This window comes from Chelonoidis abingdonii, chromosome 13 (genome assembly GCF_003597395.2).
Source record: "Chelonoidis abingdonii isolate Lonesome George chromosome 13, CheloAbing_2.0, whole genome shotgun sequence".
Lineage (NCBI taxonomy): Eukaryota > Metazoa > Chordata > Testudines > Testudinidae > Chelonoidis > Chelonoidis abingdonii.
This window is the reverse complement of record NC_133781.1, coordinates 19161069-19230840: the sequence shown is the minus strand read 5'-3', so window position 1 is coordinate 19230840 and position 69772 is coordinate 19161069. Positions and strand designations below refer to the sequence as shown.

Below are 69772 nucleotides of genomic sequence, written 5' to 3'. Positions count from 1 at the left end.
AGATCACATCAAAGGAAACACCTGACTCTCCAGTCAATTTCTCCTCATCACTGAACAGCCTGAATGTGGCTGACCGCTGGGGTCCAAAGTGGTAGCAATACTTCCTCCACCTGTGCCTCAGCCAATCTAGACTTGGTTTAACCGCTACAATGTACTGAGTGATTTTACTCATCTTACTATATATGGACATCCTGTTCTTTGGCTTATTCCTTGTATATTAATGCCCACTGTGGCAGGCAGAGGTGGAGAGGGGGGAGCAGAGCTTTGTCTCATAAAAGCTGCCTCACAAATTAGGAGGACAATTTTTCAACTCCTTCTGTTCAGTTCCTTTGATTTACCTCTGTTTGCCAGAAGCTGGGAATGAGCAACAGGGGATGGATCACTTGATGATTCCCATTCTGTTCATTCCCTTTGGGGCACCTGGCACTGGCCACTGTTGGAAGACAGGCTACTGAGCTAAATGGACCCTTGGTCTGACCCAATAGGGCCATTCTGATATTCTTATCCATTGACTTTGTTTTTCTCCTGCTAGGCTCTTATCCCCAGTGCAGCTGGTTTGTTCCTGCTCAGATGTGATGCCTTAGCATGCACGGGGCTGTTGTATCAGAGCTATGAAGAAATTCACATTGAGCACCATTCCAGCTCATTGAGAGTCGGGGAAATGCAACTTCTTACTTTCTAGGATTGTTGCAAACTTTTTTGTATTTAAAAAGCAGTATTGATGCTGTTATAGCAGTGCCTGGTCACAACTGCCATAGTCAAGCTCACGTCAGGGCTTTCATTAAAACATCCTGTTCACATACTCCTAGCGTTCTGAAACAATTCCCTCCTGCCTGAAAACTTCAGTGCTTGGTCTCAGGCCCCAGTTGAATTTCTTTGTGGAAAGTCTTAGCAAACTTGGTTAAACCAGGCTTGAGATCCACAAGGGAGACTCTATGGATAACTATATTTATCAAATCTATACTTGCCAATTTTAAATGAACATAACAATGTTCATTTATATGTAAAAATCAGGCAGTGAATTGTTCAGCTGGACACTCTTCAGCCAAGGTGTGACACTTAAAGCACTGGCCCTCCATTGGTTGCACACATTCCTCCCCCATCCCTCCTGCAAAAAAAAAATATATCCCCAAAGAAAATAAACTTGTTAACATTTAAAACCTTGATATTGTTTAGGCCACAGAAATACAGTCAGCGACACAGCTAACAGTAGCACTTAATATTGTAGCTAATATTTACTGTGTGTAGAAAGTTTGTACCATGGAAACCGTGTTCTCTAGACAGCTGTCAATGGAGAAGCAGGTTCTGCGCTGCAACTTTTATTCTCCTATACAGTTCGTAAGCTCCAGAGGTGGAAACCTTCCTCCAGTGCAGTTTTTAATCATTACAGTACCTAGCTGGGGCTTTCAAACTCTACTGGCTTCCCCATCAGAATGTGTACATTGTGCAAGCCAAATAACTTCAGTGTATTTCCACTGATGCACAAAGAGCCCGTGTCATTCTTACCTGGGAAAAGAATCCAAACCAAGACCGGGGAAATCCTCATTATTGCAACTCCTTCTGGGTGAAAGTCACTTGCTGCGAGTGTCTCCAGGAAAATCACCTTTCTTCAAGCTAGCACCACCGCCTCGTGTATTTTTTGATGTTGACGTGGAACTTGGAGATCCACGTACAGAGGTTCTAGTTTGAGTTTTCCAAATCTGCTGGGTGCCACACTTCCTTTGAAGGAGGCTCTTCTTCCCTTTTCTAAAACGATTTTGGTTTTTTATGGTTTTTTAAAAGGCATATTTCCTGTTCGGTCATTCCCCTAAGCAAGCAAGGAGAGGGACAGTGAGGCACAGCATATATATCATCCTGCTATTTCAGGGTTTCTCTGAAATATCTTTCCAGCTGCCAAAGTATCTAAGCTTCCTTTAGAATAATGCCCTGGCTCTCTTCAGTTGTGAGGAGCCTTCCAAATGGGAACTGATGCCCTGGCGGCCTGTGACTCCTGCCTTGCAGAAAACTGCCCAACTGGAAAACAGCAACACTGGTGCTTTGTTAGTGCTGGCGGAAGAGCATTGCCCCTCTTCTGAGCAGTAACAGGTGTCTAGGGCCTTGTAGCTCAGCTTCCCAGAGAAGGAAAAATTACTGATGCAGGCCCAGATCCACAAAGGTAGGTAGGCTCCTACCATCTATTGATTGCAATGGAAGTCAGGACTCTGAACACCTTTATGGATCTGGGCCCGGCTGCTCATGTAACGGCAACAGACCCTGGTCATCGGCGGGCAGGATCGAACTGGGGATTTCTGGAGTTTAGTGCGTGAGCCTCTACCACATGAGTTAAAAGCCAATTGACTGTTAGCGAAGGCGGTGGAGCAGACTCATTTTCTCTCTCTTTCTAAGTGGTCTCGGCATCGCTAGGTGGGACAGAATGCTGCACCCAGAAGGTGTGTGGGTTAGACTCACACAGCCCACTCTGTGCAGAACCTTGCACAACCAAAACTAACTCAACCCTGGCACGCATGAAGTGGGGAACAAAATCACTTGGCAAACTGTAACTGCACCAACTGCCACACCAGTAGAAAAGGAGCCAATTCACATTAGTTTGCAAATAAGGGCAGGTCAGTAGGAAAGTACAAGATGATCTTTGTCCTTTATGACTTCTCCTTTTGAGAGAGAGTCGTAGACCCTGGGTCTTACAGGCCTGGGCTTGGCTTTGCTCCCAAGAATCTGGCCATGAGCTAGGGGCATACTTGTGTCATTGCCCTGGCATCTTGCTGCATTGTTGGTCTGGCCACAGCTTCTGTTGGTGACAAATTACAGGGCCCAACCATGACCAACAGCCCTGAACTCTTTCCTACGGCCTCTTCCTTGTGGCCATCACCTGGCTTAATGTCAGATCCTTGCTGTTCTAGGGACCTGTTTTCAGGCTGATGTAGTCCCTAAACTAAAGGTCCTATCATCTCAAAGACTGAGCAGCTTTCCCCAGTGTCTTCCTCTTTAGGGACATCCTGTTTTCCAAATCCTAGAAGAATGAAATGTGACTGCACCAGTGTATGGCAAATCCTGGGCTGATTTTTATTTAACCCAAACTTCCCTATTATGGGAACACTGATGTGCTGCTAACGGTTTAACAAAGGGCACCAACAAAAAATGTCTCCTTATCCTATATAGAAAACAGTAGGTGAGATCAGGGCCGGTGCAACCATATAGGCCAACTAGGCGGTTGCCTAGGGCGCCAAGATTTGGGGGCACCAAAAAGTGGCGCCCCCCAAAATTTTTTTAAATGGTTGCAGCCGCTGCTGCTGGAGGGGCTGAGCTGCCAGCGGCAGCAGCTGCCTGCAGCTGGCAGCCCAAGGGCACCCCCAGGGTCAGCGCGCACCCCCGGCAGCCCAGGGCGCCCCAGGGTCAGGGAGCCGCCGCAGCAGTCCGGGTCACCCCCCAGGGTCAGGGAGCCGCGGTTCCGGTGGACCTGCTGCAGGCATGCCTGTGGCAGCTCCGCCGGAGCCGCGAGACCCGCGCGTGGGGCGGTGAAATGTCCCGGCGCCTAGGGCGCCAGAAACCCTAGTCCTGGGTGAGATGTAACTAAAGACTATCATAATGCATACACTTGAGCGCTGGGTTAAGGGCAACTTTAATTCTGGCATTTCCTAATTTTTGGGTACTTGCTGTACAACCATAACATTCTTCTCACCTAATACAGATTGAGATATCCTTCCCTATAGAGAGCAAAGAGACAGCCTGACTGACACCTCCAGGAGATTCCAACTCCTGGGAAAGAAGGGGAAAATCTTAAAGCATGAATTTTTCTTTTGCTACTAACAAGTGCTGAAGATTCAGACACTCCCAGTGCATTAAGAGCAGAGAAATGCCCGGCTCCAGCATATTCCATTCCACGAGAACATGGGGAAAATAACTTTGGTGCAGAAGACTCTTGTATTGCCATGTTTTCTTTGGCAAGTTAAACAGTTGGCTAGGAAAGAAAAGTCCTTTAACAAGCTACACTTAGCAAGGAAGCTTGACTACCCCAAGGAATTAGAACTAGGGTGTGGTCCTGCAGCCTCCAATTAACTACTAATCCTCAGGAAAACCTGCAGGGAGTGGACAGAATCTGGGGTCTTATATAATGCAGGCCCAGCTCACTTCCACTGTGGAAGAGGAGTGATATCATTAAGAGAGGGTGTGCTGCTGAAGCCTTAACGATGGCACCAGATTGGTAATGGAGGAGAAATTTCTGTGACCAGACTCGGCCTGTGTGTATGGAAGGAAGAGAAGAGAGTTTCTTTTGTGGAGTATGGGTGGACTGATTAGAACTGAAATGCTCCCTTGGAGCCCAGAAAAACCTGTGATGCTACTGCAGAATCAAGGGGAATGCCTAAATTGACAGACAACAGGGTTGTAGGTACCATCTCTGTTAAAGCTGACATGATTTCAGATGTATGCAGGCCCTAGTGGAATGGGAGCTGATATGGCTTTTATCAAATCTGGATTTTGCAGTTGAAAAAATGCACTTTCTCATGGCAAAGTTTGAATCAAACATGAAAACTGCTTAGTCCACTTGAATGCAGTGGCTGATTGGGCTGCAGCAAGGTAAAGAAATGCAACAGGTAATTCCTGCTATTTCTACATTTGTGTGACCATCACGGTCCAGACACCCCAAGGGAAGGGCAGAGGGATCTGAAACCCAAAGAATATGCAGTTGAATCAACTGGTTGTATACAATATTATTGTGTATAAATATGTCAGGTAAGGTCTCTCATGAAAACTTGTAATGTTTTGAGCCTGCCGGCCATTATGAGAGAGGTTTACAAACAGTGGATATGAATTTATATCTATAAAACTATGCTCATAATTTATGCTGCAGCATTCAGCTCCACCTTACTACAGAGAGGAGCTGTAGTGATCAGTCAGGGAGGAGCAGCCTCTCCAACCAGCTGAACCGAGCGCCAAGTCCCTAGCATTATGCACCCCAGCAAAAGGTGATGGTGGACCATTAATATTTATGGGAAAACACTGAAACAAGTTGCAAAAGAAGAGGAAACTCTAGTGGTGGAAAATTAAGAAAGGAGGGATCTTTCCCACCCTCATTAACCATAAGTCAGCAAGCTAAGGAGGGCACGGGCGGATATGCACCAGCTTAAACACAGGCTCTTTGGTATAGAAAGCTCCAAAACGTGATGGGGTGGATCCAGCATCCAAAAACATTTACTGGCTTTGTTAGTTCAGTTTATTCACTGCCTTGGGTTATATTTTATCATGACTTCAACTTTAGTTTCAAGAAATCTTTACATTACCCGACACATTCATGTTAAGATCTTTGCTTTTATTTCTGAGTCGATGACAGCTTTGAATAGTCAGTCTGAGAGATACTCAAGCAATCGCGTAACTATGTATCTTATTTCTTAATTAATAAAAATAAAGTTAAAAAAGGTACTTACAGACTTTTTTTTGTGAAGGACATGAACTTCTAAAGGCAAGCATAACTGCCTCTCTTCTCATGTGTTCTGCCCTGCATGTCAGTAACCTAGCCAGCAGTTAATGCTTTGCAAAGGGTTGTATAACTTCTTCTTTATTCTGAGGAAGAAGAATATATTTACAGCATAAAACCTCAAACTGGCAGGCAGAAATTCACTGGAAAACAGAGACTGCACTAGCAGATGCCCCTGGCACTTCTCATTTCTGCAGTCTAAGCCTTAATGCTACTCAACAACAACCTGTCTCGCCTTTCCTTGGGGAAGATCCGGCCTCTGCAGCACAAACCCATGGCCTGTGGAACATCCTAGTCTTGCAGAAAACAGTCTTCCCAAATGATGCCAGCAGCAAAATAACAACCTTTCCCACTAGAACCTCATTCACCACCAGACAGTTCGAATTTTTTTTTTTAACACCCAACTGCAATTGTCTTGTCACTGTTTGTGAGTCCCATGGAACAGGGGCTGTTTATTTTGTTTCCACAGCATCCAGCACAATGGAAGCCAATCCTGATTGGAGTCCCCGTAACACAAATAACAAATAAGGAGAGAACCTAGGGGGTACCACTGAAATGGTCTGATTCTCAAACTCTCAGAGGGTACATTGGGACACTTCAGAAAACATGGGGACAATTTCTCCCCTGCATTTCTCTGATACACGAGAGATATGCTGATATACAATGCAGTGCTGGTTCCCTTTCACTCCGGTGTAAACAGGTGCAGTTCCATGGACTTTAGTGGGGTTACTTAGGGCAGGTCTAAACTTAATGCTATGTGTGTGTTACTGCAATATGTTGTGAAGTTGGAAACACCCACAACCAGCCTTTGAGGTACAACAACGGGAAAGCCGGACAGTGTTGATGGCTCATTAAGGAGAATCTACACTACCAAGGACTATCACGGGATCTGTGTACAATGAAGACTTGTCAGAGGGAGCAAGTAAACAATGGACACTGCTTGATCCACATCATAGTGAAAGATCTTTCCAGCAAGCTGGAAGAGCTTATAAAGGAGGGGAAGGGACATCATCATTTTTCCTCACTTCCCTCACAACTCAACACCTGGAAACAAATCTGGAGAACAAAGACTGAATGGGGGAGGTTGTCCCAGGCTGGAAAGGTGACTCCCAGTTTGTGTGTGAAGGAACTATACCATCAGAGTCAGACACTGCTTGATTCAAAGCCTGTCTAGTTGATAGAACTCAGATTGCGATTTACTTTTATTTTTTAGGTGACCAACTTTGATCTGTGCACTTACTACTTATAATAATTTTCAATCTGTCTTTCTGTAGTTAAGAAATCTGTTTTATATTTTACCTAAACAGTGTGTGCTGCTTGAAGTGGTTGGAAAATCTGCTCAGGAACTAGAGCTGGTGCATGTCCTCTCCACATTGAGGGAGGGGCGCACTGGGTAATAAACTTACACTGGTCAGGCTTTTCACCAGAGCGGGACGGAACAGCTCTGGGATTCCAGGCTGGGGAGCTGGGAGAATTGGCTGGAGTCTCTCTGTTAGTTCACGAGCGGCTAGGAGAAGCATTCATGTAACTCATCTGGGTGTGTTCCTGTCTGTAGATGGCTGTGTAAGTGTAGGACCTGGAGATATTTGAAGCTTGTTACAGCATCACAGTGTGAGAGAGAGAGAGCCCAGGATGGTAAGACAGAGGGCTGAGCAAGACCCCAGTTCCAGGTTGCATCCTGGGAATCTTGTCACAGTCAGTATAACTACAGTGCTCAGAGGTGTGAATTATTTACACTTCCTCATCAATTACTGGGAGTGGACCACATTCACCCTGACTGAATTGGCCTTCAGCACTAGTTCTCCACTTATAACTCCCTTCTCTTCATGTGCCAATATATACTTATGCCTGTATCTGCAATTTTCACTCCATGCATCTGAAGAAGTGGGCTTTTACCCACAAAAGCTTATGTTCATATAAATAAGTTAGTCTTTAAGGTGCCACCAGACTCCTTGTTTTTGTGGATACAGACGAACACAGCTACCCCTCTGACACATAGTTATACCAAAGTACTTCTGTAGTGTAGACGTGGCCTAACTTAGTGAATTTGGCTCGTTGTTCTCGTACCTCCTCTCCCCCTAACAAACTGTGTGTGTGTGTGTTCTTCACAGTAGACCTTTCCCATCATACCTTCACAAGGACTTTTCCATAGTGATTTTTCCTTTGGTGATAGTACAAGCTAAGGAGTCAGGTATCCCTGAGCACAAAGTGCAGATAGAGGAAAAAAAAAACAAAAAAACAAAAACACCTGCCAGAGATTTCATCCCTTCAGACAATGGGAAACAAGCTTCAGCGCAAAAGCAACTCATTCAGATATTTGCCTAGTTTTACAACAGGCTACATAAAAAGCACTAGTGAAGTCGGTACAAACTAAAATTTCAGACAGACAATGACTTGTTTATACTGCTCTGTATACTATACACTGAAATGTAAGAACAATATTTATATCCCAATGGATGTATTTTATAATTATATGGTAAAAATGAGACCAAGCACTTTTTCAGTAAGTGTGCTGGGACACTTTTGTATTTTTATATCTGATTTTGTAAGCATGTAGTTTTTAAGTGAGGTGAAACGTGAGAGTACTGGATTAGAGGCTGAAGTGAAGCATATGGAGTAGGTTGCTCTTCCCCAACCAGGCAGCCAAATCTTACAGACTAAGGCAGGAAGTGGCTGCAGTACTAAGTGTGGCCTTGAAGGGGACACTGCAGAGCTGTCCCACTTCCCACAGCCTGCTTCTCTGTATATTTATGTGAATGCCAGATCAGGGTTTTAGAGCCAGCAGGTGATGTCTCCCTGTTTGCATGCACTCACCTCACTCATTGAGTTTAACTGTCTCTTAGGAATGATCACCTAATATCACAGGGTGAGCTGAGCCTGAAAGGGGTTCAAAGGCCAGCTCTGACCTGTCCTTGGATCAGGCAACTGAAGGCCCTGTGGCTGCAGGCGGTACCTGCCATACAATGCAGTCTGGGGCAGCAGAGTAGGGGTCAAGTGGTGGCTGTCTACAGTGCTCGTGCAAGAGCTCTGGGAATGGAACCAGAAGAGGCTTAGCTTGCAGGGAAGCCTAGGAAGGAGTTGGTGGGAGAGACTTGAGGATGGGCTGAGTTAGAAGCCCAAGAAGATCAACTGAGCAAGGTGTGAGGTAGCCCTGTGGGAATAGAGATATGGGGTGAGGGTGAGGGCTGGAACAGACAGCTGTCTCATTAGTTAGCTCAGTTCAAGGGGAGGGACCAGGCTCCCTGACAGAAGGGTGAAGGGTTACTTGTTAGTCTGGAAGAGGAAGTCTGGGGAGGATCCTGTGCTAGGGGCTGAAGGCGTATTTGAGCCTGAGAACAGGGCTACAGATTTCTGAGCTCAGTGAGGGCTCTGCACCATTCTTTGGTTTGGATTTTTCCATTGGACTGGGACAGATCCCTAGAACGGGAGGAGTTGAGCTTTGGACCGGAAGGTCAATAGCATCACAGGCTTGTAGGCCTCTGTGAAGGACCATTGACCCGGAGGGGAAACTGAAGCCTGAAGCACTTCATGCCAGCCCAGTCCAAGCTGACCCTCTTGCATCTAGTCTGACCTCCTGCCTAGCTCAGGCCATCTCTCTTCACACAGTAATTCCTGCACCAGTGATTGAACTAGAGCCTGTCTAATAGAGCAGCCATTTTATACATCACATATGGAGGGCTAGTGAGTAATGCTGGACTGAAAGTTGTCAACTGGAAGGGGTCAAGCCCGTGGTGTAAAAGTGGCAGCAGTTCTCGCCACGTCTGTTGGCTGCATCTCCCCTGATCTCTGCTTCTAATGTATGTTCATCCAGATCCCAGTGCAGACAATGCAAAGCAAGACTGGAGTTTTCAAGAGGACCAGAGAACAGAAATAGATGGTATAGAGCTGGCAACTATGTAGACAGAGAGAAATATATAGAGCTCAGTATATGAGATCAAACGCATCCCACCAAAACACACTTGGATCTGACACCCTCTTATTGAGTCATTCCAAGAACCGCAGTCCAGAAGAGAGAAAAGAGCTTGTCATAAACAGATAGCTAAGGGTTAATGTCTCTTTCACCTGTAAAGGGTTAACAAACAACACCTGACCAGAGGACCAATCAGGAAACAAGATACTTTCAAATCTCAAGGGAGGGAAGTTTTGGGTGTGGGTCCTTTGTTCTGTGTCTGTGTGCTCTCTAGGCTCTGAGGGTGATCACACTATCTCCAGGCTCTCTAATCTTCTGTTTCCAAGTTGTAAGTACAGATAGAAAAACAATATAGGTTTTTACATTGTTTTCTGTATTTGCAAGTGTGTAGTTTGCTGGAAATGTTTAAATTGTATTTTTCTGAATAAGGCTGTTTATTCATTTTTTATAAGTTAACAGACCCTGTAATATTTTCATCTTGATTACAGAGACGATTTTTATGTCTTTTCTTTCTTTTTATTAAAAGCTTTCTTTTCAAGACCTGTTTGATTTTCTTTTCTAGTTGAGGCTCAAGGGGATAGGAATCTCTGTGCCAGGATTACTGTCTCTCTCAGGGAAAGACTGGGAGGGGGAAAAAGAAGGAGGGGGGAAGGTGAATTGTCCTCTCTGTTTTGTAATTCAAGGAGTTTAAGTACAGTAATCTTCCAGGGTAACCCAGGGAGGGGAAGCCTGGGAGGAGGTAAAGAGGGGGGAAGGGAAGTGGGTTATTTCCCTTTGTTGTGAGACTCAAGGCATCTGAGTCTTGGGGTCCCCAGGGAAGGTTTTGGTGAGACCAGAGTGTACCAGGCACTGGAATTCCTGGTTGGTGGCAGCACTACAAGATCTAAGCTGGTAATTAAGCTTAGAGGTTTCATGCAGGTACCCAAATTTTGGACGCTAAGGTTCAGATTTGGGAATTATACCTTATGACAGAGCTTTTTATTAGCAATTGTCTAACTTTAAAGCAGGAAATTCTGGCAGACAGAGGGGAGTGGGCCAAACCTGCAGACCCATACAAAGTCCTTCTAGAAATGCTCCCAGTCATCCAGAAGGTAAAGCCACCAGGAATATGTTCTGTTTCCACATGATGTGAAGAACGAGAAGCACTGAGTGGTAAGTAAATCTGTGAAACAGTCTCGCTGGCAATGGGACGCAATCAGCAGCAACACTACATCTCAGTACAGGGGGACCTGGCACAAGAAGAATAATGGAGGAACAGGAACCTGAAAGCTTCTATGTAACTGCAGGGAAATGAGAACAAGCTGCTAAAAATTCCAACGGTAGGAGGGGGAATGTTCCAAGAGCATTGAGCTTCATCCAGTATTTTTTTTCCCAGGCTTTCCTTGATGACGAGAGGGGGATGTCCTACTGCGTGTGTTTGGATTCAGATTGGCATAAATGGCCTGCTGATGTGAGGCTGTACATTTCACTGTGCCAGGAACAACCTCTTTTGTCGATCTTGAAGCCTGAAACAAAAGCACCATGAATCAGTGGACGCAGATTATTTTGGAGCGACTCCAGGCACCAGCGAAAAATGACCTCAACTGATTCTGTTGCACTTTCCTGTAGAGTTCATTAGCTGTTGCAACTAGATGACATTAGTGATTTTTAAGACAGAGGAAAAGGCTCTGTGCAGGACATTGTTCTCTCTAAGTTCTGCGCATGTGCACACAGATCCTAAACACCACGCACATGGTGAAACACCGCACACACAAGTTTTCACAGAAGAAATTTTTTGCGCACACAACCTGTCATAAATTAGAGGGAACATTGGTGCAGGAAGGGCCAGAGCAAAGAATTTGCCCACAGATTCTCTTCATTACTTAATTACTCCATCAGCTAGTGGGAAAATGTCTCTTTTCCATGGAAAATTAGGACAAACTCAAGTATTTTGGGCATTTCCATGGAAAACTTGGACTTGTCATCAAAAATATCAAATAACCCCAAACCAATTTTCTTTTGTTTTCAGCTACAAAAACCAAAAACAATTCCAGTTGAAAACTGTCCCAAACTGCAAAATGTTTCAGTTTTTGGATATTTGGTTTTCTGATGAAAAATCAAAACTTTGTGAGGAGGTCAGATGCTATGAATTCTTTTGTTGAAAATCCAATTTTCCATTGGAAAAATGGTGATGGAAAATATCTGACCAGCCTTATCCCCTGCTCTGGTCTCATGAAGAATTCTCATGCTGGTGACTTACACTCTCCAGCAGCACTCAGCTAACAGTGGTAACCATTGGGCTTTCTTCCTACCTGCGTCTCATGGATGGCATTTTCATAGAGATCCTCATCAGCTGCTGAGTCGGGTGTCTCCTCTATGGGCATGCAGATGGCTGCCTTACAAGAGGCTGCAGGATCACTGGTAAGGAAGGACGACGGGGTGTTTCCAGGTACCTGAAACAGGCACGTGAGGTGTTCAGAACAAGAAGAAACTCTGAGTCCCTTCTTCCCAAAGTGCCACACTATAGGACTAGAGAAGCCAGGGATCAGTTTCTCCTCTGCACCTTTGCTGAATGTGTTTGAATAACGATCCCTAAACAGAGTCGTCAGTGGGACTTAAATTTGACACTCTCAGCATTAAACACCACCACTTAACTCTGCTAAGTGGTAGTTGTAGTAAACTCTTTTATGTGGACCAGCCACTAGAGAGGGAGAAAGTCACACGTTGTGCTAGTGTGGGTTACATCTGCAGTTACTTCAGCACAGGGGAGACAGATGCCCCCTTTCGAGGGCTGATATTCAGCACTAGGTGACCGATCCTTGGAACACTGCCTTTCTCAACTTTTGAGCAATGTGTGAAATATTCTAAACTCAGGCATCTGCCTCGGGTCTGTCTTACCAGCCGATAGGGATGGAAGTTCTTTTCCCTTTGTCCAGTTGCTCCCTCAAGGGCTGAAAGAACCAGAAAGAGAAGTGCATCAAAGGAAGCCAAGCTATTTTTAGGTAGGTCTAGGTGTTTCTACGGCCCTCGGCACACCAATAGCTGAGCACCTCGATGCAGTGCCAGGTAAATGAAGGTCTCCTTGGAAAAGGCGTAACACTTAGCAATTTTTATCATCTAAGGGCTTTTTGAGAATGAGTTTGGTAAACAATGGACTGTCTGGGTATCTATGTAACCCACTGAACTTGGGTGACCCGGTGGTGCTAACATGGACTCAGGCCAGTGGTTTTCAACCTATTTACCATTGTGGGCTGCATCCAATACTACCTGGATGACCCTGAGGGTGTCACATGAGCCGCAGCGCTGTACTGATTGGGCTGCAAGCAGCCTGCAGGCCGCACATTGAGAACCATTCGCCTAAATAAACCAGGTGAACATCCCAGTACAGAAGTGGTTCTAAGTCTGTGGATCCCCAGATCCACTCTGCTTTTCACTGCACGTGGAAAGGGGTAACATTGACACTACAGCATGTTTGCCCTTCTTCCATAGCTCAGCCCCTTTCCTGCTACCAAGAAGTTAGGAGTCTGCGGGTATGTTTGCCAAGGAGAGGACAGAGCCAGGCAACACTACCCAGGGAGGACTTCCCATAGTTAAGCGCTGCAGAAACTTGCCAGAGAGTTTAACACTGGTCCGAGTGGCCTCAGCTTTGCATGGTGGGATCATTATGCCCCGCTTTGGGAGCATGTCTTGGGAGCCAGCGGTGCTGCCAAAGGAGAGTCGGCTGCCACCAGCAATGCAGAGAGACATTGGGACAAGGTGGCCTCAGGCTCTGCGTACTTGTAACTAGTGTGAGATGCCAGGGCTGCCCAGAGGATTCCAGGGCCTGGGGTCATCGGTGGTGGGGGACCCTGCTTCTGTGGTAATTCGGTGGCGGGGGTCCTTCTGCTCCGGGACCCACCATCAAGTGCCCCAAAGACACGTGGCGGGAGCCCCCTGCCGCCGAATTACCGCCGAAGCGGGACCCACCACCAAAGCGCCGCCGGGTCTTCAGGGCACTTCAGCGGCAGGTCCCGGAACGGAAGGACCCCCCACCGCCGAATTACTGCCGAAGACCCGGCTGCACTTTGGCGACGGGTCCCGCTTTGGCGGTAACTCGGTGGCAGGGGGTCCTTCCGCCTGGGAGAGAAAGAAGCTCCAGGGCCCGGGCTCCGTGGGAGTTTTCCGGGGCCCCTGGAGTGAGTGAAGAACCCCGCTCCAGGGGCCCCGAAAAACTCTCATGAGGGCCCCTGCTGGGCCTGGGGTCTGGGGCAAATTGCCCCACTTGCCCGCCCCTCTGGGCGGCTCTGGAGGTGCAAATAGAAGATCTTGGGCATGTGCCAGCAGCATTTAAACCCAGCAGGGTCATGTGGTTAATGTGGCTCCAGGGTAATGGAGTGCAAACAGGTAACCAGGTAAGTCACTTTGGTTGTGAATGACACCCCATGGGATAGAAGTCGGAGGGCGAATGCCATGGCTGTGGGTACAGTGGAATGGGGATGCCCTGATATAACCTCCACCAAAATAGTTAAGTTGCTTCCATAGAGATTTAATTTTTTGAAAGAAGGTGCAGGATAAACTGATATAAGACCATTTGTGTGTGGACACAAGACATTTCCTGCCGGGAGAAAGCGAAGTTAAACTGGTGCAGCTTTCTCATGTAGACAACCCCTGGCTCTTCTGCTTTGTGTGTGTGATACAGGCAGGGTGGGGAAAATCATTAACTTTCCTTTTGCTTTCTAAACAGCTGCAGGGTTCTTTCTTACCGTGTGCCAGAGCTAGTAAAAGAGAACTCCAGGGTTTTACCCCCATATATGAGGCTCATTAAAGCCTAGCTGCAGGTCACTGAAGCTAAGAGGAAAGATCAGTGTTACTCAGTACAAGGAGGTCTTACAGAGGTTGTTCCAAGAAGGAAGGAATTGGTCTCTTTGGGTACGTCTACACTGCACGATTATTTCGAATTAGCTTAAACCGATATTACAAAACAGATCTAATAAAATCGGTTTAGCGCGTCCACAGTGGGATCCCGAAATCGATTGTTTGCGTCCATGGTCCAAAGCTACCATCGATTTCAGGAGCGGTGCACTGTGGGTAGCTGTTCCTCAGCTATCCCATAGTTCCCACTTCCGTGTTGAGAGCACAGTGCCTGATGGGGCAGAAAACACTGCCCCGGGTGGTGCTGGGTACAGCCTCACCCCTCCCTTTGTGAAGGCAGCAGACAACCCTTTGGCGCCTTTTTCGCGGAGTGCATTGAGCAAACGCCATAGCACAGCAATCTTTCCCTTTTTTTTTTCACGTGGTGGTGGGGGGAAATAAACTGAGGAGCTGTTCCCTGAACCACGCCAGACACTGTGTTTGAACCTACAGACATTGGGAGCTCAGCCAAGAATGCAAATAATTTTCAGAGACTGCTGTGGACTGTGGGATAGCTGGAGTCCTCAGTACCCCCTCCCTCCCTTCATGAGCGTCCATTTGAGTCTCTGGCTTCCCGTTACGCTTGTCACGCAGCGCTGTGTATCCTGGAGTTTTTTATTCAAACGCTTTGGCATTTCGTGTTCTGTAACGGAGCTGGATACAACAGATTTGTCTCCCCATACAGCGATCAGACCTAGTATCTCCCGTACGGTCTATGCTGGAGCTCTTTTTCGATTTCAGACTGCATCGCCAGCCGTGCTGATCAGAGCTCCACGCTGGGCAAGCAGGAAATGTAATTCAAAAGTTCGCGGGGCTTTTCCTGTTTACCTGCCCGCTGCATCCGAGTTCAGATTGCTGTCCAGAGCGGTCAGTGCTGCACTCTGGGATGCCGCCCGGAGGCCAATAACGTCGATTTCCGTCCACATGAACCCTAATCCGAGTTATCACTATCGAATTTAGCGCTACTCCTCTCGTTTGGGAGGAATTCCAAAATCGATTTAAGGAGCCGTTTAACTCGATATTAATGACGACGTCGTGTGAACGGATATAGCGTTAAATCGGTATATCGGCCATTAAACTGATTTAAAGTCGCAGTGTAGACCTGGCCTTTGGTTCTGGCTATCAGAATCTGAGTAGCCCAGCTGTGGCTAATAAAGTCAGAAGTTCAGCAATTCCCAGAGTGCAAAACCCAAGCCAGCTTGGGGCTTTGGAGGGGCAGAAAGCCTTTGTAGCAGCCACTGGCAAAGAACTGGAGATTCCCCATCAGGTTAGTGAAAGACCCCCTACTGCTGTGTTTCTCAATTGTTTTCTTTTGATTTGTAATGGAACGTATGCACTTAAAAAAATTGCAGGCTTCTTAGAAATAAACATGCCCACCCATCCAATTAGCCTGTGGTAGGTGCCTATGCTAAGACTGGGATTGGGGGTTCTTGGGGTTTGATCCTGTCAAGATCTGCTGCCTTCCAATTTTCACACGTGTGAGGAGTTGCTGGGGTGGGAGTGACTGTGGCTAGATGCTTGTGATATATTTGGAGACAGTTTCTCTGCAGTTACATTTCGTGGAAGGAGCACTGCGGGTCAGAGAAATGAAACTGAACATGCAGGTTGCACTGAGCGAAGATTAAAATGGCTCATTACTTGGGAAAGTGCTTTTTTTTTTTTACCTTTGTTTCTCCTCTGCGACATCCTTCTAAACAGTACAACCATGAACAGAATCAGAAGTAGAGCCAGCAGGATGCATGGTGTCAGGATATGGAGGACTGGGTCTGTTGTACTAAAAGCAAGAGGAAAAGAGTCTGTTTCTACCTTGCTTGATACTTGCACTTTGTTTAGGCAGAATTTTAATCAAAGAGTTTGTTGCCTTTGACTGAGATGTGTGAATATTACCCCCATTTTGCAGAGAGAGAAACTGAGGCATGGAAGTTTAGTGACTCTCTCCAATGTGGTACAGTGAGACAGTGGAAGGGCTGGTAACAGCATGTGTCTCTCCTAACTCCCCGCTGTACAGTCTAAGCGCTAGTCCCTTGACTTCCACAGCCAGTTAATTTCCTAATGCTCAGCGAGGCAAAGCTGGGTTCAAATGGGAACTGGCAGCTAGTGATATGTGTGCTTTGTCTCATGTCTAGAAAACCTCTGGGTGCGATTACCTGTGGCCTCAGCCCCTGGAGTCCTGTGATGAGGGCAGAGTTTCAGCTTTCATTTTTTAAAGTCTCCAGCCCTCGTGGTTGCCAGGAAAGGCTTGCTGATGTGACCTGGGTGTGGCAGTGAAAATAGATCTGAACTGCCCCAGGCATCTCAATGAAAAGCTCACTTCAAGAGCCAGTGTTGGGCAGGGCCCTGCCTACTGCATGCCCCCTAGCAGAGAGCTTTGTGTGCTGCAGGAGAGGCGTGCAGTGAGTCCCTCCTGAGCAGTTACAGCCTGGTTGCTGGGATGCTGCCCCTCTTGCCTACCTGGGGGGAAAGGTGATTTCTCATGCAACTTTGATCCTCCCAAGGGGAGGGGATAAGTGGAGTCCTATGCCACTTTCCCTGCTGCTCCAGCCTTCAGGTGGAGGTGGTTCAGGGATGGGCTGGGAGGGGGCAGGCAGCTATGGGATCCTGTGTTGTGAAGTCACTGAGGCCCCAATTCCTTTAATCTAGTCCTGACTTCAATGCCGCTGCTTCAGCCCAAAGATGTGAGTTCATGTGCCTCCAATCGTGTTTGGTGCTGCCTTCTGGCAGACCCTAGATAGTGTTTGTCCTAGACTCAGAGTAACTGGCAGAGTTACATCACCGGCAGTTACAGCGCTGCTCAGAGAGCACTGAAGGGAAACTGCTGTTGTGTGTTCACACTGTCAGCTACCGGCGCAATAGTGCGCTCGCACTTGCGGCACTTGCATTGGTATTTGGAGCAGTGCACTCTGGGCAGCTATCCCACAGAGCATCTCTTCCTTTTCTGCCGCTAAGAGTTGTGGGAAGGCAGAGCGGGTCAAGGGGCATCCTGGGTCCTGTCCCAATGCCCCATGATGCATTGCTTCGCATCCCAGCAATCCCTGTGCTTCCATCCACATTTGGTGCCATCTTTCAATGGTTTGTGCACTGCGCGGTCTGTCTTTCCAAGCTGCAGGAATGGATCCCGCACTGTTGACCAATATGCTACTCGCTCTCACTAACACATCATGAGTGGCAATGGAGTATTCTTTAAACTACAAAGGCAGGAGGAGTTCAACATTGATCTCACCATGGGTAGTAGCTATGACATGAGATTGCTTGTGGAATTCACGGAGGTGCTGACCACAGTCGAACACTGCTTTTGTGCTTGGAAACAAGCACTGAGTGGTGGGATCACATCATGATGTATGTCTGGGATCATGAGCAGTGGCTGAAGAACTTTCAGATGAGGAAACCGTTCATGGGACCGGGTGATGAACTTGCCCCATCCCTGTGGCACAAGGACACGAGAATGAGAGCTGACCTGCTGTTGGAGAAGCACATGGCAATTGCACTGTGGAAGCTGGCTACTCCAGACTGCCACCCATCGGTTGCTAACCAGTTTGGAGTGGGAAAGTTGACTGGTGGACTCGTGTTGACGGAAGTGTGCGGGGCAATTAATCGCATCCTGGTCTGAAAGACCATGACTCTGGGCAACGTGTGTGACCTTGTGGATAGCTTTGCACAAATGGGCTTCCCTAACTGCAGAGGGGTGATAGATTGCACCCATATTCCAATTCTGGCACCAGACCATCTAGCCACCAAGTACTTTAATCAGAAAGGGTGTTTCTCTGTGGTTTGCCAGGCGCTTGTGGATCACAGTGGGCATTTCAGACATAAATGCAGGCTGGTCTGGAAAGGTGCATGACACACGCATCTTTCGGAACAGTGGCCTGTTCAAGAAGCTGCAAGCAGGGACTTTCTTCCCAGACCAGAAGATCACTGTAGGGGAAGTCAAAATGCCTATTGTGATCCTGGGAGACCCTGCCTACCCCTTAATGCTGTGGCTTTTGAAGCCATACATGGGGATCCTTGACAACAGGCTGAGCAAGTGCAGAATGACTTTTGACTGTGATTTTGGCCATTTAAAGGCCTGCTGGCGCTACCTATATGGACCTGGCTGATGACTATTTCTATGTTTATAGCCGCATGCTGTATACTCCGTAATATTTGTGATGGGAAGGGTAAAAGCTTCACTCTGGACTGGACCACTATGGCTCAGCACCTGGAGGCTGAATTTGGACAGGCAGAGACCAGGGCTATTAGAGGGGTGCAGCATGGGGCAGTAGGGATGCCTTGAGGCAGCAATTTGAAGCTGAAAGCCACTAATATTTGTTGCTATGCTTGAGAGTACAGTGTTTGTAATGCTAGGAGGTGATTGTGATTGGTGCAGACGATGCACTGTGAAAGTTTAAGAAAATTGCCTGTTGCTTTGCAGGGCTCTGTTTGCTTTCAATGAATGGAATAAAGATTGCTTTCAAACCAACACAATTCTTTTATTAAAAAAACAACCACCGGGGGAGAGAGACAAAATACCCACCTCAGCACTGAGGGGGATGAGGGAAGGGAGGGCCCAAGGAGGAGGTGGGGTCCAGGGACAGGTAAAGATTTGTGTATGTCCAAGTATCACATGCAACCTTGTCCTTTGGATTACAGTGCAGCGGGTACTGTTCTTCAGCAGGGCTAAACTTTAGAGGGACGGGTGTTGAGTGCAGTGGGTACTGGGGGTCCGCAGGGCTGGACTGTGACAGGGTGGGAGTGGAATGCAACGGGTACAGACTGGAGCCAGGAGGTTGATAACAGTGTGTTGGCAGTGTCTGTGGGGGCGCGTGGGAAAGAGTTTTGCGACAGCGGATGCAGGGGAGGGTGGGCATGGAGCTGCTTGGTTTGCAGGTGTAGTAGCGCCTGGAGTGTGTCCACCTGGCACTCCATAACACTCCATGGCTTCGTTCTGGCACACCATGTTCCCCTTTCAGTCCCTCTTCTTGCTGTCCTGACACTCCTTCAATTCTTGGTTTTCGGCCACAGAGTGCATCATGGCATCAAGCAGAAAGTCCTCTTTAGTTCATCTTGGCTGCTTTCTAATTCTGCGCTTTCTAATTCTGGGCTCCCAAGGTCATCTCTGTGGCTGTGAAGTCAAAATGCAACATTTTACAGAAGCAGTATTGGTTACAAGACACTGATTCAGTGATTTAAAACACAGCCACTGCTCCCATACCTGTCACTAACTGCTTGATCCCAGGCAAGCACACATGAGCCACAAGACCCCCACAATGGTGAGTAACCACAGGGGCAGGGGAAATCCGTGTTCCAGGACTGTACTGTACACTGGCCATGTGGCTCTGGGGGAGAGCCAGCACTGTAGGGGGGGCCTTATAACCGTTTCTGTCCCCACATTTTCCACAGGCTGGGTTCATCTGGAAGGCATCTCACTGCTGAAGGTGAGCAAGGAGTCAAGGGAGGGTCTTCTCCAAGACTGCGGCTTCCGCCCTGGCCCTTATGCAGCTTGCCTGTGTGCAGCAATGGTCTCTGCCCCTCCCCACAGTGACGACAGAGTGGTATGGGAAAGTTACCCTTAATGGGGCAAGAGACAAAGCAGCTCTGCAAAGAACCTGCGGCAGTGGATTGCCCAGTATCTCCATGAGAGTTTCCTGGAGATCTCTGAGCCAGATTCCCGTGAAGTGTGGGAGTCAATCAACAGCCTGTTGCGCCGCTCAGACTATGCATGTGGTGGCACGTGCATCATACAGACACAAGCCTGATTTCTGCAGCCCTCCTGCCCCCAACAACTTGCTTCAGCAATTCCCAAAATCAAAGCTACTTACCAGGGGCCTCCTTTCCTGTTTGCACTTCACCAAGCTCCGACTGCTGTGACTGGCTAGTCTCTTCTGGGGTAGAGAAGAGCTCCTGGCTGCATGCATCTTTGACCTCTGAGTCATTCTCTGCCTCTGGGTCCCTCTCCACATCCTCATCCAAGATTTCCTCCTCCTGTCTCAGTCCACTCTTGACTGGCACGCGAGCCACCAAAGTATCCACAGCGGCCTTCACAGTGGAGGTGAGGTCGCCACCGAGTATCGCGTCCAGCTCTTTGTAGAACTGGCAGTTCGTGGGTGTAGTGCCAGAGCAGAGGTTTGCCTCCTGCGCCTTGTGATAGGCATTCAGCAACTCCTTCACTTTGACCCCGCACTGTAGTGTGTTCTGGTCATGGCTCCTTTCTGTCATGCATTGTGAAATCTGTCCACAGGGATCATAATTCCTACAGCTGGAGCGCAGCTGGGAGTGGACAACCTCTTCTTCACAAATACTGATGAGGACCAGCAGCTTGGCATTGCTCCAGGTGGGGGATCTCCTGGTGCATGGAGCAGGCATGGTCACCTGGAAAGATGCGCTGAGACCACTGTATGCATCACCGAGCAAACAAGAAAAGGACTTGCAAAATTCCCAAGGAATTTAAGGGGTGAGACTCATGGTTAGTCTCCTGAAAGCAGGGCAGTAGAGTTCAGTTTCTGTTCACTAAGTGGCTTGGCAGTGTATACACCTCAGGAGTTACAGCACAGAAAGCTGCTTTACTGCGCAGAAGCTTGCCAGTGTAGACAGATGCTATTGGAGTTGAGCTTGTCTCTAAACCTCCAGCACTATAGGTGTCCTCTGAAGGGAGTGTCTGCCCTCCAAGGGCAGCATAGAAGCCCCGGTTGTGCCAGAACGCTCCATGAAACAGGCTTCCCCACAGTGCCTTTTTGTCAGGAGCTGTGGGTCTTAACAGCTGATATGTTCCAGCGTGCCACCAGAACGCAAACCTGAACTTTGACCGAAGACTCCAGTCTGGGGATCTGAGTGAGAAAACCCAAAGGGTCCTGACTGGTTCCCTACTTCTATTTAAACTGTGCAGAGGTACAGGAAATGGTCTGTGCAACTGGGTTTTTCCATGCTTAGGTCTGCCTCCCCTGGGCTGCCAGCTCCTGGTACCTGACATAGGCACCGACTCCGTGGGTGCTCCAGGGCTGGAGCACCCATGGGGAAAAATTAGTGGGTGCTCTGCACCCACCAGCAGCCAAGCTCCCCTCCCACCACCCCACCTCCTTCTCTGCCTCCTCCCCTGAGTGTGCTGCATCCCTGCTCCTCTGCCTACCTCCCAGTGCTTCTCAGCCACCGTCGAACAGCTGTTAGGCCACTCCGGGGGGTGGGGAGAGGAGGAATGGGAATATGGCATGATCAGGAAAGGAGGCACGGAGGAGGGGGCCAGAGTGGAGATTTGGGGAAGGAGTCAGAATAGGGGAAGAGAGGGGGTGGAGTTGCGGTGGGGACTTTGGGGAAGGGGTTGGAATTGGGGTGAGGCCTCATAGAAGGGGTGGAGTTGGGGCACGGCAGGGGGCAGATGAGGGAGCAGAAGTCAATGCCCATGATACCTGACTCTGACATCCTGATCTGGGGCACCCTGTGAGCCTGGGCCTCTGGTCTGTTTTGGACTCTGATCTCCTGGTAACACCTTACTCTTGGTCTGCCATCTGGCCTATCTCAGATACAGGTCTCCTAGTATCCAGACCTGGCCTGGCTCCTCCTCTGACCACTAGGTCAGACTTCCCACATTCTGGTCGTGACCCCTCTAGAATGTCCCTGGACACTCACCCTGCACGAGGGTCCCTGCTGTGAACGGTGGAGGTGGAGGTGGATTCAGCCACTTCAATGAGTTTCCTTTCAGATGGACTGCCCCTGGAGGCAGCATGAACTGTTGTCTCTCTCGTTGGTGCTGGTGGTGGCGAGGCAGGAACAGCTGTGAACAGGCAGACTTAGCTGCGTTAAGTCTTCTGACTTTTGCAGAATATTTTGGCTTCATATTAACTGAGTATGTACCTGACTTTGCTTTCAGGGTATTGAACACCCTGTTTCTGCATTTGCTGGATGACTCCTATTAATAATACCTAGCTCTTACATAGCAGCAACGTCTGGCGCTTTGGTTTTAATCCTGTGGCTCTACTTATATCTCCTGGTTTATTTCTTGTGGACTGAAACTGCAAATAGCTATTAAAGATTTAGAAAGATGAAGTTTGGTTTCCTGTGCAGTGATCGCTGCCCTGTTGCATACCCTTACAAATACAGTATTAACGGCCTGACTACGACGCATGCAAAGCGCCAATTAACTTGTAACGAGAGTCTGACTTTCAGCAAAAATATCCCAGCTCAGGACGGACACAGTCAAGTTGCTGCTGCACATGTGTGACTTAAATGTTCTGTTTTGTTACTAGGCTCTCTATCTGCCGGCTGTTTCTAGCCTCCTCTCTTCTTCCCCAGGCCATCCTAGCTCAAGTCAGTATTTGTTCTCCTACAGCGATCTGTGGCACTTATTTATACTGGAACATGGGAATTGTCATACTGGATCAAACCAGTGGTCCATGTCGCTGTGCCTCTGACAGTGGCCACTATTTTAGAGGAAGGGGCAAGATTCCCATAATTAGGGAATAATCTGCTCATAAGGGAGCTGAAAGGAGTGTCCCCTCGTTTGGTGGTTGGTTTTTGCCCTGAAGCAGGAGGGTTTATGTCTCTTATACATTTCTCTTCGGTTTAGGCCTGGTCTAAAAAACAGAGTTGCACTGATTTAACTACACGTGACTTTAAACCAATTTAGTTAAACTGGTACAACTTTGTGCATGGACCCTCCTAGACCCCAGGTTTAAAATTGTTTTTATCAGTTTAGCTTACATACAAACGTGCACTGCAATAATTACGTCTGGTTACAGTTCACACCCCTTGTTCCAGCATAAGCCTGTGTGCGGACTTAAGCCAGTAAAAATCAAAGAAGACTCATGCAGGGACTTACCTGGAAGAACATTCACTTTCACAGGGAACATGAGATCCCATCCCAGTCTGTCTATCCCACACCAGTAAGTCCCGGAGTCTCTCTCTGTGAGGTTTTTCATGGTCACTATGAATGTGCAGAAAGTGTGAATGTCTTTGATGGAGACTCTGTCGTGCTTCACCATTGCCTCTGACCCTGTTGTAACAACGACAAGGCAGGATGTCCAAGTTGTTCCTCTGCACCAGTATTTAATATAATTCTCGTAGCCTCTGCCATACCAACACTGTACAGTGAGCACTCCATCCAGGGGACCTCTTACCTCTTGAGGGCCAATCAAGGCCCAACATCCTACAAAAAAAAATCCAGAAAGAAATGGAGATAAGAACAGCCATACTGGGTCAGACCAAGGTCCATCTAGCTCAGTATCCTTTCTTCCTACAGTGACCAGTGCCAAATGCTTCAGAGGGAATGAACAGAACAGATGGATATAAACTGGCCATCAACAAGTTTAGGCTTGAAATTAGATGAAGGTTTCTAACCATCAGAGGAGTGAAGTTCTGAACAGCCTTCCTAGAGTAGAGCGGGCAAAAACCCTGACCGTCTTCAAGACTGAGCTTGATAAATTTATGGAGGGGATGACAAGACTGCCTATAACAGCATCTAGCCGATCTGCACCAGCTATTAGCAAAAATCTCCAACGGCTGGAGATGGGACACTAGATTGGGAGGGCTTTGAGTTACTGCAGCCAATTCTTTCCCAGGTGTCTGACTGGTGGGTCTTGCTCACATGCTCAGGGTTTAACTGACCACCATATTTGGGATTGGGAAGGAATTTTCTCCTGGGTCAGATTGGCAGACACCCTGGAGTTTTTTTTGCCTTCCTCTGCAGCATGGCACATGGATCACTTGCAGGTTTAAACTAGTGTGAATGGTGGATTCTGTGTCACTGGACATTTTTAAACAGTTATTTTGAGAACTTAGTAACTCAGCCAGAGGTTATGGGTCTATTACAGGAGTGGGTGGCTGAGGGTCTGTGGCCTGCGATGTGCAGGTCAGACTATACGATCATTATGGTCTCTTCTGACCTTAAAGTCTGAGTCTATGAGAACAGGACAATTTTTTGACTGATCCATCCTGTCCTCCCAGCCCAGCTTCTGGCAGTCAGAGATTTAGGGACACCTAAAGAATTGGGTTGCATCTCTGACCATTTTGGTTAATAGCCATTGATTGACCTATCCTCCATGAACTTATCTAATTCTTATTTTGATCCTAGTTATATTTTTGGCCTTCACACATCCTCTGGGGATGAGCTCCACAGGCTGACCTGTGTACTGTGGGAAGAAGTACTTCCTTATGTGTGTTTTAAAAGTGCTATCTGTTGATTTCGTTAAGTGATCCCAGGTTCTTGTGTTTATATAAAGGAGTAAGTAAGACATCCCTATTCATACTCACCCCTCTTAGTCACCTCCTTTCTAAAATCTTTTTAATTTCTCCATGTCTGGAAGCTGTTCCCTAATCATTTTTGTTGCCCTTCTCTGTCCTTTTTCCAAATCCAATTTACGTTTTGAGATGGGGTCACCAGACTGGCAAAAGTTATTGAAGGAGTGAGAGCACCATGGATTCATAGAGCGGCATTATGTTATTGTCATTATCTATCCCTTTCCTAAAGGTTCCTAACATTGTTCTCTTTTTTTGACTGCTGCTGCACATTGAGCAGATGTTTTCAGTGAACTATCACAATGACTCCAAGATCTTTCTTGAGGGGTAACAGCTATTTTAGACCCCATTGTTCTGTGTATATAGTTGGGATTATGTTTTCCAATGTGAATTACTTTGCATTTTTCAACATTGAATTTCATCTGATATTTTGTTGCCCAGCCACCCAGTTTTGTGAGATCCCTTTGTAGTTCTTCACACTGTGCTTTGGACTTAACTATCCTGAATAATTTTGTATCCCCTGCAAACTTTGCCATCTCACCGTGTACCCCTTTTTCCAGATCACTTCTGAAGATGTTGAACAGCACTGGTCCCAGTACAGATCCTGTCTTCACTGTGAAAGATGTTTGTTCCTATCCTTTTTCCTATCTTTTAACAATTACTGATCTATGAGAGGACCTTCCCTCTTAACCCATGACTGCCTACTTTGCTTAAGAGGCTTTGGTGAGGGACCTCATCAAAGGCTTTCTGAAAGTCCAAGTACGCTATATCTGTTAGATCACCTTTGTCCATGTGCTTGTTGACTCAAAGAGGATGATTTTCCTTTACAAAAACTATGGTGACTCTTCCCTACCATATTGTGTTCATATGTGGCTAATTCTGTTCTTTACTGTAGTTTCAACCAATTTGCCTGGTACTTAATTTAGGCTTATTGGCCTGTAATTACCAGGATTGCTCTGGAGCCTGTTTTTTAAAAATCTGTGTCATATTGGCTATCTACCAGTCATCTGTTACCAAGGCTGATTTAAGCTATAGGTTACATCTCGCAGTTGCTAGCTGCAATTTAACATTTGAGTTCCTTCAGAACTCTTGGGTGAATACCATCTTGTCCAAGGTGCATATTACTGTTTAATTTATCAATATTTTCCAAAACCTTCTCTACTGATACCTCAATCTGGGACAGTTCCTCAGATTTGTCACGTAAAAAGAATGGCTCTGGTGTGGGAATCTCCCTCACATCCTCTGCAGTGAAGATTGTTGCAAAGAATTCATTCAGCTTCTCTGCAAATGGCCTGGTCTTCCCTGAGTGCTTCTTTAGCACCTCGATCATCCAGCAGCCCAATAATTAATAATTTTTGGTTTTGGAAGCAGAGAAGATTTATAAATAGCATCAGGATGAGGAAACAATCTGACTGGCTGGTAGTACTGTCTGCATGTTTACAGTTGGACAGTTCAGGACTAGTTAGCTGTATCTTCCTATCTTGTGTAGATTCCCATGTATCAAAAGAAAACAGTGGCTTGGCTGTCCAAAAATAGACTAAATGTTTTCCTTTTTTGGGTTTTTTTTTTTTCTCACTTGTGTGGGGAAGATGGGATCATCGGTTATACCTTCCTCCTCCAGCCCTACCTAAATATCTTCTCCGAAGTTAACTAATAACCTTAGTTCCAAAGTGCTGTGTTAAATCTCCCCCCCCCCCCCCCACACACACTCTCATCTAGGATAGTGACACAAACATTCTGCCTCTTTGGCTCCACTTTTCCACACCTTTTATTATTTAAAAAAAAAAAAAATCAATGGCCAGAAGTGGAAAAACACCAGTGTGTCCTTTAACCTAATATAGGTAAGATGTGCCGACATTATCTAGCATTTTATTTATTTAGATTTAGATGATATAAAGATGCCTCTTCATGGCTATAGGCACCCTAACACATCATTACTAATAAGATTGCAACTAGCATTAAAGTAATCACCAGGAACTACCTACCAAACTCCTTTCAATTCCTTCGCTGTGCAGTAAGTATTAGAAACCTAGAGAGGGGAGGGGGACACTTCTGACTAATAGCAATATGATCCTTAAGGGAAGAAGTGTTTCTACTGCTGTGATAGGTCTGAGCATGGAGAGGAAATTCCATACACAGCCACTAGGACAGGTGATAGAAGGAGGGGAAACAGGCTGTTCAGCAGGGCTTTGTTACATCTATGTTGCACAGAAGAAGACAAAATGAATAAGAAACAAATATAGAAAATTTTTAAACATCCACTTGTATACTCCTAACATTTGTAGGATACCCAACAATGAGCATCAAGAAAACTGTGTCTTCTCACTAAAGTTAGGCCAAGAGCTCACAAAAGAGTCGTGATTTTTGAGTACCCCATTTGCAACCCCTTTGAAGAGTTCTGAATTTTCAAGAAGTGCTGAGCACCCATGCTTCACAATTGCTGCGCGGGGGGAGGCCTTCGAGATACTCAAAATCACTAGTGACTTTATATAACCTTGGGCTGGATTCTCAAACATCCGCACAGACCGGTTTGGAAGACAACTCGCTAACTACCCCAGCTGACCGTGTTACCCAAGCTAATCTCCAAATCAGGAATTCCTAGCCAATGCTGTACCCAAAAGCAATACTCCTCAACCAAAATACTTTCACAGAAATGAACATGTTCATTTATAATCAAGGGAAATGCCTTTCTGTCCTAACAATTTTCCAGTCCTTTTTATCATTGTGCTAGACTACAGGCATGTTGCAGCAAACGTTTTGTTTATGATCAGATATATCAGCAGGTGAGTAAACCTAATACCCCCAAAGTAATTTTTCTAATGGTATATCCCAATGTGCATATGCACACTGGTTGTACGCATTAGGGACAGAACTGCCATCAGTCATATTGCTAACAATAAATTATCAGCCCAGCAAAGTGCATGAAGCTTAGAGTAGAGGAGAGGTGTTAATGTTACAGTTCAAACCTCCTGACCTTTCAGCAGCAGGCAAGCATGGAAATATTTGAAGATCATTGACAGGCAAGTACTAACATTCTATGGTACCTGAATGTTTCCAAACCACTTAGAGCACGTTCAAAAATGCTACCTTATCTACAGCAGATCAAAGGGCAGATTTTACAAAGGTATTTCGGCAAGTAAAGCTGTAGCTAGATTCCTAGTGGGGTTTACAAAAGTGCCTAATGTGACTCTAAGTCGGGGTAGGCAACCTATGGCACGGGTGCCGAAGGCGGCACGAGAGCTGATTTTCGGTGGCACTCACACTGCCCGGGTCCTGGTCACCGGTCCGGGGGGCTCTGCATTTTAATTTAATTTTAAATGAAGCTTCTTAAGCATTTTAAAAACCTTATTTACTTTACATACAACAATTGTTTAGTTATATATTATAGACTTATAGAAAGAGAGCTTCTAAAAACATTAAAATGTATTACCGGCACGCGGAACCTTAAATCAGAGTGAATAAACGAAGACTTGGCACAGCACTTCTGAAAGGTTGCCGACCCCTGGGCTAGATGCTTAGGCTGCTTATATGTGTTTTGCAAAGCCCACTAGGTGCCTAAGTCCTGTTGACTTTCAATGAGACTTCAGCACTTGGATTAAATCACTTAGCAGCCAGAGTCCCATTTGCAAAGTCTCTGGAGCAGTATTGAAAACTTTCCCTTAATGCTTCAGCTCTTAGATTAAAAACCAGTTCCAGATGGAGTTCTGCAGTTTGGGTTCCTATCTGGAGACAGCTTCTGGGAATTTATTCTTTAGCCAAAATGTTCAAACTTGTGTGTCTAAAATTAGGCATCTAAATGCAAGTTTAAATTTGGGTACGCAGGTTTGAAACCATTGCCTTGGTTCCAACAATCCCTTCCTAGTAATATCCTCCTCCCACCGACACTGATGACAAAAATCCCATAGCAGGATTCTTAGGCCTTTGCCCTCACTCCACTGACCTCTAAAGAACAACTTCTCACCTGGGAAAACAATCCAGCCCCAGCCAGGGAAAATTCTCATTGTCCTGGTTCCTTCTCCAAGCAGCAGAAAGCCAAATGGAAAGTAACGTGCTCTGCAATAAGCTGAGTTTTCTATGTGGGCCTAAGCCAGCCAGGACCACCTTTTTCCTCTAATAGGCTGCAGTAAAAGCATGACCCCTTATGGACAATTTATTTAATTTTAGTTTATGAGTTCCTGTTTTTGACCGCTTCGCTTTCTTCTGAGAGGAGTAGATGCTGCTCACTCTTCTTTGTGGTTGGGTTATTTTGGGAGGGAGTGTCACGTCAGCTGTTTTTAAACTTCTGTTTATATTTTCTTCACAATCGGACGTGTTTTTTGAACTCCTGCATCCTGTTCTCATAATGGAATGTCTAATCATGCCCCAAAAGCATGAACAGTAACTGTGTATGGTACTTACATCATGAGGCCTAAAACAAGATCATAGTGGATCACAAGCTAAATATGAGTCAGCAGTGTAACACTGTTGCAAAAAAAAAGCAAATATCCTTCTGGGACGTATTAGCAGGAGTATTGTAAGCAAGACACAAGAAGTAATTTTTCTGCTCTACTCCATGCTGATCAGGCCTCAGTTAGAGTACCATGTCCAGTTCTGGGTGCCACACTTCATGAAAGATGTGGCTGAATTGGATTAAGTCCAGAGCAGAGCAACAAAAATGATTAAAGGTCTAGAAAACATGACCTATGAGGGAAGATTGAAAAAATTGGGTTTGTTTCTTCTGGAAAACAGAAGACTGCGAGGGGACATGGTAACAGTTTTCAAGTATGTAAAAAGTTCTTAAAGGAGGAGGTAGATAAATTATTCTCCTTAACCTCTGAGGATAGGTCAAGAAGCAATGGGCTTAAATTGCAGCAAGGGCAGTTTAGGTTGGACATTAGCAAAAATTTCCTGTCAGGGTGGTTACGCACTGAAAGAAATTGCTAGGGAGGCTGTGGAATCTATGTCACTGGAGATTTTTAAGAGCAGAGGATTGGAGTGATCTAGCAGATCATTCGTCTAGATAATACAAGGGGAATGTCACTGCCACCTCTAAAATAAACTGACCACTTCCCTCACTATAGACTTAACAGGCTGAATTTTTCTCTCAAACACTTACAACCCATTGACTAAGTGTATGTCTAATGGTTGGCAGGCAGGCAGATCTGCCACTGACCCAAAACCAGCTGCCAATCTCTTGGTGTTCATCTGAGTCTTGGATTGTAAGAATTTTTGCTGGCTGTAATTAGCCGGATCAGGTCTCCTGTTACAGTATAAGAAACAAAGCACTGGATAAAACTGTTTTGTTTTTTTTTGTTTTGTTTTTTAAATCCACCTTAGACAAGATGCACTGAGCCAGGACTGCAGAACAGAAATCAGTGAAGCTCCGCCAGAGTCAATTTAACCAGCCCAGGACCATAATCTCTTATGGGATTATCTTCATGTGCATGTGAAATTCAATTGCTTATTACTTTTACTTTCATGGGATAGCTTCTAGATAAACACTCTATCAATGATGCATTCAAATACCGGGGAGATTTATTTTTTATAGCACACCACAGATGTGCATGGTGCTGTATAAATACCGACAAAGATTGAAAACTATTCTGGGCAGGAAATCAATCTACATCAAGATGAAAGCAATAGGAGGAGGTGGCACTACTGAGGAGGGAGAAGTTAAAATTGAGTAGGATTGTATGATTTTTTTTTTTTGTGGTACATCATGATTGCTATTTATTAAGTGTGTTACGGTAGCGCTAGGTGCTGTACAAATCCAAACGGGCGTTCTTAGCAGAGCTGTGGAAGGACCTCCCATATACACACACACGTTGCCCCTTTCGAGGACTGTCAGGGGCCCTTGCAGAATGGGCCCCCCTGCATTTCAGTGCTGCCCCCCAAAAGCCAAGGAACAGGGCTGGACCCAAGCCCCACAAGCCAGCTCAGACCTACCCATGGACTGAGAAAGGCGTTATCCGTGGGCCCGCGTCACGCCAAGATCCCTGCATGAGCCGGAGCTGCCCTGGGGCAGGGGCGGGACAGGGTCTGTGTTAGCGACCTCTAGGATTTCGGGGGCTGTGGGGGGAGAACTGCAAGGAGAATCACCCCCCAACCCTGCCCCCTGCAGCACAGCGCCCCCTAGCGCTGCGCTGGGGCATCAGGGCTAGCTGGGGATCGGCCCCCATTGACTGCAGTGGAGCTATGGCTGATTGCCCCAGCAAGGGGGTTGCTATAATGGTGGCTGTTCTGAGATGGTAGCCATGGGAATACAGGGTGGAGGGGCAGAGATTTCAGGAGAGGACAGGGAGTGCAGGCCCCTTTCAGGAGACCTTACAATAACCAAGCAATTCACGCGGCCCCACCCGCCCGACAGACCCTACAGTAACACACCCATTCTGCCTTAGCTGCGGGAGGGGATCCCCTTGCTTGGCTGGAAGCCCCCTCAGACCTCGTTAGGGAGACTACCCAGACACATACACTAATGTGCAAACCGTTTATCTAGTATTATTTTAGTAGAGCTGTACTTTGGGTTCAACCTTAAATGGGTTTTGAAAAAGGACTTACAAGGAACAGGAAAGGTGTTCACACGTGAGTCTTTGGCCAGCAGTTTAGCCTGGGAAACGATTGCAGCATAAACCTCTTGTAACTCTAGTAGGTGGTTGGTTGGGCATCTCTTCTTCGTTCCTGTTTAGGTGTTCAGCCTAACTCTACAATTTTAATACACAACTACTCAAGAGGTTTCTCTTTGCCTACCCCTGCCCTAAGACATGAGTGTTCTCCACTTTGGGGCAGCCAATCTGTGGCACACGTGCCACAGGCAGCACATGAGCTGATTTTCAGTGGCACTCACATTGCCCAGGTCCTGGCCACTGGTCCAGGGGCTCTGCATTTTAATTTAATTTTAAATGAAGCTTCTTAAACATTTTAAAAACCTTATTTACTTTACATACAACAGTTTAGTTATATATTATAGACTTATAGAAAGAGATCTTCTAAAAATGTTACAATGTATTACTGGCATGCGAAACCTTAAATCAGAGTGAATAAATGAAGACTTGGCAGAGCACTTCTGAAAGGTTGCCGACCTCTGTCCTAGGGACTGATTCTGTTTAAACCATTGTGGAAGCTGTTGAGGCCAAGACTTTCCAAAGTGACTAGTGTGTTTGGATGCTCCCCTTGAGCCACTTTCTTCTAAAGAGAGTGAATGCTCAGCACATTCTGAAAACCGGCTCCACAGAACCCAAGGCACACACAATCCCTAAGGATATTTTTTTTTTATCTTGGTCTGAAAGCCTTCCAAACCCTCATTTCTAGGTCAGTGGTCCATCATTCCTCCATGGCCCACTTCAAGTGGTGGGGATAGAATCCTGGGCATCATCTGTCAAGATGACAATTCTTGCTGCACATTCATCCTTCTGTCCCACCTGAGGCCTAGCCTGGGAGAGAAGTAACAACAGGAATTGAATATGAGCCCTCGTCTAGTCTGCAATAAGGGAAAAAGGGAACTCAAATACCGCAAGCCTTCTACAAATGGAGAACTACGTCTGTTATAAAGGAAGTGTTATGGAATAATGAAATCAAAGTCAGGATGGGCCAAACTATATGTATGCTTTTTTTTTTTCTTTAGAACACTAAGTAAATAAACCAAAAATCCACCAAGAACTTTTCTTTCACTCCTAACTAGTTGAAAGTGTAGTGGTGAACAACTCATTGGGGATCTATCCTGAGATTTTTTGTCTGGTTAAAAGTACAACGGTCAGTTTGCATTTGTGTGTATATCTAACTATAACATACATTTTTCTCATGGTCTGGTTTCATTGTAACTCAGTTTAAATAAATTGGGGACAGTTTAGTGAATCTTCACACCAGTCTCCCATCTTAGTGCTGTATTTCTTCTCTCCATGTGCACCACTTACTGTTGAAAGCAGCAAGTGTAATCAATTAGAACTTGAACTCATTGATTTCCCCTCCCCCACCCCACCTTACAGATACTTCTGCATTTCAGCTGTCACTGATTGACCCACAGACCAATCCAGCCCACCCAGATATCCATATTCTCACTTAAAAGGTTTTATTGGTTTGGGTTTTAGCACATGACATAATGTGACTGCTCACATCCTGCAGCAACAATGGCACCTCAGTGCTTGTGCTTCTTTTCTTATCTGATGCCTTTCTGGTGCTAATCTCATGTGCCCCTTACACACTTCAGAACAAGAGGGTGAAGTGAACGGAGAGAACAAATGGGCAGTTTGTTATGGAAGCTCTAGGAGGGATGGCAGATTTGGTTACTGGGATGTCAGTGATTTGAATATTTTATCTATTTAGATGTACAGAGACTATCATAAAATGCTCTCCAGAGTTCTAGGTGCCTTTGCCATATATTCAAAATATCTTCTTTAGTACAAACAAGAGTCAGGGCACTAGACTCCTCAAAATCAGGGCAGAAATGCCACTCCCCCCTCCCACATGCAGAGTCTGGTTCTCATTCTTGTATCACTAGCACTGGATTTACACCAGTGTAGCTTGATAGATTTCACTGGAGCTGTTCCATGTTCTCACTTGTGTGAGAGGAAAATCGAGCTTAAGGTCCCTCTGCTGGTTCTGATCCGTTCCTAACCTCGGAATGAGGCAGATCATGAGCTGAAACAAAAAACAGAAGCCACCAGTTACTGGGTGCAAAGCGCTCAATGTTGGTTGCTTTTTCCAACCCATCATGGTATGAGTCTGCTCCCATGTGTCTCTCTGAACTGCTGAGCAGGGCTATGCAGTAGTGTATGAGGGGATCTCCTCATTCATATGCTGGGCAATAAAACTAGACTAAAAGTAATCTGATGCAGTGTATAACCCCCATGGGGGAGGCTCTCACCATGTGCATCTGGCACCAGCTTCCTGGAGTTTCTCTTGTTCTGTACGTTCACCCAGATTGCTGCACAGACTAGGCACAGGAAAATGCAGGTCTTCAAGAAGCCCAGGAGTAGCAAAGGGATGAAATGGTTGCTGAGATGGTATCTAGGTAGGAGAAAGAAAATTGCACCTGGCCTGTAAGGCTCTGTGTGAGAGAGCAAACCTGTCTGAACAAAACAGGCCTTGCTACTCTGTCTGAATGTTTGAGTGAGATTTCCCAGTGAAGTGGAGGCCTCAGCAAACTCCATCCATTGGGATCATCCATTTGCTCACAATATTTACTTGAAAGCAGCAATCAAAATCATCTGGAATGTTAGTGTTGTTGGCCCAGAGAAGACCTGGCAGATGCTTCAACATTTCAGCTGTTCCCCATTGACCTACAAATCAATCCTACTCTCTTCGAATGAATGCTGTCCTGAGAATAGACTTTCTTGTGGCATACAATATATGTGAGAATTATTTGCTCTTGTTAGGGAATTGGTAGAAAGCAGAGGAATAGAAGGTGATGATGGGGTCTCCCCTGTCTAGAAGGACCACAACAAACTTCAGCCTCATCGCAAGAAATGCTGATTCTGGGTTTCTATAGTACGACGTGATAACAAACTGGTTTAATTGAAAAAAGAATGAGGAGTACTTGTGGCATCTTAGAGAGTAACAAATTTGTTAGTCTCTAAGGTGCCGCAAGTATTCCTCATTCTTTTTGCTGATACAGACTACTACGGCTACCACTCTGAAACCTGGTTTCATTGAAAGAACTTTGGTGGGGATGATAAATCTTAGCAAAAGAGACAATTATGTGGAGTGTTGTCTCCAGCATAGGAGCACACTGGAGAGACCTCTTGTTTTCACTGAATGATATTGGCAAGGAGGCCTTAGAACCTTCCCAGAAGAAAGAGAGGCTGGAAGCTACCTGTGGCATGGATTGCACTGAGATTGAAGCAAACAGACCTTCTAGAGTCCAGCTCTGGGCCTGAGGAGAAGTTACTACTTGGCTGTGCGGGTTGTGACATCTCTGGTTTTGGTGCAGCTGGTGATGATCGAAATGGAGTAGAATAGAAAAACTCTGTTTGACAGAAAACACAATATCATGATGTGATTTATACTATATTAACACTCCCGCCGCCCTTCTACCATGGCTTCATGTGCTGAACCAGAAGCTCTTCACAAATGTTAATGAATTCATTCCCATCCCATGTGCAGTAGGTTAAAAACGAATGAGCGAGAACATCCCGAGAATCCCACTACAAACCGGCAGCCACTGCGGGGTACTAGCCCTTATCAAGTAGAGGATTATATGTGGAGGAAAGCATCCACTCTGACTAGAAAAGCATTCACTAGGAGCTACCAAACTTAACCACTCCTCTTGAGTCGACTGATGTCCTGGCATGGGGATGTACAAGATCCCGAAGCTTCCCGGCAGGTGCACCTCCAAGCCACTGTAATGAGAACACTGGCTCCTAGCAGGCAAGTCTGGAGTAGAGTGGAGAAGCGATCCTTTGAATGCAGTCTCCCTCTCACCTGTCTGTTGTGGGAGCTGATTGACAGATGAAGGGCAGCAACTACCCTGCTGGGAGAGACGCTACTGAGGCTGCTACCCCCACACCAGGGCTAGGGGTCAGGCTAGAGACAACCTTGGAGCCTCTGTCTCTGAGCAGTGCTGGCTCATTGCTGATCTACCACATAGTTATGTCTGGTGGCTGGCAGCAATAACGGCAACTGAGCAAAGCAGGACTCAGCATCTCCTAGCTGCAGCCAGCCTGGGAGCTGGTGCAGACCGGGCCAGGTTTGGAGAGGGGAATGACCTCTATCTTCCTTCCAGGGTGGTGCCTATGTGATGTGATGAATCATTACCTGTGGATCCCAGGCCTCACTCTGATTTTCTCAAATCCATCCTCCCCTACCCCTTAGCTTGTTGACCAAGGAGAGGGGTCAGGCATAGCAAAGACTGGCCTCTAACCCTGCCCTCCCTCACCTTGAGCTACATGTGGGCTCTGCTGTGCCACAAAGAGATGGGAGCAAGGACTCACCTTGGAGAACAGTCACGCTAACAGGGAAATTAAAATCACTTTTGCTTCTTAGATTTATCCCACACCAGTAAATCCCAGTGTCTCCCAGTGTCAGGTTCTCCATGGTCACAGTGAACATGTACAGGGTGTGATTGTCTCTGATGGAGACTGTGTCCCGCTTCACCTCAGCCTCTGATCCTGTGGTCTCAACCACTTTAGAGCAGCTCTGCCAGATTATTCCGCTGCACCAATATTTTGGAGTTTCCTGATATCTTTCATGGTACTGACATGGCACAGACACTGACCCGCCCCATAGTCCACTCACTGCCCCTGGGCCAGTCAGCTCAAGGGCAGCCAGCCCATGGAAATAACCTGAAAAACAAAATAAAGCAAAACTTATCATCTCTGTCCCACACAGAAAGGCAGCAACTCAGGTGACTCCTGTCCCTTAGCCCGGACTGGTCTCTGCATTCTCCATGTTACTATCTCTTGCACTGGATGGCACGACACCATGCAAAGAACCAGGGGAAACCTTATAAGAAATATGTTTGGTGGGGGAAGTCTCTGACACCCAGGGGAGTATAAACACAATAATCATAGTGTTAGTACTAAGGATGCACGGCATGAACCACCATACAGAGATCAGAATATCCACCAGCCCTGCACTTGTGGGTGTCTCTTGTCTAAAGCAGACAGAGAGAAAAGGGAAGAGAATGAATTAAATTAAATTAAATTAATCGCTCAGGCATGAATGGATGAACGTGAACCTTGCACCTGGAAGTAAGAGAATCACCCCAGCGAAGGGCAGCTGCATGTTCCTGACAGCTGCTCCTTTCTCGCTCACTGTCTTCCAAATGCCCCAAAACGTGAATAGTGTTTCTGAGGTGGTGTCATTTCCCTGTGGAGTTTGCAAAGCGTCCAGTGTTCGTAACATCCAAACACTTCTGCTTCTTTTACTCTTAGCCTATAACCTGTTTCCTTTTGCTATGTTTTAATTTCACATCCCTCTTGTACACTTTATAAATAAGAAGATAAAATAAAGAGAGAGACAATGGGCAGTTGGAGACAGGAGATTTTGGAAGATACAAGTTTTGAGTATTAGAACAGCGGTTCTCAAACTGTGGGTCTGGACCCCAAAGTGAGTTGTGACCCGGTTTTAATGGAGTCTCCAAGGCTGGCTTATGCTTGCTGGGGCCCTTGAGCTTTGGCTTTGCCTCCACCTTCCTGGGGTGGTGGGGCTCAGGCTTTGGCCTCCCACCCGGAGCAGCGGGGCTTGGGCAGGCTCATTTTTGGTCCCCGCTCCTGGGGTCATGTCGTAATTTTTGTTGTCAGAAGGAGGTCACTGCGCAGTGACGTTTGAAAACCCCTGTACTGGAATGTATCAGTGATGTAATAGATGAGAACATAAACATCCTTATGCAGGGTTCTAGGTGCCTTTGCCATATATTGAAAATACAAACAAAAATAAATGTACTGGCCTCCTCGAAAGAAGGAAGGGAAGCCCCCTGCTCTTGAATTCTGTGTCTTTGTAGTTATGCTAGTCAGCCAGCAAGTGCTGTGTGCTCTATAGGTCCTTAGACAGGGGATGATTGGTAGTGAGAAAGCCGGAACTCAAGCAGTGTGGAAACCTGTTTGTTCCCGTAGTTGTTTGTTTTCTTTAATAAACATTTTCTCTTTAAGAGAGGTGATAACACACTCCAGCCACCGATCCCAGCCTTTGATACACACACATCTACTCTCAGTGCTCCCCTTCCTCTCCGGAAACCTGGACCAGAGGCAGAAGTTGTACTGGCTCAACAGTTCCCTATTATAGACTAAGCGTGAGAGTGAATTCCGTGAAGCAGGTTCTCCCATGGGTCCCTGTCCTGGCACTCCCGCTATACATTGCAATCACTGTGAGTATGTGGACAGTGTGTCTGTCCTCGATGCAGACTCTTTTCTGACACTGACTGTGTTTGACCCCATGATTTCAGTAGAATTGTGCTTCCTTACACCATATGTTAACTTGGCTCTTGCTCTGTCAGTCCTAAATCTCAAGACAAGTTTCCCCTCTCCTCGCCCCACCCCCTTCTCTGTATGTTCTTCACATTCAGACTCTCCTGTCTCACTGGCACAAACTGTTCATTAGGGAATTTTGAAAAGAATTCAGATCCTTATCTCTGCACAGGATGCAGAGAGAGAGACTCCTGCAGGAGACTATGAATGGGAGAAAAAAACCTTCAGTGCAAACCACCTTTAAGGCTACAAATGCACTTTTTAAAAGATGAAAACAGAGAGTCTCACAAATCACATGACTCCAGGACCTAGGGATTTAAGAAAACTACCAAACATCACAAGACTCCCAATAAAATGATAAGAATTGGCAACCCTCTTATCTTCTCCATAGACAACTTTCTCAGGAGACCGATTTTGATGCAGGAACAGATTCTGCACAGCTTGTCAGCACCATCTGTTGTAGGGTATAATCACTGCAAGGGCATATTTGGGGCTTTCAAGCTCTCATAGTGAAGCCAGCAGATCTTGTGAACTGTGTAAACCCAGTAACTTCAGTGTATTTCCAGTGATCCACAAAGAGCCTGTGAAGGCGCCCACCCTCACCCTGTTATGGAGGAGGTTAACCATTATCGTATTATTATAGCTCCTCCGGTCGTGCTCCATGCTAATGAGATGCACCTGCAAGGTTTGTTCAGCCTGAAGGGGGAGGACCTTAAAAGGCAGGCACTCCTCACAGGAAGTGGGGTGAATAGGAGGAAGGGTGCTCTGCCCAGGGACTGCTGGAAACAGAGAGAGTCCAGCTGAGGAGGAGACAGCTGAGAGGTGCACTGCTCACGAAGCTGCACTGACCGCTGGTAAGGTAATATGCCCTGGGATGAGGGGTAGGAGGCAAACCCTCCAGAGGGGCATAGACCCTGAGAGAGGCAGCTCTTAGAGATGACTCTCTACCCCAGGAGTCGGCAACCTTTCAGAAGTGGTGTGCCAAGTCTTCATTTATTCACTCTAATTTAAGGTTTTGAGTGCCAGTAATGCATTTTAATGTCTTTAGAAGGTCTCTTTCTATAAGTCTGTAATATATAATGAAACTATTGTTGTATATAAAGTAAATAAGGCTTTTAAAATGTTTAAGAAGCTTCATTTAAAATTAAATTAAAATGCAGAGCCCCCCAGACTGGTGGCCAGGACCCGGGCAGTGCGAGTGCCACTGAAAATCAGCTTGCATGCTGCCTTTGGCACGCGTGCCATAGGTTTCCTACTCCTGCTCTAGGGGCTGCCTGAGAGACTGGTCCTTGGTCCAGCCAGACCTTCCCCACCTTGCAAAGGGGAGGAAAGAATAGGAGCCAACCCCAGCTTGTTGGCTTAGCCTGCAGAGAGCTTCCCTAAAGGCTGCCCACTAGGGGAGAAGAGCAGGTAAATGAGGGACAATGAGACCTGTGGGGTCCAGGGAGCCTGTCTCCCCCTCCCGCACTGAGCCCATGTCATTCTCACCTTTGAGAAGAATCCAAAACAAAATAGGGACAATCTTCATTGTCCACCTGGTTCCCTCAGCAGGTGAATCTCTTGCCACAACAATCTGGTTTCTCCAAGATAGTGCAGGGACTTTCTTTCTGTTGCCACCGTTAAAAATGAAACCCTCAGGCTCCCTGGCCAGTTCTCCAATTTGGAGTTTCCAGATTTCTCAGCTGCCTCACTTCTCTAAGATGGCTCTGTGATTGTACAGGTCTCTCTGAAAAGTTGGGTCTATGATGAGGTTTATGGCAACTGGGATAACAACAGCGATGTAGCTGCACAGGTGCAAACCCTGTATTGCCAACCTCAAGTGTTCAAAAATTAATGAGTCAGGCCCCCAAAAGTCATGAGGCTGGCTTAAAAGTCCTGAGTACGTGTGACCTGGATGCCCCATGTTGGCAACTGATGGAGGTACATAGTTACAAGTCTATTCTCAGGAACTTGTCTAGACAGGTGTGTTTCCCCTGTGATCACCATCTTCAAGCTTTCACCCAAGGGGGCCACATTTGGCCTGCGCCAAAATCTAAAAACTCTCCGATTGTTGTGGTTCTTGCAGATAACTCAGATGAGTGAGAACGAGTGACATCTTTTGGCCCAGCCAGGTGTTCACGCTCTAGCCACGGTGCAGACTTGGGCCTTTGCCAAGCACAAAAGAACTCAAGAAAATGACTTGAATAGGGGGACCATTGTGGGCACAATGAAGTTGTAAAAACCAGCCAGGTTATGAAAAGAGACTCTCTGGAACTGTATAAAAGGAAAAAGAAGGACACAAGACAGTGGCCATTACAGAGGCAACACTTGGCCAGCAGAAGCGTCTTGTGAAAGGTGGATCCCAGCTTTATCAACTGTACAAGCACTGTATGGAATGACCATTGGATGACAAATACCTTCTTAGATGGGAAAGGAACTGATGAATAAGCAGAAGCTCTAGAGTGCATTTTATATTTTATATTTTTCTTTTGTCTTTTGCTTCTATTTGAATCTTTACATTAAGTGTTGCCAGTTAAAATGTTTGGTTTTACTCTAAACGTGATTAGGTGCTATGGAGAGTGCAGGATGGAGGGGAAGCTAGTGAACTGGGGGGCACTGCTTCCGTGGAGGTAACGAATCTCTGTGCATTGTGAGTGCCCGGAGGTCGAGGGACTGCATACTCAAGTGTAACGAAGTGGGGTGAGCAGACAGGCTGCAGGGACTTGTGCTGCAGGGACTTGTGCTCCAGGGGCAGAGCAGAACTCTAGAGGTTACTATCTGCACAGGTTCTGTCTGCTCCACCCCAAGGGCTCACTTTGGGACCCTTGGGGCTGGGGTGTGAAAATCGCTAGCTTGCAGAGGGAAAGAGCAGGGCTCACAGAGCCCAGAGTGGGGCACTTGTTTTGGCAGCAGCTGGTACTTCTGAGTGAGTTCCCCTCAGCAGGCACAGACAACAAAGCTCCCTCCTGCTGTAAGCAAACAGTAGTGAGTCACCCTGTACCCCATGGCTAACCTCAAATGTGTCACTGAGCAAAAATTAAACCTCCTGGGTTCTTTTTATTTGCCTTCTGGTGTTCAAACATTTAAAGTGCACTTCGGTCGCACTTTCAATATTTTTCTCCATAACCGTGAGGGGTAGAAACCTGTTTTTGTTTTGGTGAATGAAAGCTGAGAGCCTCCCATAATCACTGGAATCCAGGACCTGGGGCTCAAAGAAAAACATCATCAAATATCATAAAAATTATGATGAAATCATGACAGTTGGCAGCCCGGCTACCCTCTCCCACCCCAGTGTAGACCAGCTGTCCCAGTGGAAATCCCCATCCCCTTAAGCTTGTCCCTTGTGGTGCTCACTCTGGAGCAAGTCTGATCTTTGCTGCCTGCTGTGGTGCAATCTGTTCCCAAAGCAGAGGCCTTGTCTCTTCAAGAGCGTATCATTTTCCCCAGCTGCTATATCTTTAGGGAAGCTCCTGCCTAAGGGCCTTCTCAAGGGCCTGGGAGACCGTTCCTGGCGTAGCACCCTCACTTTTGCCCTTTGCTCAAGGATGCCACTTTGACCCAGCTTCTTTGAGCTTCTGCTTAGGTCATTCTTCTTCCCCAGCTTCTGCTGCCTGATCCCCTCTGGCTTCGGGGCTATCTGTGTCTCCTATGCCATTCACCCCCTTTCAGTCACTGGGCTGATGTCCCCCATCACTAACTCTGCTGCTTACAGTAGTGGTCTTCAGCAATTGCCAGGGGCCTTCCCCAGTACAATCAGAGAGCTGATCAGAATTTGTCCATTTGTGTTTTCCATACAGCCCTGTCATCACTCTGGGCTCTCTAAATACATGCTAATAAGGGTGTGCGATTATCTCTGATTAGGAAATAAGCTTATGAGCCCTTAAAACATTCTAGCAACAGGTACTGTACCTCAGAGCCCAGAGGGAGCAAGAGAACAGCCAGGCTCCTCTGAGCTTTCCTTCTCCAGGCACTGAGAACCCAGTTCACGGCAAGGTGACTCTTACTGAAACACCTGCCGTTTAAAAACAATTGAGTTTTCCCACAGGACCTGACAGCTTTTTCAATAACATCTCTCAGGAAAATGTGAACTTTTGCAGTAATAAGCCACCAGTCTTGAGTCCTTCATGTTCTTGTGTCACTACTGCCTCCAAACACTAAGCACTAACATCTGTGGCCAGTGTGAAAGGGGTTTTTGACATAGGCCAAGACAGGAAGGATCAGAGTCTTTTTCAACTCTGAAAATGCTCAATCACACTCTTCTGCCCACTTATCATGAGCAGATGTGGTCAGAACAGGAGGCAGCTCAGATCACGGCTACCAGGAGATCAGAGGGCAGCCTGAGAGCCAGACGTCTTGCAGTGGGAGCAGGAGACGTCTTGCAGTGGGAGCAGGCATTGCATGGGTGACTTCCTTTTCCTCTGCTCAGTTTAAACAGAAGCAGAGACCCAATCAGGTCATGCACTAAGCTCCAGAGGCCCCAGGTTTGTTCGCACCCGCCCACAACCAGGTCTGTCAGTGTTACACTTCTACCTCCAACCTTTGTCTGTTCAGCTCGGCTTTCCCCTGGTTTCCAACCTGAGAGAGGGGCTTTCATTAGACACTTATGACACTCTGTCTTGGCCTGCTTTGTATTTCTGGTAGTCTCTCTCTTAATGGCTAATTTCCCCACAGTGGCAGTGTAGTGGGGCAGTGGCCCCACCCCCATGTGAAAGTGGGCTAGAGTAGCCCAGGAGGTGGCGCAGGCTGGCAGCTAATCAGGAAAGGGCTTACTGAGAGCCAGTCAGGGTCAAGATTAGAGCCAGCCAATGAGGGCTAGGCTAGGCCCTATATAAAGGCTGCCTAAGCAAGGAGCAGGCATTCTGTCCCAGACCTTCAGAGGGGAAGGTCTGTCTGTCTCCTGAGTGAGGCGACCAGCCCCTGGGACAGCACAGTCCTGGTCAGGCTTGTAGGAGCAGAAGGGAACTCCAGGCTGCTATCTGCCAGGCTGCAGACCCTGAGGGAAGGGGCTAGCTGGTGCGAAGGGGCCGAAGGGCAAATGGCCCAGGGAGAGAAGCACACAAGGGGAGAGAATGAGGGCAGGAAGGTTGCCACCAAAGGGTTCCTGGGTTGGGACCCAGGGTAGAGGGTGGGCCTGGGTTCCCTGCACTCCCCTTATCCAAACACCTAGGCAGTGGGTATGGTGATAGTGGACTGCACCAGACCCCTGACACTAGGGGTTAGATTTTAGGATGTGGTTGACCATGGTGGCTGGGGTGCAGAGACCCCTGGAAGGGAATGAAACCGGAGCAATGGGCACTGCTGGAGGGCAGTGTCTTGAAGAGGATACTGCTGACTAGGAAGCAACATGAGTCCAGATACCAGCGAGGAACAGACAATTGATGGGACACCCCCGGCAGAGGGTGCTCCACGAAGGACTGAGCTAATTCCCAGAGTGACCAGTGGGAGGTGCCATGTTGGTGAGTCCCAACCCGATCACAGGCAGTATTTATCTTAATGGCTTCCCATAATATTTGCATTATTGACAAATTTCCTTTGTTTTAACTTCAATTTATTTTTTTTCCCAATTGTTCAAAAATGTCATCAAGCAGGTTAGAATCCCCTTCTCCATCGTACTTGTTAAACACAAAGCTGCACCTATAGGGTGCATGGCAGTCACCTTCCTCATTAGCAGCTGCTTCCTCTTCTGGTGCAGTGCTCCAAGAAAAGATTCACACTCTCTGGCTAAGCCCAGAGCCTGCTGGAGTGTCTCTGGCCTCCTTTCATTCATCTTGATCGTCAAGTCCAAGTCCAGCTGAGCATCTATAAATGGTCCATTGCTAATTGATCCTGGAAGGCCACGGTGCTAGCTGAGTATGTCAGGAATGCCAGTCTCCGCAGGTCCTCCACCACTTCTGGTAAGGTTACTTCTTTCCCTCTCCTAGCTCTTAGCTGTGTCCAAGCCAGCTCAGATTGATGGCAAGCTCCAAACCATGTGTCAAGGGCTTGTGCCAGGTTTGGAAAACTCCATCTCTTTTTCTGGGGGTAAATTCTGAAGCACCATCAGCGCTGGGCCACCCAAGTTGGCTGCAAGAACACCCACTTCCCTCTTTTCTTGCCAGCCATTCATTGTGTTTATGATGCTGAACTGAGCCTAGACATGGGAACCACAGAGACAGACACCTGCAGGAGACTGTCCCCTAAGAATGTGGAGAAAATAGTTTGTTTACATGAGAGGAAAGTCAGACCCACTCCATGGATTTATGCTGTGGGCAGAGCTGAGGGATGCAGTCTTCTTCTGTGGATTCTGACCCATTCCTTAGTTGGGAGAGGGGTAATACCTCAGCTGTAACAAAACACACAGACATCACCAGTTACAGGATGAGAAACATCTGATGCTGGATTCTTTCTGTTCATACCTGTCAGGGTGCAAAGCTGTTCTGCTGTCTATGTTCCTGATCAGTGAGGAACAGTGAGGATGTCTCCATATTCACAACCATACTCACCACAGTCATATACGGAGGCTTTGGGTCAAAGGGCCCTGCTGGTGCAGCAGGGATGTGTTAGGGGTTGTGTTCTGGGTAGCCATGCAGGAGAGGAAGCAGACTCAGCAGAGTTGCTACCTTACCCCAGTCACAGATGGATGTCACAGTTGAGGAATGGGTGGACCGTTGGCTTCCCCTCCCGCAATGCACTTGGCAGCAAAGCTGTGGTGATGCACCAAGGAAAGTTTGCCCCATCTCCAGAAGAATGGGGAGACTAGAAGGGACTATAACTTGAGCAGTTGCAATCTCCCTCCCAGTCTGTGTGGGGCAAGTCAACAATTCACTGCCCCTTACTCTGTGCTCATGATAAAGCTGTGACCGCCCCTGGTGATTGAGACAGGACTGGGAGCCACCCAATGGAGTGTGTCATGGTGTGAAGGTCAGAGGCTCTCACCGTGTCTGTTTGGCACCATCTCCCTGGGCTTCCTCCTGTACTGTATGGTCACCCAGATCACAGCACAGACTATGCACAGGAAGGTGGGGACGATCAGGAACAAGGGATAGAGGATGTTGGGTTGGGTTCTATGCAGGAGAAATACAATAGAGACTGTCAAGCTCTGTAGATTTGATGAGACTCCTCCCACTAATACATTTCCTGAGGGCTCTCTGGGCAAAGGTGCAAACAAAGCTTCATTGGCGAGAAGGAGTAGCACCCATCGCCTCAGCACCCTGTCCTTATACTGCACCCCAGCGCCCACCTCTAGTTATTCATTTATCCAGTCAACAACAACCTGATGTGACTGGACTCAGCCAGTCCCTGTCTAGGGCTTCTCTACAGCTGGAATTGCCATTGTTCTTCATGTTAACCCAGCCCTACTGAACCTCCAGGTTCTTGCTGATGGAAGCAATGTTAGTTTTTCTATGGGATGTTATCACCAGTCATGCCATTATTCTTTGTTCCTCTGCGCATGGGGAGGTGATGTAATGGTCACATCTTGTGATCTCTTAGCTGGCCTTAGAAGTCTTAAAACTCATTGATAAGTCTGTGAGTTGATTATTTCGGGAGTTGGGGAAGGGACAAGAAACAAAGTGGGTTTCTGTAGGATCATGTAAGGGAAGTTGGATCCCAGCACCCACAGAATACTCTGGAAAGTTACTAGGATCCAATGGAAAACCTCACTAGCATTCACTGGCTGGAACTCCTGAGATGCTGCAGAAATCTTGCGGGGTGGGAAGACAGCTGAAGGACCCTACACGCAACTGCTGACTGCACCAGGGGGAAGCCTACAGACCCACTGAAGTATGAGCTCTGGAACGTACTGTGCTTGGATGTCACTTCTGTCCAAGCAGCTATTACTTGAGGCCGTAAATGGGCTAGATACATGGCTTCTAGTGGAAATCCATGTGAAGGCAGGAGCAGCTGGCTGGTCTGTTTCCTGTGGTGCCTTTTCTGTTGAGATTGAAGAAAGAAGAGCTGCAGCTAAAACCAGAAATTCAACACAATTAAAAACACACACAACCACAGACAATGTCTCCTCCTTCCTAAACAGAACCTTCAATGCATATCATCATGGAATATGTTTGGCATGGCAACAACACATTGTCCTGACCCACGTCAGAATCCAAAGTGTTGCATTTTGTCAGGGCTCCTGAGATCTAAGGCCTTTGTACCAACACTTGGAGCGGAGGGAGGCTGAGCTGTGTATGCCTGTGTGGCTAACTTAGCTAGCCTGGGAATGTGTCTCTGACTTTTCCAGGATAGAAGTGTTTTCAGTGAGACAGGCATCCACAGGAGCCACGGTGAGTCTGGCCAGCACTACTCACTCCTTATGTTTAATAATCTCTACAGTGGTGGTGTAGCCATGTCGGTCCCAGGATACTAGAGAGAAAAGGTGAGTGGAGGGAATGTCTTGTATTGGGCCAACTTCTGTTGTTGAGAGAGACAAGCTTCTGAACTACACAGAGCTTGTTCTTGGGTCTGGGACAGTCATTCCCGGTCTGAACTTGTATGTAGCTGTGCCACTCGGAGCACCTTTCCCAGCCCCAAGGAAGAGCTCTGTGTAGCTTGGATGCTTCTCTCCCCAACTGAAGTTTGATCCAACACATTTTTTTTTTTTTTTTTTTTTTATAATCTAGTGATTTCCCCCTCCCCCTCCCCACATCTCATTTACATGCTCCGTGTTTCTCTTCCCCCATTTGGGGAATTGTCCCCACCCCCAACACACCCAACCCCGTGAAGAATGACTCCCCCTTCCTTTGAATAATTTCCTCCCTGTCCCCCTGTGACATTATTGATATAACCTGAGACCATATAGGACCTTGGTTGCAACCATGTTCTGTAGTGGCACCAAATCTTATGTTAAGGGGGTCATATAAGGTGTCTAAGACCAGGTTATGGGTTGCTGGTTATGATTATGCTGTCTGTATGTATCATTTTGTAGTTGAAGTTATGAGTATTGGCTCTATACCAGGGGTAGGCAACCTATGGCACGGGTGCCGAAAGCGGCACGTGAGCTGATTTTCAGTGGCACTCACACTACCTGGGTCCTGGCCACCGGTCGGGGAGCCTCTGTATTTTAATTTAATTTTAAATGAAGCATCTTAAACATTTTAAAAGCCTTATTTACTTTACATACAACAATAGTTTAGTTATATATTATGGACTTACAGAAAGAGACCTTCTAAAAACGTTAAAATGTATTACTGGCACACGAAACCTTAAATTAGAGTGAATAAATGAAGACTTGGCACAGCACTTCTGAAAGGTTGCCGACCCCTGCTCTATACTGTCTGTATTTCAACTTTGTGCTGTGCTTCTGGGAGACATCCCAGACAAGTTGGTGTTAGCTCTGCCTAGCCTGCTTGATGGCCCATTAACACAATTGGCTCATTGAGAGGAGGCAGATGCGCCTTGTAACTCAGCAGGGTGTGCAGGAACTTGCCCATGTGACTGCAGACTCCATTTTGCTGTAATCTTCCACAGTAAGAACAGAGAGGTGTTCTTAGACCAGGAAAAGCCTATATAAGGCCGATGCCTCAGCTCAATCTTGTCTTCAGTCCTGCTTCCTAATTCTGGAGGGACTTTGCTACAAACTGAAGCTCTGAACAAAGGACTGATGACCCATCCCAGCGGGGGATGTACTCCAGAGACTTGATTTGAACCTGCAGTTTACTCCATCACCGCTACAAGCCTGAACTAAGAACTTTGCCATTACTGTATGTAATTGATTCCATTGAACCAATTCTAGCTTTCATCTCTATCTCTTTCCCTTTATGAATAAACCTTTAGATTTTAGATTCTAAAGGATTGGCAACAGCGTGATTTGTGGGTAAGATCTGATGTGTATATTGACCTGGGTCTGGGGCTTGGTCCTTTTGGATCGAGAGAACCGTTTTCTTTTATTGGGGAGTTGGTTTTCATAACCATTCATCCCCAGGACGAGTGGCACTGGCAGTAATACTGGGAAACTGGGGTGAAACCTAAGTCCTCTTTGTTTGACTGGTTTGGTTTGCCTTAGAGGTGAAAACCCCCCCAGCCTAGGGCTGTAACTGCCCTGTTTAAGCAATTGGTCGTGAATTGGCGCAATCAGTTGGGTCCAGCCAGAACCACATCGTCACACCCCCCTTTTCTCCTGCCCCCTCTCTCTCCGGCTAAGGCAGAACTGCGGGTGGGGGCTTGGCAGGAAAGAAGAACTTGGTTCTGAGTGGCTTTAGGGCCTTGGTCAGGAGGAGCGCTGCATGAAAGGTGTTGCAGGGCTGGAGTTCCTTCACCACTGTCCTCAGCTGCAGCTGGAGCCCTTTGAAGGAGGCAGCAGCCGTGTCCCTCTCCCCTGGGCTAGAGGAATGTCTTCAGAGCTACAGACAACCCTTCCCCACGCCATCCATCCCACCTCCAGCTCCCCCTCTCCTGTCACTGCCGTGGGGGTGCAGAGGAAGGCTTTACCTGGGGAGATGATGACTTTGACGGAGTCCCTGGGATTAGGGAAGCCAATCCTGGCTACCCCACAGAGGTAAGTCCCTGCATCTGCCAGCGTCAGGTTCTCCAGGGTTACTGTGATAACGCGCTGGGTGTGATTGTCACGGATGGAGACTCTGCCCCACGTCTCCTCAGCCTCCGACCCCATGGTCTCAAAGATGAGGTGATTGAAACACAGCACAACTTTGCGTCTGCACCAGAATTTCGGATAAGCCTCATAGCCTGCCCCGTACTGGCACTGCACAGACACCGAGCCACCCAGCTGGCCATGCGCTGTGCCAGGTCCTGTCACTGCCCAGCAACCTGCAAGAGACAGAGCCAAAGAGAGAAACTGAGAATCCTTCTAGCTGTGAACAGTAATACAATGCAGCCAGTGCTGGGGGACAGCGGATTGTGGGTGATGCTTGAGCATTTGGAATGTGTGTGTGCAGCAGGAGGGGCAGAGCTGGGGAAATTGGCAGGGGCAGGGTCCTTCCTAGCCCCTGTTGGCTGGGGGTTATTTTAACTCAAGGGAGGACATGCTGGAACCCTGCAGGAGTAGGCATTGCCATTCAGAGTTGCTTTGTCTTTACAGTAAAATGAAGTAAATTAGAAAAAAAACAGATCTATCTCATTATTTATGGCTGGAGACTGGCTGGACATCACTCCTTCCATACAGGTTGCTCATATCCAGCTTTACCTTCTCTTCTCCGGGGAGAGAGACAAAGCATTGGCTTGTCCCACCACCAGTGACAGTTACTGAATCAAGGGGAAGCAGCGTCTCTGCACAGGGACTGCAGATTCCACAGGGTCTGGCTTCTGAAGTTGCAGAGGGGGGGACAAGTGGGGCAATTTGCCCCAGTCCCACAGGGGCCCCCATGAGTTTTTCGGGGCCCCTGGAGTGGGGTCCTTCACTTGCTCCAGGGGCCCAGGAAAACTCTCGCGAGGCCCAGGCCCCAGGAGCTGCTTCTGCTCCGGGTCTTCGGTGGCAATTTGACAGCCGAGGGTCCTTCTACTCTGGGACCCGCTGCTGAAGTGCCCCAAAGATCCGCAGCAGGGGGTCATCCCACCCTGGGACCCGCCACTGAAGTGCTGGGTCTTTGGTGGCAATTTGGCAGTGGGAGCCCCCTGCCACCAAAGATCCTAGGCCCCCTGAATCCTCTGGGTGGCCCTGTGAAGTTCATGTCTCTAACCTTTTCAAAAGCTGACTTGGGAGCAAGAGCAACTCGCGTGCTCCACGGCACAGGCATTTACACCAGTGCAAAGTACTGTAAACTACTGTCATGCTAACATCATCGCCTTTTATACCCCCTTTCATTGACGTAAATGCCTATGCAAGGTGCAGGGCTATGGTGACGTGGGCCCGTCATTCTGTGCAGGGGTGGTGCCCACATTAGCTAACGGTAGGAGCTAGGATGCTTAACTGCAGCCATCGGTTAATATCTCAGTGTTGCAAAATCCAACTGTTCCAAAATCAGGTCAGTCCCCACCCCAGCCCCCAAGCATAACAAGGGTTTAGGAATCAGCAGATTTTAAACAGAATACATTGGTGGGTCTCTTTTCTTGATTTTCTGGATTTGAGCCTTTAGGCTGCATTTGGGGCACTTTTTCAAGGTTTTCCTCTGCAACCACAAGGGCTAGAAACAGTCTCAATTTTTTCTTCAAAGAGCTCTGAGATTCTCACACATTCACATGACTGTCTGGGCTGAATATTAAAGAAAGCAAACTGATACCACAAGACTAGACCCCATTGTATCTTCTCCACAGAAAGCTTTCTTAGGATACAGATTTCAAATCTTTACTTCCCTGCACGGTTTGCAAGCTCCATCTCCGGTAGGCTGTAACCACTGCAGAAACCTATCTGGGGCTTTCCAGCTCTGACAGAGCTTGTAAACTGCAAACCCAATCACTTCAGTGTATTTCTAGCACACCCCACAGTGCCCACATCATCCTCACCTGGGAAAAGAATCCAAACCAAAACAGGGACAATCCTCATGGTCCTGGTATCCTCGGCACAGGACTCGCTCCCTGGGAAAATCAAGTTTCTCCGTGACCTCTGGGACCCTTCTTCTTTTAGGCCAGTTGACGATGAAACCTGGAGCCTCACTGACCAGTTCTATAATCTGAAGTTTCTAGATCTCTCAGCTGCCACACTTCCCTTTGAAGAGGCTGGTGTTTCACTAGGGAAGGAAATTGCTCCACCGACCATGACGTTTGCTATTTGCATTTGGGGGGGGGACACCCAGCATGAAATGTGACTTATACCAGAGACTGATGGGAAAACTTTAGCCACAAAATACACAGATCGTATGCTGGTGGATTTCTGAAAAAAATGTTGCTAATTGCTACGCAACCTAAGGTTTGGGTCACAAACTGCAATTAGACACCCCTGGTGCCACTGCAGGGATCCTCAGCGAGAGAGACCCTGCTGGGGCTCGCCTGTGCTAGCTGACTCAGGCTAAGGAGCATGGCTATGGGGCTGTGTAATTGCGGTATAGACATGCGGGATCATGCTACAGCCTGAGCTCTGGGACCCTCCCACCTTGCAGGGTCCTGGAACTCTGGCTCTGGCTCCAGCCCAAGCCTGAACGCCTACACTGCGTTTAGACAAACCCTTAGCCTGAGCCCTGCGAGCCCAAGTCAGCTGGCACAGGCCAGCCACAGGTTTTTAATTGCAGTGGAGACAAGTTGTTCTCAACCTGTGGCCCAATCAGCACACAGCTGTGGCCCATGTGACATCTTCAGGGCCATACAGATAGTATATGTATTGTGTGGATGCAGCCCACGTAACACAAAGAGAGCTGCATATGCGACTCACAATGGTAAATAGGTTGAGAACCACTGTTGTAGACATAGATAGCTGATGCCTCAGCTAGTATCTGTGTGTCTACATCATTTATTATTTCTCTATGGCAGCACTGATATTGTCCCTTCCCGCCCCAAACATTCAAAAATCATGTGTAGTCCTCAGCAACCATGAGATTGACTTTAAAATCTCAAGAATTTTGGGTTCTTATTTTTAATCTTCCATTTTTTTGAAACCTTTGCTGAAGCTGGCGAAGCTTGTAACCTGTGCAAACCCAACACTTGCATTGTATTTCTAGTGATCCACAAAAAGACCATGTCATTCTCACCTGGAAAAAGAATCCAAAGCAAAACAGAGAAAATCCTCATGATCCTGGTTCCCTCGGGGATGAATCTCTCCTTTGGTAGATCTGGGTTCTCCAGGAGATTGCAGGGACCCTCTTTCTTTTGTGAGAGTTGAAAATGAAACCCCAAGACTTACTGACCTACGGTGTCAAGTTTTTAGATCTATCAGCTTCCCCACCCCTCTTCCCTTGAAAAGGCTGCTATTTGACCACCGAAAGAAGCTGCTCAGCCTATCTTCTAAGGTGATTGGTGTTTGCTTCCTTTTTTTAAAAAGGAGAAGCGTGATTAAAGAAAATGCCACAATCAGTGAGAGAAAAGCTGGTCACAGTTTTACTGAGTGCCATGCTAAGACTTTGTCTACACCACAGTTCAGCGGCTGACATAGCTACAGCGATTAGCGCCGAACTGGTGCAAACCCAGGCCTGCCAACTTCAAGCATTCAAAAATCACATGATCAAAGCGTTCAGGCATGTGGCTCTCATATCCAGGTACCAACATGACTACAACAAAACAGCAAAAACCACTAAGTGTCAAGATATACAAAACAAATATCCTAAAACTAGAAAGGATTTGTTGACTTTAACTACTCATTCACTAGTCCATTTGTAACAAGCCCAATTCAGAAGTTTGTGTTACTGAATTTTGACTGTAACAAGTTCTCAAGCAGCATTTTTCTTGCTTTCCCTAGTTGTAAATAATTTAATTATTACTGATGGAAATATTTGTGGATTTGTATGTGTACAGTGAAATCAACAGCTAATTTCTAAATTATCCGCAAAAATACCCTAGAGTTTTCAGGTGCCTAAATATCCCCTGGAACCATGGTGAAAGTTGCTTCCCCTATCCGCACCAAAATCTGAACTGGCCCCCCTGAGTCAGGAGTGACCAGAGGGCTGCAGAAGGGCCATGGGCTTGGGCAAGATGCAGCCTCCGACAGCACAGAGCCTGCCTTGAGCTGCAGGCCAAGCACCAGGCATAAGGGGCAAGTGCAGCTGGGCCAGAAGCTAAGGGAGCTGCCAGTGGTTCTGCAGAGCAGCTGATTGGGGAGGAAGAACCCCACCAATGGATGAGTGACCCACCCAATTGTTTTAGCTGCTGTGTTTCATTTCACAATCTGATGCCATTCAGAAATCACGTCTTCCTTCTGCGCGTCCTCTCTTAGCGTAAATGTTTAATCTAAAATAACTCATTCCCCGTGTAGCTCTTAAAGGAAGTGCTTTGCCAAGGACTGATAATGACAGTTCCCTTTGCAAGGGGCAGAGACAAGAGCCAGCCCTGCACTCAGGGGAGCAAAGGACTGAGCAGCTTCCTTCATGTGCCCCAAGAATGCGTGTTGTCCCCTAATCTCTCAAGACTCCAATTCCACAGCTATGGAGAGTGGAAATCCCTGCAGTAGATGATTCAGAGTCCATCCTCTTTTACTGGAATGCTGGAGGGAGAGAACTTCTGCTTTAGATCACTTACCCCCTTTTAAAAAGATTACAAATCCAAAAACATGAGTAAAATAAATCTTTATGCAGTTTGTTAATTCTGCAGTAACAGATGGGCAAGAAGGAGAGGCTAGCCATAAATGATCCTTTCTCGTGGCATTTTATTAAACGAGCTGGCTAGAGCAGATCAAAGACAAGTTCTGTCCAGACAGATCTGTTGTTCTGTGTAGCATACTGAAGCTGAAATTTGTTTTTGCCCAATCATGTGATGTCACATAGTGTGAGAAATGCAGGGGTTTTTGTATTTCAGGAAATTAGGAAGGAAACAGTGTTGCTGGTACCTAAAAAGATGATGTCAGGTGCACAGAACAGGAAACGAAAAGCTGAGAGAACGACGGCAATGAAGAAAGATGCAGACACAATGAAAAAATACTTGAAATCTGCTAACAGTAACCTGTGCAGTAGTAGCGAGATGGTCACAGCAAACAAACTAGTACAAACAAAAATAAACACAGCAGCTTCCCCAAATCTAGGAAGGGGTTAAAAAGAATATTCAACAGTAATATGTGTGCTTGCAGTTACATCATTCATCCAGTAGGTGACTGTGTGAACTGTACATTGTCCCAGAGAGGGTGTGGGGCTGGGTAAACAAGCAGAGAAGCTGGGACTCAAGCTGCGTGGAAACCTGTCTCCCTGCGCCGTTGTGTCTGTTTTCTTTCATAAATGTCTTTGATTTAGGAAAAAATGCGATACCATTAGCGTGATCCCGAGCCTGATCGGTTTCAAAATTTGCCTTTGCTGCTACCAGAGATTCAGAGAATCTCTGAATTACAAGGGCAAATTCATATGCTTCAAAATATATATCGAATTGAACAGTGCCTTTCCTACAGTTTATAGAGTGTTCACTTGATGTAGTGCTTTGTCACTAAAACTGTACAACAAGCCTATCATATTATTACCATGGGAATGTTAACGTTTTTATTGCTGTTTAGCTTAGGATTGTTACTGATGTTGTAAAAGATGTGATAATACTAACACCTTCTATGTTCATATTAACCATGCATTGTTGTTGCATCCCATGAAACCCATAAGGTTGAACTATTTGATCTAGAATCAGAAATACAAAGTTTTGATGAACATGAAGGTTTAAGACTGATAGTTATGCTAGAAGCACAAAAGGGGGGAGGGTGGAAGTGGGTGACGGAAATCACAGACATCTTAGTCTTCTAGGAAGAGCAAGAGGCAGGCTAACTCTAACAGCTAATAACGTGAGACTTCCAGGCAGGGCCTGGGCGAGTGGAAAAGAACCGTAAGAGAGGTTGTTTTGACCTTGTGTTAGATACGAACGGAACGCAGACTAAAGCAGGAACTGCTGAGAAAAGGGATATCAGGAAGGAATATAGATAAACAAAATGCGGTTGTTGATCATTACTGTATGTAACACAAGGTGTAAATGCTTGCCTTAATTGTCTGTCTTTTGGGAGACTTGCCATTGTGAACTCTCCCCCTTGCAATATTGCTTGAGAATGAACTGCCTCTGACATGTTGCAACCAAAACAAGCATGAAAGACTGTTATTCTTCCATAACTACGATTCAATGTGTGACAATTTTGGTCACACTAATGTTCCAGTAATTTAAGTAAATAAATACATGGAATATTTCACATTATCTCAAACAGAAAAAATTCTATCTGGGGCTCCAGATGCATTTGCCAAAAACTAAACATACAAACAAACTAGTACAGACAAAAATAAACACAGCAACCTCCCTAAATCTAGGAAGGGGTTGAAAAGAATATTTGACAACGTGTGCTTGCAGTTACATCATTCATCCAGTAGGTGTCTGTGTGAATGGTACATTGTCCCAGAGGATGTGGGGCTGGGTACCCAACAGACAAGCTGGGATGCGGGCTGTGTGGAAGTCTGTCTCCCTGGGCAGTTGTATGTTTTCTTTCATAAATGTCTTTTGATTTAGGAAAAAATGTGATACCATTAGCGTGATCCCGAGCATCAATGCACAAATCCCAGCTCTTAGTACCCCATCTCCTCAGGAGCCTGGTAAATGAGATGGCCCTTGCAGTGTCAATAGGTCTGGGACACTCTGGATCAAGGGAGAAAGGGAATTCCACGTACAGGATCCCTTCTGGAGAACACCTGCTGGCAGCTCCCATATTTCACCTGAGGTCACTGTGACTATTTAGAGCCCAGCTGACGCAGGGGCCGCCTCTATCACTGCTGACTCTGACCCTGTGTTTGGTTCTGGGACTTCAGTGGAGTTACATTTGCTTACACCAGGTATGAATTTGGCCCTGGGCTCTCCAACACTCTGATAAGAACCTAGATACCCTAGCCTGGGAAACATAGAGACAGTCACCTCCAACAGACTTCATCCTCTGAGAATGTGAGGGAAATAGCTTCACTTGATATGAGAAGAAAATCATGGTCTGGGATACTTTGTGCAAAGCTGGAAAATGAATCCTCCTGCTGCTGCTTCCGATCTGCTTCTAAGAACTAGCAAAGAGGCAGTTCATGAGCTGCAAGGAAAACAACGACACCACCGGTGACTGGAGGAGAAACACGTCATACTGGGAGTTTTTTGTTCATAGCCATCATGGGGTGAGTCTGGTCCTAGGAATTCCTGACCAGGGCTATAGAGCAGCGAGGATGTCTCCCTATTCACACACAGACTCATCACACTTCTATGTAAAGGTTTGGTCAAATCATGGCCCTGCTAGTACACCAGAGAGCCATAAGGGGTGCAACTTAGGTATCCATATAGGAGATGAAGCAGATGCAGCAGAGCAAAGGACAGGTAGAAGGTAAAGGTTGGGAACTGGGTGGATCATTGGCTCCACCTCCCCAATGAACCTGGCAGTGTAGCTGAACTGATTCACCACTGGAAGTTCTCCGCATCGGTTATAGGGATGGAGCAAACTGCCAGGTCTGAAGCTGGGGGGTGGGGAATGGACAGGGGAAGAACAGAAGGGACAATGTAACTTGGGCAGTAATGATCTGCCTCCTAGGGTGCTCCAGGGGGAATGCAACAGAGCCCCTTACTCTGCTCACAGTAAAGCTATGATTGAGCCCTTGGTGTTCAAGAGAAGACTGAGAACATTCCCATGGAGCGTGTCACCCTGTAGTGGGAATGTTAGATGCTCTCACCTTGTCTGTCTGGCACCATCTCCCTGTGGCTCCTCCTGTAGCGTATGCTCATCCAGATCCCAGCAGAGACTATGCACAGTAAGAGGAGACCCTTCAATAAGCCCAGGAGCAGGAAACAGAGGATGATGGGTTGGAATCTGTGCAGTTGAAATACAATAGAAACTCTAAAGCTCTGTAAATTTGACCAGACTCCTCCCACTGAAACATTCCGGGGCTGCTCTCAGGCTGAAGATGTGCATAGAGTTTCATTGTAGAAGATGCAACACACAGAGCCTCAGCACCCTACTCTTATAGAGAACCACAGCACCTACTTGGGGATTCATTCATCCTGTTGTACAGTCTGAAGTGACTAGATCCAGACAGTCCCTGTCCAGTGCTACTCTGCATCTAGAATTGCCATTTTCCTTCATGTGAATCCAGCCTCACTGGATAAGTTCTTGCTGATAAAAGCAACTTTCGTTTTTCTGTGGGATGTTATCACCAATGAGGTCACTATTCTTTGTGCCTCTGGAGATGGATCTTGCTAGGGGACCAGGAGAAGTGATGAGAGTGACATGCCACAAAAGTTAATGGCACTCACCGTGCAAGCGAATCTGGCTGCTTTTTTGCTTGTGGTGTCCTTGCAGTCGGGTTTGGGGAAGAATTAGCTGTAGAGAAAACCAGAGATCCAGTCTACTCTACAAATCAACCCAACCTGAAATGTTTGGCATAAATCTGATCATTATTGAATCTATTGCTGTCCCAGAGCCTTCACACTTAATCCTGGCCCACATTCCAGTCCAAGCTTTTGTTTGCTGCCAACTGTAATGTTGTGTAGGATGGATTGCTCCTGAGGACTAAGCACATTATCTTCCCTCTAATTCTGGCTAACTTCTGTGGCTAGCTTTGCCAAATTGTGAATGTACACACTCGTTGGGTGTGCTTTAAATGAGGCAGATCCATCTGGAGACTCCATTGTTAGCTGGGCCAGCATCACTCTCTCCATTAATTTAATAGTCTAGAACAGAGGTGGGCAAACTATGGCCCAAGGGCCACATCTGGCCTGTGGGACTCTCCTGCCCAGCCCTTCACCTCCTGGCTGGGGATGCTAGCCCCTGGCCCCTCCCCTGCTGTCCCTCCTTCCCCACAGCCTCAGCTCACCACACCACCAGTGCTCTGGTGGGAGCAGTCAGGAGACAAGGAGCAGAGGGGGTTGGATGGGTGGGAGTTCTAAGGGGGGCAGTTGGGGGCGGAAGTGGGAGGGGGCGGATAGGGGATGGGGGCCAGGCTGTTTGGGGAGGCACAGCCTTCCTTACCCAGCCCTCCATACAGTTTTGGAAGCCCAATGTGGCCTCCAGGGAAAAAAGTTTGCCTCCCCTTGCCCTAGTGATAGATCCCACCTCAGAACACACGACTCTGTCTTCATCCAATCACATGAGAAAAACAATAAACATGTAAAACCTTCCTTTCAGAAACCAGTCAGAATCACCAAGGGACAGAGAATGACTTACCTGTCACCGCCCTTACAAACCACAGGCAGTTAAAAAACTCAAGGAAAGGGATATTTCAGGACATCATCGACCTCACACTGTCCATACTATCCTCAGCCCCCACCCCCCCAAAAAAATATGTGGGACACCTATATCTATAGTCAGGGCCGGCTCTAGGTTTTTTGCTGCCCCAAGCAAAAAAATTTTTGGCTGCCCCACCCCTGGCTTTTTTTTTGCTTTTACATGTTTGTACTTTGCAGTTTTGTTCTGACTGTTTAAAATTTTAAAAAAATGAAAACAGAGAATCTGTAGTTAGTGAAACAAAACAATTTCCTACTAGTGTAATTTTAACAAACCCCTCCCCCCCGGCCCAGCTCTTACCTTGCTGTGGATCTGGCCTGAGGCAGATTCAGCTCCCGTCAGCACCGCTTCCAGGGCCAGGGGTTGGGGCTGCTGCTGGATCCCAACCCCGCTCATCCTTGGTCTTTGCCTTGGCCCTGGCGTGAGCTGAGATGGGCTCAGCCAGGGCTGCCCCTCTGCTCCCCTCTCCTCTCCCCTGGCAGGAGGCGGCGCAGAGGGGAGGAGGGGGCAGAGGCAGGGACAAGCCGAGGAGGAGCGGCCCGCCCGGGCGCCATGTTCCCCCCAGTCCTCTGCAGCCGGAGCAGGACCGCACTACCGGCTCCCGCCTCAGGGGTGGCTGCTGACCACGGGAGAGCGGCGGGGACAAGCCGAGGAGGAGCGGCCCATCCTCTGCAGCCAGGGAAGGGCCACGCTACTGGCTCCTGCCGCCAGGGTCGGCTTTAGGCCTATTCTACCAATTCCCCCGCATTGGGCCCCGCGCCTAAGAGGGCTCCACACCCAGTGAGAATCCCTTCCCTGGCTGGAGGCGCCTTTTTAATTTTTATTCACCTGGCGGTGCTCCGGGTCTTTGGCGTCACGTTGGCAGCGGGTCCTTCAGTGCTGCCGAAGACCCGGAGCGAGCGAAGGACCCGCTGCCAAAGTGCTGCCGAAGACTCGGAGCCCCACGTGTTTTTTTACATGTGCTTTTTTTTTAAAGTCATCCCTGCCGGGGGCCGGTCGAAACTGTTCAAATTGGGCCCCACATTTCCTAAAGCCGGCCCTGCCTGCCGCTCTTCCGCGGTCAGCGGCCACACGCACCCCAGTCCCCCGAAGAAGCCGGTAGCGCGGCCCTGCCCCGTCTGTAGAGGAGCGGCCGCTCTTCGGCTTGTTCACACCGCTCTCCCGCAGTCAGAGACCACCATCCAGGAAGGAGCTGGTAGTGGGCCCTGCCCCGGCTGCAGAGGATGGGCCGCTCCTCGGCTTGTTCGCACCGCTCTCCCGCAGTCAGAGACCACCATCCAGGAAGGAGCTGGTAGTGGGCCCTGCCCCGGCTGCAGAGGATGGGCCGCTCCTCGGCTTGTTCGCACCGCTCTCCCGCAGTCAGAGACCACCCTCCAGGCGGGAGCTGGTAGCGGGCCCTGCCCCGGCTGCAGAGGATGGGCCGCTTCTCGGCTTGTTCACACTGCTCTCCCGCGGTCAGCGACCACCCTCCAGGCGGGAGCTGGTACCGGGCCCTGCTCCAGCTGCAGAAGACGGGCTGCTCCTCGGCTTGCAGAGGTGGGGACAAGCCAAGAAGCGGCCCGTTCTCTGCAGCTGGGGCAGGACCACGCTACCGTCTCCCGCCTGAGGGGTCGGGGGTGGCCGCTGCCCGTGAGAGAGCTGCGGGGACATGTTCCCCACTTAGCCGGCTCCCTGCCCCGCTGCACTCGGCGGCAGAACAACAGGCAGGTTACCGCCCCCCGGGGCGCTCAGGATCCAGCCCCGGATGCCACTTCAGGTATGAGCTGGGGCCCCAGCATTATGCCGCCCCATATATTTTGCCACCCTAGACACCTGCTTGTTTAGCTGGTGCTTAGAGCCACCCGTCTATAGTGCAGGGGGGACGTGTCTGGAGTCTGGCAGCTCCCCCTCCTCTGGTCCTTCTACACCCTTGGGCCCCACGTCTCTCCCCCTCTCCTGCCTTCTCCACCTCCGCTCCCCTCACACCTGTCGGGAGGTGCCTTGCCCCTGCCTGGGGTTGCCTCCGCCCTCGCTTGGGCTCATGCAGCCACTGGGGAGCATGGATCCCGGCCTGGGGTCTCAGTAGCGAGGTGATTAGTGCCGTGGCTCTGGGCAGGGGCTGGGTGGTGCTGAGCAAAGGGTGCTGCAGGGAGCCGCAGAGGGGCTCGATGGCTGGTCTGGGAGCAGCCCTCACCCTCCGGCCCCTCGCAGCCCCGGGCTGGACCCTGCTCAGAGCGGGCTGCGGCATTTGGCCCGTGTTACAGCAGATCTGCCGGCCTAGACACCTGCCCCTCTTCCCCCGCTCAGTGCCCCCCGGCCCTGCCCCGAGCCCGGCAGCCCCGACGCTGCCAGGGGGCAGTGCTGGGATTTACCTGAGGAGACGGTGAGTTCCACAGCGTCCCTGAGCTCAAACCCAGATCTCTGTACCCCGCAGAGGTAGGTGCCGGCGTCTGCCGGTGTCAGGTTCTCCACGGTCATGGTGAACACGCGCTGGGTGTGATCGTCTCGGATCGAGACTCTGCCCCGCTTCACCTCTGCCTCCGACCCATCGGTCTGAACGACGTGAAACCAGTTGGAACAGAACAAGCCTCCTTCCCGGCACCAGAACTTTGGATAATCCTCATAGCCCGCCCGGTACCGGCACCACAGAGCCACCGACCCACCCGGGGGGACGCGCACTGCCCCGGGGCCCGTCACTGCCCAGCAGCCTGCAAGAGACAGAGACAGTGAGACCCGGAGTGCCCTTCTGTCTGCCACTAGCAATGACATGATGATCCCACGTGCCCGGGGGTGGGGCGAGCTGTGGGCGATGCTGCAGCATTTTGCGGGGCGAACAGGGGGGGCAGAGTCTGCAGCTTCCAGATCCACCTGTCCCAAAACCTGACTTTTTAAAACTGTGCAAACGGACCAAGAGCAGTAGTGTCTCTCCCCTGGGGCTGTGTGGGAGCAGGTGAATGGGGCGGGGTGAGGGGAATGGGCAACGTAGGGGCTGGGCTTATCTCAGCAGGTTAATTAACTATAAAAGGGGCTCAAAATTAGGCTTGATTCTTATTTACACGCAGGCCCTTTGCACCACTCTGGCAGTGCACAGATGCTTAGAGTGCACTGTGCACTCTATTTATTATAGAAAATATAATTGGGCTCATGCAGCCACTGGGGAGCATGGAGCCCAGCCTGGGGTCTCAGTAGTGGGGTGATTAGAGCCGCGGCTCTGGGCAGGGGCTGGGTGGTGCTGAGCAAAGGGCGCTGCGGGGAGTCGCGGAGGAGCTCGATGGCCAGTCTGGGAGCAGCCCCCGCCCTCCAGCCCCTCGCAGCCCCAGGTCGGGCCCTGCGCAGAGCGGGCTGCGGCGTTTGGCCCGGGTTACAGCAGATCTGCCAGTCTAGACACCTGCCCCCTTCCCCCGCCCAGTGCCCCCAGGCCCTGCCCCGAGCCTGGTAGCCCCGGTCAATTATATTTTCGACTAATATATTTGCCAGTAGAAATGTTTGCTATTTCAAAACAATATTGGATTTTCCGTGTGAGAAAACTTGAACATTGAAAAACAAGTTCAATTTCAAGCTGACTTTTCAAAATGAAACTTTCTTTTTTCATTTTCACCTAAAATGTCATTTTGTTTTGGTTTTCCATTTCAGGTTCACAGTTTGGGGGTTCTTCCCCTCTTTCTCCGCCTCTCCCAATGCTCCACTGTGATGCTCCAACATGCACCATGCTGGGATATCTCAGCAATGTATATCTGACTAGCTTAGCACTTTCTAAAATACAGTTTGGAAGGTGTTAGTTAAATAGAGCTAGCTAGCTTGATCTAACATAATATCTATAAATGCTAGTCTAGACAAGGTGTGAGAAAAGTGCCACCCCTCTATCCTGCAAATATTTACCCATATGCTTCCTTTTAAGTACAGGAGAACTCCTTTTGGTTTCATCGGCACTCATGCTTAGAGTAAATCAGTGGGATCAATCATGTTTTTAAAATTAAACCCGTGGAAGTGTTTCTAGGATTAGGCCCTACTTTGGTATTGTTTGGTTCACTTTTGTTACAGTTATTATTTATTTATTTAATTTTTAAAAGCAGCCTTTGAAAGTTGCTTGAAAGGTACTTTAACGATAAGGGCCATATTAGCAACTAGGTATACAAAACACAGCCTAGAAAATGAATTTCATCAGATACTTGATGGTGTCCTTTCTATCAAAGTTTCAGTAGGGCTTCCATTATCCCATCTTATTTTCACATGCTCATCACCAGAGCTGGTCAAACTGTGTTGTGAATAATATATGTTCCAAATTCTGGCAATTTTTTTAATCAAGTAGTTATTAGTGAATAAGGTTTTCCATTATTTAACTATCTCTGCTGGTAATGTTCTGAATAATTTTCCTCTTCAGCCAAAATTATCCTGGCTTTGTCAGAGAGCAGAGATGATCTTTTTGTGCAAAATCTCATCAGCGATTTTTAGTTTAGTCATTTTAAAAATACATTTTCTCCCATTTAAAAAAGTATTTGGGGGCTATTTTGGGGGCCTCTAATTCAGAAAGAGTACATTGAACATTTGAAACTTTCAAGAGGCATAAACACTGATTCAGCTAGTTCCTGCTGGGGTAAAAGTAACTTAAAGGACTTATGCTACGCTAGCATCCTGAGTGGGGATGTGGCCTCAACTGGAAGAGGCAGGGCCTTTCAATATTTAAAGGCCCTCGGGCTCCAGCTCTGGCTGGGAGGCCCAGGGCCATTAAATTGCTGCAGAGGTGGCTGGGAGCCCCAGGGCTCAGGGGCAAATTAAAGGGCCCAGGGCACTGCGAGAGTCCTGCCACAACTACCCTGGGGTGGCAGGGCTCGGGCAGCACTTTAAAGGGCCCATGACTCCCCACAGCAGCTAGAACTCTGGCCCCTTTAAATCTCTGCCCGAGCCCAGCGACCGGAGCCCCGGTGGTGATTTAAGGGCCCAGGGCTCCCCGCAACAAACGTTCTTTGAAAGATGCTCAGACTCTACAGTGATCAAAGCCATTTTCTATAGCTAGAAATAATCACACCCTATAGAATTAGTTATAACTAACACATGAGTAGTGCCCCATATGGTCAAGCTTACACCATGACTTTTATGATAACTTCCTGTTTTCATATGTTCATGGCTAGAATTCATCTTACAGGAACATTGGAATAACCAGACTGGATGAGACCCAGCATCCAGTATTCTGTCTCCAACAGTGGCCAGAGCTGAGAGAGAAGTGTGAGAACCCTGCAGCGGTTGCAAATGCTGGCAATGTTTTCATCAAATAATTGTAATGAATATTGTTTGCTGTTCTTTGTCCAGCTGTGCTGAGAACGTTCTGAAAAATTCTCCTTCTCAGCTGAAATTTCCCTTGTTTTGTCTTTATAGAAAACTTTCTCTACTGACACAGATTCTGTGCTGAAATCTTTACTGACCTGCCTACTTTGTAAGTTCCATCTCCTGGGTGAGTTAGAACCACAGCAAGAGCATAGCTGAGACTTTCAAGCTCTGTTGGTGAAGCTGGCAAACCCTATGCAAACCCAATACTTGCATTGTATTTCTAGTGAGCCACAAAAAAACCATGTCACTCTCACCTGGGAAAAGAATCCAAAGCAAAACCAAGAAAATCCTCATCGTCTTGGTTCCCTCAGCAGGTGAATCTCTCCTCTGGAAAATGTGGGTTCTCCAGGAGATTGCAGGGACCCTCTTCCTTTTGTGAGAGTTGAAAATGAAACCCCAAGTCTCACTGACCAGTTGTATGGTGTGAAGTGTCTAGCTGGGGCAGCTGCACCACTTCCCTTTGAAAAGGCTGCTGTTTGACCATAGAAAGAAGTTGCTCAACCTACATTCTCCGGTGATTGGTGTTTGCTTCTTTTTTAAAAAAGGAGAAGCATGATTAAAGAAAATGTCACGATCACTGAGAGAAAAACTGGGCCACAGTTCTCATAATTTGAAGGTTTCTGAAAGGTTTTTCTGAGTCCCATGCTAAGACTTTGTCTATACTGCGGTTTAGCAGCTGACATAGATTAGAACTAAACGGGTGCAGACTCAGGACTGCCAACTTCAAACATTCAAAAACCACATGATCAAAGAGTTCAAGCTTGTGGTTCTCACATCCAGGTACCAACATGACCACAACAAAACAGCAAAACCCACTAAGTGTCAATATCACATTTCAAGATGTACAAAATAAATATCCGAAAACCAGAAAGATCTGTTGTTCTGTATAGCATATTGAAGTTGAATTTTTTTTTCCCAAATCATGTGATGTGTCATAGTGTGACAAATGTGTGTGGTGGGGGGAGGGTTGTATTTCAGGAAACTTGGAAGGAAACAAAATGTCGCCAGTACCTAACAAGAAGATGTAAGGTGCACAGATCAGGAACCAAAAGCTGAGAGAATGACTGCAGTGAAGAAAAATGCAGACACAATGAAAAAATACTTGAAATCTGTTAACAGCAACCCGTGCAGTAGTAGCGAGGTGGTCACAGTGGAGACATCAGAGGAGAAATGCATAGGTTATCCACAATTCAACATTCAAGAATCATTGCAAGAGAAACAAAGAGACTCAAACAAAACTGAAATTCTTTATCTAGACAAGAATAATACTGATTCAACTAGTGACAGAGATTAAACAATTCCCACTATAGGCGCTGGTGATGCCATTTCTGGTCCTGCTTTATGGCCCAATCTAACACCTAGAATTTGAGATCTGTTAGTGACCAACGGTCCCCCAAAAGTAAAGGACATGGACTTTCCTCTGAATAAGTAGAATCGCCATTTTTCTATGAAGTTTTTATGCTTGAAAATGGTGAAGTTCTGAAGCAGCGCTGGCTGATTTACCCAGAATCCACTGACATGGCTTTCTGTTTCTGCTGCAAGATCTTTGACTTGAATCCAAAATCATCCCTAGTATTTGAGAGGGTCAAATGATTGGAAGCACACGTCTCAGATTCTCATGTGTTATGAAAAGTCTATAGTCATTTCAATTCCTTCCAAACGTGGGTGAAAGCAGAACAAAGGTTAAAACAGGATAATTGCATTGACAGAGAGCTTCAACATGTGATTAAACAAGAGACAAAACAGTGGGAGAATGTTATAAAGAGACTCATGCCTACAATACTTTATCTTTCTAAAAATAACGTGGCTTTCTGAGGTTATCTGACAGGCTTTCCACGGGAACAACAGGAACATCCTGGGTTTGGTGGAGTTACTAGGAAAGTACAACGAAGTAATGAAGGGACATTTCCGCCGCATATTTTCCAGGGAGGTGATGGATCACTGCTGCAGAAAAAGAATCCAGAATGAGATAATTGAATTGTTGGTGAAGAAAGGGCTGCAAGACATTATTAAAAGGTTAAGGAGTGCCAAGTACTACTCTGTGATATTGGACTGCTCTTCAGATGTGAGCCATTCTGAAAAGGTGTCTTGCACTGTTAGGTTCCTTGACACTTTGGATGGCAAAATGACAATTCAGGAGCACTTTATTGGTTTTAAAACAGTGGATGAGTCCACTCAGAAAGGACTAACTGATACTATACTCATTACTCTGAAGGACTCTGACATTAATATCCTAGACTGCCGAGGCCAGGGTTATGACAATGGTGCAAACATGAAGGGGAAAAACAAGAGTGTACAGGCAAGAATCCTTAATTAAAGCCCAAGAGCATTTTTCATTCCATGTGGATGCCACTCGCTCAGTCTTGTGGTGTGGGATGCTGCAGCATCTTCAGTGGAGTCCATGTCCCTCTTCGGCATTCTGCAAAGGATCTACATTCTGTTCTCTGCCTCGGTTCATCGTTGGAGGATTCTCACAGATCATGTCAATACCACTGTGAAGCCAGTATGTGAAACACGCTGAGAGTGCAGAATTGATGGCATTAAAGCTGTTAGATATCAAACAGCTGAAGTTTACGATGCCCTCATCGCATTGGCTGAGTTAGAGCAAGTACCTGCTGGTGTCCGTCATGAGGCATTCAGCCTGGCATGTCATCTTACTGAATTCAAGTTTTTTGTCTCTATTGTGGTGTGGTATGATATCCTTTTTCAAGTCACTGTGGTGAGCAAAAGCATGCAAAGCAAGAAAAACATTGGCACTGTTGTGGCCACAAACTTGCTAAATGCCTGTCGTAACTATATTATAAAACATAGGGAAGTCGGATATGAAGGAGCTCTGACAACAGCTAAGGAAATAGCTGAAAATCTTGATGTTGATGTAATGTTCAAATAAGCCCGACATGTCCATTGTAAAAAGCTTCAGTTCAGCTATGAATGTGAAGATGGAACAGTTAACAATCCAGAAGTCAAGTTCAAAATTGAATTTTTCAACAGCTTTTAGACACTGTGCAAGTGTCTCTGGAAGAACAGCTTGAGCAAATGAATCAACATGTGAACCTTTGGGGCTTTCTATATAACCTGACCAGACTCCCTGATAAAGAGACTTTGATGAAGCACTGTAGAGGCCTTCATGGTATGTTGACATACAGATGGAGTTCTGGCATTAATGGCATCAACCTCTGCAAAGAACTTTGCTATCTCAAAAGTCTGCTTCCAATGGACTGTAGCACTCCTCAGGAAGTTCTACAATTTATTTACAACAATCAACTTCATGGCAACTTCCCAAACAGATGGATAGCACCCAGGATCATAGAAATCGTAGATTCACAGAACTGGAAGGGACCTCGAGAGGTCATCTAGTCCAGTCCCCTATACTCAAGGAAGGACTAAGTATTATCTAGACCATTCCTGACAGGTGTTTGTCCAACCTGCTCTTAAAAATCTCCAATGATGGAGATTCCACTATCTTCCTAGGCAATTTATTCCAGTACTTAACCACTCTGAGAGTTAGGAAGCTTTTCCTAATGTCCAACCTAAACTGCCCTTGCTTCAATTTAAGCCCATTGATTCTTGTCCTATCCTCAGAGGTTAAGAAGAACACTTTTCTCCCTCCTCCTTGTAACAACCGTTTATGTACTTGAAAACTGTCATCATGCTCCACCTCAGTTTTCTCTTCTCCAGACTAAACAAACCCAATTTTTTCAATCTTCCCTGATAGGTCACGTTTTCTACACCTTTAATCATTTTTGTTGCTCTTCTCTGGAATTTCTCCAGTTTGTCCACATCTTTCCTGAAATGTGGCACCCAGAACTGGACACAACACTCCAGCTGAGGCCTAATAAGTGCAGAGTAGAGAGGAAGAATTACTTCTCGTGTCTTAATTACAACACTCCTGCTAATACATCCCAGAATGATGTTTGGTTATTTTTCAATAGTGTTACACTGTTGAGTCATATTTAACTTGTGATCCACTCTGACCCCCCACTATGATCCCGTTAGCCATGCCTGTATCAGTGGTGAGCAATGAATGGAGCTTCCCGAAGTTGAAGCTCATAAAAACATATTTGCAGTTGCCCATGGGAGATGACGGGCTATCTTCACTGGCCACCCTGTCTATCGAGAGTGCTGTGGCTCAAAATATAGACCTATCCCCAGCAATATCAGCAGCAAAGGCACGCGGGTTTTGCCTTCTGAATCTTAGACTCTTGGTGAACAAAATATTTTATTTGTTATTCATTACTTTAGTGTTTAATTTAATATTTAGTTTACGTGTCACTTAGCTATAGTGTTATTTTTATGACTTACTGTAGCAGGGTGGTCCCCTGTTCCTGCCCTGAAGGGCTTAAAACAGCCCAGGAGAGGGCTGTGGCTGGGGCAAGAAGCCTGGGCTGATTGGGGGAAGTAGGCTCAGCTTGGCCATGCTCCAGTCAGGCCCAGCTGGCCCCTATCAGAGGCTGGAAGCCACAAGCCCAGCAGGCTCCCTCTGCCTGTAGAGGGAGATGGGTCTGACTGCAGGGAGTTAGACACAGAATACCCGAGTGAAGCAGGGCTGGGGAAATGCAGAGCAGCTGGGGAGCTCTAGCCTGGAAAGCCCCAGGCTGCGGCGTAGCATAAGGCCAACAGTTACTGGGGGTTGCAGAGGACAGCCCAGGAGTAGGCCAAGAGAGCATGTCCAAACCCTCTTTGCCAGTGATGAGTAGGCTGATACTGCAGTCTGACCCAGGGTGCAGGGGCTAGACAATGTCTGGCAATAGCCTGATACTGAGGTGAGGTGGGAATAGTGGGTGGGGGTTCCCCGAGGAGGGGAGACCCTAAGACTGAGGGGTGACTGCCAGGGGCAGGTAAAAGGGCACCGGGTCTAGGGAGGGACATGGGGGCCAGAGGACAGGCGGATCACCGGCTTGAAGAGGGTGCTCCGGAGCTGGAACTGAGCTAATTCCTGAGGACAACCAGCAGGAGGCACTGCAGGGGTGAGTCCACACGTGTACACTTACATAGTTCATTATTTGAATAAAATTGAATGCAATTGAATCAATTTTTGTGTCATTTCCTCTTTTGTATTTTTTTGGTAAATTATAAAAACTTTTGAGATTGCAGCTTTATTTCTGAAATGTTCACTAACACTACTACATACTTCAACTCAAAGGCCGCCAAAATACAAGTTTGCCCAAGGTGCCATATTCCTGACGGTCAGTGCTGCTGCGGCTGGCCTGTGCTAGGTGACTCGGGCTAAGGAGCACAGCTATGGGGTTACGTAATTGCGGTATAGACATGTGGGGTCATGCTGCAGCCTGAGCTCTGGGACCCTCCCACCTTGCAGGGTCCTGGAACCCTGGCTCCGGCTCTAGCCCAAGCCTGAATACCTACAGTGCAGCTAAACAGACCCTTAGCTTGAGCTACGAGCCCAAGTCAGCTGGCACAGGCCAGTCACAGGTTTTTAATTGCAGCAGAGACCAGTGGTTCTCAACCCGTGGCCCACAGGCTGCTTTTGGCCCAATCAGCACACAGCTGTGGCCCATCTGACATCCTCAGCAGGGCTGCCCCTACCCATACAAAAATATCCAACTGCTCCAGCCCACGCCCCACCTCTTCCTGCTCTGCACCAGACCTGCCCCCACTCCACGCCTTCCCCAAAGCCCCTGCCCCTGGTCCACCCCTCCCCTTCCCCTGCTCCCCTGAGAACTGCAGCAGAGCTGTGCCTGCACTCACCGGCGACATGGAGGCCTGCCTCCCCACCCCTGATACTTAGGGCCATACGTGTAATGTATATATATTGTGTGGATGTGGCCCACATAGCACACAGAGCGCTGAATATGAGGCCCACAGTGGTAAATAGGTTGAGAACCACTGATGTAGACATATCCACTGAGGCTTCAGTTCTCTGTGTGTCTACATCACTAATTATTTCTATATGGCAGCACTGATATTGTCCCTCCCACTCAAGCATTCAAAAATCACGTGTAGGGCCTCAGCAACCATGAGATTGGTTTTAAAATCTCAAGAGTTTTTGTTCATTTAAAGATGCCTTTAGGTTCTTTTTTTAATCTTCCACTTTTTGAAACCTAAGGGTGCACTTGGGTCACCTTTTCAATTTTTTCTCTGCTATGGGGTGGGCTGGAAACATATTGTTTCTTTTCTAAGGAAAGCTGAGATTCTCCCATTATCTCAAGAAAGCTGAGATTCTCCCATCATCCCAAGAATCCAGGAGTTGGGGCTTTAAACAAAGCAGCGAACATTGTGACACTTGCACTAAAACCATGAGAGCTGGTAATATTGGGGCAGCTGAGCAGATCTGGTGGGAGCTGTGCAGGGAGGAGGGCTATCATGGAGGTGTTGGGCGGCAGAGTTTAAAGAAGAGTGGAGTTCCTGTGGGCAAAATAGAGAGAAGGAGCCAATTCCCCACTTCCCACCACTCCAGCATCATGACTCAATGTGGGGTTACTGGAGGTGCTAGGGGGTGGATGGTACGAGGAACCCTAGTGGTGCACATGGTGGAGATGAAGCTAGAAAGTCTAGGGTGAGACCATTATCTCTCGTGTCTTTCATACAACACTTCTGTTCCTATGCTCCAGAATGATATTGGTCTTGTGTCCAAATTCTTTACATGTGTCCCACGGGGTATTTAGGATCAAAGAGGAAGATGTCCAAAAAGAACATCTGTGAATGGGCTCTCAATCTTTTCACTATAACCTGTATAAAATGGGGGAATCCATATGCCCTTCTTGTTCTCAGCCACTGTGCTAACATGGGATTGGGGGTAAAAAGATTCCATCACAATTAACTCCACGCTGGCTGGGGAAATGAAGGACAAAGCTGTTTCCTTCTGCCTCGTCTTCCCATTGTTATTTCTGCACCCTCCCTGAGGCTCTGTTCCCCATATCACCTCCAGCCAAAGAGTTGCCTCATCATCCTGAAGTTCTGTCCCCAGAACCAAGCTCCTTTGCACCAAGTGAGTTTTATGAGCAATTATGTTGCGCTGCAGCAAAAAGATGCCACAACGAGCACCAGAGGAATACCTCTGGCCCTTCAGGAACTGGAGCCACCAAGACTTTGTGCAGTTTCAAGCTGATGTCCAGGAAAGGAGAAGTACTCTGTAGTAGCTGTTGGCCCCCAGTACATTTCTGAAGACAATTGTGCTGGAAGTGGGACCTCCCCACCACATCTTGCTGCTCAGAAGAAGCAGGGCAGAGGGAATGCCAGTCTGGAAGTTTCATGGAACAGTAGGAAAATAAGGATGACCTGCTAAATATCCCGTGAATAGGAAGGGCTTCAGCCTGCAGCTTTTCTCCCACACTTTGCTTGATGACAAATCATGGGGGGATGGGGTGTGATTGAGTACATATTGACGTAGATGTCCTGCTGATCTGTGGCCGAGCAGTCCTGTGGGCCAGAAAAAACTGCTTTTCTCTGTCCTGAAACCTGAAATAAGAACACCATGAATCAGAGAGAAGAAATGA

The 69772-nt window shown here is 47.4% G+C and overlaps 5 protein-coding genes across 5 annotated transcripts in view; all 5 read right to left on the bottom strand.

Moving 5' to 3' along the window:
- Positions 1–1736, bottom strand: part of LOC142047669 (CMRF35-like molecule 7) — a 10330-nt gene extending 8594 nt beyond the window's left edge. Inside the window, exon 1 of the mRNA XM_075071815.1 lies at positions 1507–1736. Within this exon, the coding sequence (XP_074927916.1) occupies positions 1507–1546 (40 nt within the window). The 5' untranslated portion in view covers positions 1547–1736. The remainder of the gene's footprint in view (positions 1–1506) is intronic.
- Positions 1737–9821: 8085 nt separating this feature from the next.
- On the bottom strand, positions 9822–28580 carry LOC116827513 (CMRF35-like molecule 9). Its single transcript, XM_032785102.2, has 7 exons — positions 28411–28580; positions 23035–23361; positions 21846–21990; positions 15914–16023; positions 12258–12310; positions 11672–11812; positions 9822–10885 (listed from the first exon to the last, which is right to left on the bottom strand). Exons 1-7 carry the CDS (start codon positions 28448–28450, stop codon positions 10733–10735), a joined length of 969 nt encoding a protein of 322 aa, XP_032640993.1. The 5' UTR covers positions 28451–28580; the 3' UTR covers positions 9822–10732.
- A 14284-nt stretch (positions 28581–42864) lies between these two features.
- Positions 42865–50935, bottom strand: LOC116827514 (CMRF35-like molecule 5). The gene is made up of 6 exons (XM_032785108.2): positions 50857–50935; positions 49679–49750; positions 47711–48046; positions 45088–45247; positions 44222–44349; positions 42865–43628 (listed from the first exon to the last, which is right to left on the bottom strand). Exons 1-6 carry the CDS (start codon positions 50894–50896, stop codon positions 43525–43527), a joined length of 840 nt encoding a protein of 279 aa, XP_032640999.1. The 5' UTR covers positions 50897–50935; the 3' UTR covers positions 42865–43524.
- A 4403-nt stretch (positions 50936–55338) lies between these two features.
- LOC142047670 (protein CD300H-like) lies at positions 55339–62815 on the bottom strand. The gene is made up of 4 exons (XM_075071816.1): positions 62573–62815; positions 59366–59701; positions 56045–56111; positions 55339–55601 (listed from the first exon to the last, which is right to left on the bottom strand). Exons 1-4 carry the CDS (start codon positions 62610–62612, stop codon positions 55451–55453), a joined length of 594 nt encoding a protein of 197 aa, XP_074927917.1. The 5' UTR covers positions 62613–62815; the 3' UTR covers positions 55339–55450.
- Positions 62816–68538: 5723 nt separating this feature from the next.
- The window catches only part of LOC116827486 (CMRF35-like molecule 6), a 15674-nt gene continuing 14440 nt past the window's right edge, over positions 68539–69772 (bottom strand). Inside the window, 1 exon segment of the mRNA XM_075071812.1 lies at positions 68539–69734. Within this exon segment, the coding sequence (XP_074927913.1) occupies positions 69585–69734 (150 nt within the window). The 3' untranslated portion in view covers positions 68539–69584.

Excerpts from the sequence above, each read along its gene's own strand:
- LOC116827514 (XM_032785108.2), bottom strand. The coding sequence starts at position 50,896 with ATGAGGATTTTCTCTGTTTTGCTTTGGATTCTTTTTCCAG. Across the intron at positions 49,751-50,856 it reads GCTTTGGATTCTTTTTCCAG|GGAGCGAGTCCTGTGCCGAG; the intron begins GTGAGAATGACA and ends TGATTTTCCCAG. Across the intron at positions 44,350-45,087 it reads AGAAGTGACATCCAAGCACA|AACCCAACCCAACATCCTCT; the intron begins GTACGTTCCAGA and ends TCTCCTGCATAG.
- LOC116827513 (XM_032785102.2), bottom strand. The coding sequence starts at position 28,450 with ATGAGAATTTTCCCTGGCTGGGGCTGGATTGTTTTCCCAG. Across the intron at positions 23,362-28,410 it reads GGGCTGGATTGTTTTCCCAG|GATGTTGGGCCTTGATTGGC; the intron begins GTGAGAAGTTGT and ends TTTTTTTTGTAG. Across the intron at positions 10,886-11,671 it reads ATGCCATCCATGAGACGCAG|GCTTCAAGATCGACAAAAGA; the intron begins GTAGGAAGAAAG and ends CTTTTGTTTCAG.
- LOC142047670 (XM_075071816.1), bottom strand. The coding sequence starts at position 62,612 with ATGAGGATTTTCTTGGTTTTGCTTTGGATTCTTTTCCCAG. Across the intron at positions 56,112-59,365 it reads GGAACTCACCGTCTCCTCAG|CTAATTCTTCCCCAAACCCG; the intron begins GTAAATCCCAGC and ends TTTTCTCTACAG. Across the intron at positions 55,602-56,044 it reads CAGCCAGATTCGCTTGCACG|ATTCCAACCCATCATCCTCT; the intron begins GTGAGTGCCATT and ends TCAACTGCACAG.